The following is a 72089-nucleotide window of genomic DNA, read 5'->3' as shown; positions in this document are numbered from 1 at the left end:
GAAGACTTTTCCTGTCTTTGGATGTGGATCAGTGCATTTTTCTTTTCCTGAGGATAAAAGCTCTTTGCTCACTGCTCTTTTTGTAAATGTAATACTCCATTTTTTTTCGTGTACAAATTATTACAAAAGAGCTGATGAAACTCTAATTTTTGTGTAGTATATGTCACTTGAATTTTTTGTTCTCGACTACCAAAAAGCTTCTTTGGTTAACACCCCGCAGTCTCAGCAGCGCCTGCTCTGCCCTCGCTGTGTCCACGTTCTCTGCTCAGGGTACTCATTTAATCTGCAGTGTCGAAGCGCCGCTGGAGATTCTCCCCCAGAACTTAGTCTGTTCACTTAGAAAGACATGTTGGACCACTTCCCCATCGTGCTCTCCAGGGAATCCTGATACGTTCATGGATTTCTACTTGGAGATCCTTACTGAGAGATATTTAAGATCTTTCCCAACATTTCCCTTTCAGAAAACGGTGCAGGGAAACTAGGTTTTAGACCTCCTGGGCCAAGGTAACTAGAGGAAACACCCCTAGAAGTGAAGTCACGGGGCCCACAGGAGTGGGAAGATTCAGTGTTGACACGTGGGGCCAATGGCGCCTCAGAGAGGCTGCCACTGCCTTGCCCACTCAGCAGGGCGTTTGTCACCGCGGGGGCGGGGACCTGCCTGTGCACTCTGCAGTGAGGAAGGGCCTTGACCTCTGACCCCCCTGGCACAGGGGCTTGCCTTTCATCATTTTACCTCCACACCTGCCTGCCCAGTCTGACCCTCATCCCACTTTTTCTTCTCCAGCTGCCTTCACATTCATACTGCCTCTCTCTGCCTTCCTAGCTGCACTTCGAGACCATCAGGCTCCTCCCTCACCGGTGCGACCAGCTCCTGGTCCAAGTGGCAGCCAGCCTGTGGTCTCCTTTAAACCTTCAATGACCCCGTGTTAAAACTAGGCTCTGAATCAATTTAATAATTTGCGTTTTAGGAGATATCAAAAATTCCATCAGTATTTCCAAGTTCACTGGAAAAGTTACTTACATCACTCTCATACAATAAAAGCAAACTCATCCCTCATTATAGCCCTCTTTGTTCCCAGTTTTTTTTTTTTTTTTTTTTTTAAACCGGGCTCTCCTTACTGTCTTGTGTAAGATTTGTCTGTATCGTTAGTTTGTTCACTAGCCGTTAGTTTCATTGAGATCCTTCACTTTATTTTTCTGGGCAACTACTGATCTGATGAGGGTTTCCCCAGTGGTACAATGGTAAAAAATTCTCCTACCAATGCAGGAACATGGGTTCAATCCCTGGGTCAGGAAGATCACGTGGAGTAGGAAATGGCAACCCATTCTAGTATTCTTGACCAGAGAATCCCATGGAGAGAGGAATCTGTTGGGCTGTAGTCCAACTTGCAAAGAGTTGGAATTGACTGAGTGGCTTAGAACATACACAGACACACTCATCTGATTGTGGCTGCTTATTATCAGTTGTATTTATGTATAATTTATGTATCATATATTCACCCACTATAAATATACACTTCAATAATTTTATATATCATTGAGTTGATTAATCAGCAACACAATCCAGTTTTAAAATATCTCTATCACAATGTTTGTTGAAATGAAAAACTAATTTTAATGTCCAGTTTACCAACTTTTGTTTCATTACTCATTTTTGATATCATTTCTATGAACTCTATTCATAGTTCAAACTCATAAAGACTTTATCCTATATTTTATCCTCTTAAAAATAATGTAAGCTCTTACAGTTGTGTCTAGGGTATATTAAAAAAGAAAAAAAGACAAGCCTACCGACAGGAAGAAGGTATTTGCAAGTCATGTGTCCGATAGCAGACTGATATCCAGAGTATATAGTGAAATCTTAGAAATTACAAATAAGACACATGTAGAAATGGCAAAATATTTGAGTAAACATTTCTCCAAAGAAGATATGTAAGCATACAGAAATGTATTCAGTACAGTTCATTGTTAGGAAATACAAATTAAATCTACAGTGAGACACCACTGCACATTAGAATGTAGAAACAAAAGTCTGAGGAGAGGAAAAAAAAAGTATAAATGTATTTTATTCAGTCAGGTCAAGTTTCCTGCATTTCAGTGCCAGACATAAAGAGTCTCTGTAGTTTTTCTTCTCTTTCTTCCATAAGGGTGCTGTGATCTGTGTATCTGAGGTTATTAATACTTCTCCCTGGAAATCTTGATTCTAGCTTGTGCTTCATCCAGCCAAACATTTTGCATGATGTATTCTGCTTGTAAGTTAAATAAGTAGGGTGACAATATATAGCCTTGACATAGTCCTTTACCAATTTGGAACCAGTCTATTGTTCCATGTTCAATTCTAGCTGTTGCTTCTCGACCTCCAAACAGATTTCTCAGGAGGCAGGTAAGGTGGTCTGGTATTCCCATCTATTGAATAATTTTCCACAGTTTGTTGTGATCCACAGAATCAAATGCCTTAGCATAGTCAATAAAGCAGAAGTAGATATTTTTCTGGAACTCTCTTGCTTTTTTGATGAGCCAGTGGATGTTGTCAATTTGATCTCTGGATCCTGTGCCTTTTCTAAATCCAGCTTGAACATGTGGAATTTCATGGTTCACATACTGTTGAAGCCTGCCTTAAAGAATTTTGCGCATTACTTGGCTAGAGTGTGAGATAAGTGCAATTGTGAGTTAGTTTGAACATTCTTTGGCATTGCCTTTCCTTAGGATTGGCATGACAACTGACCTTTCCCAGTCCTGTGGCCACTGCTGAGTTTTCCAAATTTGCTGACGTATTGAGTGCACTTTCACAGCATCACTGATCAGGATTTGAAATAGCTCAACTGGAATTCCATTGTCTCCACTAGCTTTGTCCGTAGTGGTATTTCCTAAGCACCCCTTGACTTTGCATTCCAGGATGTCTGGCTCTAGGTGAGTGATCACACCACTGTGGTTTTCTGGGTCATCAAGGTCTTTTTTGTATAGTTCTCCTGTGTATTCTTGCCACCTCTTCTTAATATCTTCTGCTTCTCTAACATCCACACCATTTCTGTCCTTTAGTTTGCCCATGTTTGCATGAAATGTTCCCTTGGGATCATAAATTTTCTTGAAGAGATCTCTAGTCTTTTCTATTCTACTGCTTTCCTCTATTTATTTTCATTGTTCACTGAGGAAGGTTTTCTTATATCTCCATGTTATTTCTTGGAACTCTGCATTCAAATGTGTACATCTTCCCTTTTCTCATTTGCCTTTAGATTCTCTTTTTTTCTCAGCTATTTCTAAGGACTCCTCAGATAACCATCTTGCCATTTTGCATTTCTTTTTCTTGGGGATGGTCTTGATCACTGCATCTATACAGTGTCACCAACCTCAGTCCATAGTTCTTCAGGCACTCTGTCAATCAGATTTAACCCCTTCAATCTATTTGTCACTTCCACTGTATAATCGTAAGCCATTTGACTTTGGTCATACATGAATGGTCTAGTGGTTTTGCCTACTTTTTTCAATTTCCCTACTAAAAGTAGGGAAAATTCAGCAATAAGGAGTTCATGATCTGAGCTACAGTCAGATCTAGATTCCTAGATTCCTAGATACAGTCTAGATTCCTAGAATGTCGACCTTCTCTCTTGCCATCCCCTGTTTGACCACTTCCAATTTACCTTCATTCATGGACCTAACATTCCAGGTTCCTAAGCAATATTGTTCTTTAGAGCATCAGATTTTACTTCCATCACCAGTCACATCCACAACTGGGCATTGTTTTCGCTGTTGCTCCATCTCTTCATTCTTTCTGGTCTTATTTTTCCACTCTTCTCCAGTAGCATTTGGGGCACCTACCAACCTGGGGAGTTCTTTCAGTGTCATATCTTTTAGCCTTTTCATACTGTTCATGGGGTTCTCAAGGCAAGAATACTGAAGTGATTTGCCATTGCCTTCTCCAGTGGGACCACGTTTCCCCAGAACTCTCCACCATGATCCATCCATCTTGGGTGGCCCTACACAGCATGGCTCATAGTTTCATTGAGTTAGACAAGGCTGTGGTCAATGTGCAACATAGTGATTCATGAGTTTTAGAGGTTTTACCCCACTTAGAGTTATTCTTTAATACTGACTATATTCCCCATGTAGTACAATTATTTTTTGTAGCTTATTTATTTTACACATGGTATCTTTATCTCTTAATCGCCCATCATTATTCTTCACCCCTTTCCTCTCCCCACTGGCAACCACTAGTTTGTTCTCTATATCTGTGAATCTGCTGCTTTTTTGTTACATTCACTAGTTTGTTGTGTTACTGAGATTCCACATATAAGTGATATTATTCAGTATTTGTCTTTTTCTGATTTATTTCACTGAGCACAATACCCTCCAAATCCACTCTCCACACACACACATATATACATACACACACACATATATCACATCTTCTTCATCCATTTGTCTGCTGATGGACACTTAGGTTACTTCCATATCTTGTCAATTGTAAATAATGCTGCTATGAACAGTGGGGTCCATGTATTTTTTTTTAATAGAGATATTGTTATTTTTTGTTTTTCAGATATATACTCAGGAGTAGAACTGCTGGATCATATGGTAGCTATATTTTTAGTATTTGAGGAACATTTATACTGTTTCCTGTAGTGTCTGTTGCGAATTACATTTCCACCAACAATGGGGGAGGGTTCCCTTTTCTCCATATCCTCATCAAAATTCGTTATTTGCATACCTCACTGTGTTTTGTTTTTTTCTTTTTAAATCTGCATTTCTCGGATGATTAGTGATGCCAAGCACCTTTCTGTGTGCTGCTGTTGAGTATTTTTAAACTGATAAATACAAGTATAAATTGTAACATCTGTCTAATTTCTTTTACGTTTCTCCCACTTAGATGTGGGTCTAGGCCCTTTCCTTTAACAAGAGTTGATACAGAGTGACGAGGGCTTATTTATCACAGACAGATGTCCTGGAAATAGCACTGGATAATGTCCACAGTTAAGCCTGAAAAAGCCATAAACCACTCAGGTCAATCTCCTTTTGGAGCCCTCCACCACTTAGAATGAGCTCTGTAGTCCTGCCTGCTGGGATGAAGGCCAGGCCTCATGGGGAGGCTTCCTGAAGCTCCTCCATCAAACCCAGCTTCAGCTGCAGACGTGGCAGTGACGTCACCTCCACAGGAGTCCAGCTTCTAGTGTTAGTGTCAGCCCCAACTGGTGAGTCTCCTTTCCTGAGATCCCAGCATCCTAGAGCAGAAAGAGCTATCCCCACTGCACCCTGTCTGAATTCCTCACCTTGGGATCATGAGCAAAACAAAGAGGGTGCCTCATGCAATGTCATTGGGGGTTAGTTTATAAAAAACATTTTATGTTAAAAGCAACGAGAAAAACACACTTGTGGAAAATTCACAGGTTACAAAGGAAGATAAATGAAAATCTGTGTTTCCTTCCTTCCCTCTTCTGTAGCCTTCTAGATTCAATTTCTGGAAGTAACAACTATTAAGTTTTGGTCGTCTTTCCAGATTTATTAATGGAATGATCAGATAGCACTGACACTCTGAGAAGGATTTTTCTAAGAGCTTTACCTACATTCACTCATTTACTCTTTGTTCACCATAGATTCTCAGGTGGTAGCCTGAAGGGGAGTCCCCTGCGTCATTCTGATTTCCTTCCAAAACTGGGTTTCTGAACTGCTGTGCTTTACCCTCTTTTGAATGATCTTCCTCCAATATATTTGGAAATATATTCCCTAGGGACTTGCCGGCAGTCTAGTGGTTAGGACTTTGCCTTCCAAATGCCTGGAAGCCAAAAGTCTGAAAGCATAAAAAACAACTGAAGCAAGATTGTAACATATTGAATACATTAAAAAATTCTATTAAAGAAGAAATACATTCCTTAATTCTTTTTAAAATTTTATTCCTCAACTTCCTTATTTACACACACACACACACACACACACACACACACACACACACATTTTCCATCAAGCTGGGAAGCACTGCAATTTTTCATTTAGAGTAATGTAATATTCTTTGTTATCTTCCACCCTCAGTCATATCTCAGTTGGATAATCCTTGGAAAAAAATATGACACCATCTTAATTACTGTTTGACCTCATCAAGGCCCCACTCACGCTGTTAGCTCAGATACTCGGGGGTGAGCTGAGTCAGCAGTGAAGGGCCTCCCTGCTGCCTCACACAGTGAAGAACCTGCCTGCAGTGCAGGGGACACGGGTTCGACCCCTGGGTCGGGAAAATCCCCTGGAGAAGGGACTGGCCACCCACTCCAGGGTGCTTGCCCAGAGAATCCCATGGACAGAAGAGACTGGCTGTCTACAGTCACTGAGATGCAAAGATTTGGACATGACTGGGTGGCTAACACTTTCACACTTTCTTGTTTTTTCATCAGTGACAAGGATTTGTACTAAACCCGGGCTTTCCAGATGGCTCAGTGGTAAAGAATCCACCTGCCAATGCAGGAGACAAGTAGACAAGAGTTCCATCCTTGGGTTGGGAAGATCCCCTGGAAAGGAAATGGCAACCTACTCCAGTATTCTTGCCTTGAAAATTCCATGCACAGAGGAACCTGGCGGACTATAATCCATGGGGTCACAAAGAGTCAGACACGATTGAACACACAGGCGCACACACACACAGTGCAGCATTCCATATCTTGTAAGGGCACCTACTTTGTTTTAATAGGGCAACTTTTCATCTTTCTCCTAAAGTTTTCACTTCTATGTTTAGGGGGCTGGTCACTTACCATCTTATAACCAGTGTTCATGATCATCAAGAACACTGGGTGTGATTAGGTTTTTTTTCCTTCCCATTTATTTATATTAGTTGGAGGCTAATTACAACATTGCAGTGGTTTTTGTCATACATTGAAATGAATTAGCCATGGATTTACATGTATTCCCCATCCCGGTCCCCACTCCCACCTCCCTCTCCACCCCATCTCTCTGGGTCTTCCCAGTGCACCAGGCCCGAGCACTTGTCTCATGCATCCAACCTGGGCTGGTGATCTGTTTCACCCTAGATATACATGTTTCAATGCTGTTCTCTTGAAACATCCCGCCCTCACCTTCTCCCACAGAGTCCACAAGTCCGTTCTATACATCTGAGTCTTTTTCTTTTTTTGCATATAGGGTTATCATTACCATCTTTCTAAATTCCATATATATGTGTTAGTATACTGTAATGGTCTTTATCTTTCTGGCTTACTTCGCTCTGTATAATGGGCTCCAGTTTCATCCATCTCATTAGAACTGATTCAAATGAATTCTTTTTAATGGCTGAGTAATATTTCATGGTGTATATGTACCACAGCTTCCTCATCTATTCGTCTGCTGATGGGCATCTAGGTTGCTTCCATGTCCTGGCTGTTATAAACAGTGCTGCGATGAACATTGGGGTGTACGTGTCTCTTTCAGATCTGGTTTCCTTGGTGTGTATGCCCAGAAGTGGTATTGCTGGGTCATATGGCAGTTCTATTTCCAGGTTTTTAAGCAATCTCCACACTGTTCTCCATAGTGGCTGTACCAATTTGCTTTCCCACCAACAGTGTAAGAGGGTTCCCTTTTCTCCACACCCTCTCCAGCATTTATTGCTTCTAGACTTTTGGATAGCAGCCATCCTGACTGGCGTGTAATGGTACCTCATTGTGGTTTTGATTTGCATTTCTCTGATAATGAGTGATGTTGAGCATCTCTTCATGTGTTTTTTTGCCATCCGTATGTCTTCCTTGGAGAAATGTCTGTTTAGTTCTTTGGCCCATTTTTTGATTGGGTCATTTATTTTTCTGGAATTGAGCTTCAGGAGTTGCTTGTATATTTTTGAGATTAATCCTTTGTTGCTTCATTTGCTATTATTTTCTCCCAATCTGAGGGCTGTCTTTTCACCTTGCTTATAGTTTCCTTTGTTGTGCAAAAGCTTTTAAGTTTCATTAGGTCCCATTTGTTTATTTTTGCTTTTGTTTCTAAAATTCTGGGATGTGGGTCATAGAGGATCCGGCTGTGATTTATGTCAGAGAGTGTTTTGCCTATGTTTTCCTTTAGGAGTTTTATAGTTTCTGGTCTTACATTTAGATCTTTAATCCATTTTGAGTTTATTTTTGTGTATGGTGTTAGAAAGTGTTCTAGTTTCATTCTTTTACAAGTGGTTGACCAGTTTTCCCAGCACCACTTGTTAAAGAGGTTGCCTTGTTTCCATTGTATATCCTTGCCTCCTTTGTCGAAGATAAGGTGACCATAGGTTCGTGAATTTATCTCTGGGCTTTCTATTCTGTTCCATTGATCTATATTTCTGTCTTTGTGCCAGTACCATACTGTCTTGATGACTGTGGCTTTGTAGTGTAGTCTGAAGTCAGGCAGATTGATTCCTCCAGTTCCATTCTTCTTTCTCAAGGTTACTTTGGCTATTCGAGGTTTTTTGTATTTCCATACAAATTGTGAAATTATTTGTTCTAGTTCTGTGAAAAATACCTTTGGTAGTTTGATAGGGATTGCATTGAATCTATAGATTGCTTTGGGTAGTATAGCCATTTTGACAATATTGATTCTTCCAATCCAAAAACACGGTATATTTCTCCATCTGTTTGTGTCCTCTTTGATTTCTTTCATCAGTGTTTTAGTTTTCTATGTATAGGTCTTTTGTTTCTTTAGGTAGATATACTCCTAAGTACAGAACACACATTTAGTCCTGAAGTTTTGGGTTGTCTAAAGTTCTTCATTTAGAAAAACAGTAAAGAGTTAGTTGTTGGCCACATAATAGGGTGCACTCTATAACTGACCCAGATGAAGGTACTGTGGAATTTTTCTCATCAAGTTGACTCAAGAATAATTACTGTAGTGTGTTCAGTGCCTCATATTTAAGAAAAGCTGAAATAATAAACAATGTTCTTCTTTAATTTCATGTGTTCAAATTGAAATTTACTCTATCAGTGGGTACTGCTTTAACTGTGGAAGGAAATATGCATTTTAAATTCAACATCTGGGTCATGTGTAAGAGTGAAGATGGTCTCTAGCCATGGTTTGGATATTAGCTAATTTTTTAACATTAGTAGTTATATGTTCCTCACTAAAGTTATGGTTCAAAATTTCTTTAAATTTTTACATGCACATGTAAATCTGTGGCTGATTCATGTCAATGTATGGAAAAAATCACTATAATATTGTAAAGTAATTAGTCTCCAACTAAAAAATTTAATGGAAAAAATATCTTTAAATTTTTAGACTTTATTTAGAACAGGATTACATTGACAAAAAAGTTGTACAGATAATATAGACAATTCCTGTACCCCATCACTTCAGTTTCAGCTAGCAAATGTTACTCACAGATAATGTATGTGTGGTACATTTATTACAATTAGTGAGATAATATATTTTTAGTAATTAAAAATCCACAGTTCACCTGAGATTCACACTTTGTGTTGTTACATTTAATGATATTTTAAATATGCACAATATTATTTATCATCATCATGGTAACATACAGAAACCTGTACTCTAATGTTCACAGTATGCTATTAGCACTCAAATGATGGAAAAAAACCCGAAGACCATCATGTGATGAATGGATAAATAAAATATGATATGTACTCAGAATGGAATACTCCTCGGCCATAAAAATAAATCAAGGGTTGAAATATGCTACACAATGGATGGCCCAAATAATACAAAAAAATTTTATAGTTAGTGAAATAAGGCAGGCACAAAAAGACAAATATTGTATTATTCGACTCTCTTAAGATACATAGAATAAGCTAACTCACAGAAACTGGAAATAGAAATTACCAAAGCCAGGAGGCAAGAGGGAAGGTGAATAATGACTTAATGGATACAGAGGTTATATTGTGTCTGATGAAAAAGATTTATATGTAGATGGTGTTGATAGATACACAGCATTGTGAATATAGAAAATTATATGAAACTTTTTTAGTTCTTAAAAATTATGAAAAGAATAAATACAGTGTATCTTTGATCACAATGCTCAACTGCTAAGTTGTGTCTGACTGTTTGTGAGCCCATGGACAGCAGCACACCAGGCTTCCCTGTCCTTCACTATCTCCCGGAGTTTGCTCAAATTCATGTCCACTGAGTCGATGATGCTATCCAGGCAACTCATCCTCTGTGCCCCCCAACCCTCTCCTCCTGCCCTCAGTCTTTCCCAGCAGCAGGGGCTTTTCCAGTGAGTCTGCCCTTCACATCAGGTGGCCAAAGTATTGGAAGCTTCAGCATCAGTCCTTCCAATGAATATTCAGTGTTGATTTCCTTTAGGATTGACTGGCTTTATCTCCTTGCTGCTCAAGGAACTCTCAAGAGTCTCTTCAGCACCCCTCTTCTAGAGCATCACTTCTTTGGCACTCAGCCTTCTTTATGTTCCAAGTCTCTCAAATGTACATGACTACTGAAGCACAGTTTGATTTTTAGTGTTTCCCTTTGTTAGACTGACAATTTCAAGTTGAAAACTGTTGCTTCATGACTTTATTTTTTAGCTGAATTCCAATAAAGGTTCAAAATTATTCAAGACAGCTGATGTATACAGTTTTTAATTTGATGGATGAATGTTGAGTCTTTCCCAGCAGATAAATAATTCAAAAGGGCATTTTTGAAAAATGACAATGTAAATTACCAACTGTAGTCAGAAGCAGTTTCCTCAGCAGGTTCCCCTTAGCGAGAAAGTTAAAGACTCTCTGACTTCATTTCTGAAACGTTCATCTCCTTTGCCTTCCTCCACCCATGAGGAAGGTTGTCCAACACATCTCAGCCCACACTTATTAACCACACACGTCCACACACTTCCCCCGTGTATCCACATTAACAAGGTCTTCCCGATCAGCATCACAGATGTCCTAACAATTCCTCTATGTCCTCGTAGAGCTCCCTGAGGACCAGGTGGAGGAGGTATCCCATTCAAAGTTGGAGGAAGAGGCTCTGCCCACCTGTTTGGTAAGTACCCCTTATTATCTGAGATAAAAGTGTTGCTTCATGACTATTTTTTTAGCTGAATTCAAATAAAGGTTCAAAATATTCAAGACAGCTGATATATACAATTTTTAATTCAATGGATGAATATTTAGTCTTTCCCAGAAAATAAATAACTCAAAAGGGCATTTTTTAAGAATGACAACATAAATTAAAAACTGTAGTCAGGAGCAGTTTTCTCGGCAGAAAATATTCTTTATTGAAATAAAATTGTTTAATGGCTGGTCAAAATGGGCTTGAGAGATCTTTCAGGAAAGCTTCAACCTTTCCTACAGAAGTCCTCTGTGTTTTCTTTTGGGGCTGTGGACTCAAGAACACTTTCCCATTTGGTTTTCTGAGAGCAAAAAGAGAACAAAAGACCTGAATGCATGGTACTCAAGATGTTGCCAGCCTCACACTCTTTTCTTCTCTCTAATCACAGGCATGCGAAGCAGACAATGAACTTGGTAAGTATTCAGGGATCTTCCTTCTACTGAGGAATAATGTGGTTGATGAAGGTGGGGTTCTCTCTCTGGCTCTGGTTTGAGAGGCCCCCTGATGCTGCATTCCTACAGGGGTGAGGGCTGGGGGTGCGGAGAAGAGACTGATCTCCCAGGATGCCTGTGTTCTATGTGTTCTAAGTCAACTCTGAGCTTTCGAAAACACTTCTCATCACCACTGCACATTGATCATACATTACCTGATTCTTTCCTCAACTCAGCCATTCCTCAAGTTGGGTTAATATTCATTCTCCCCAAATGGAGGTGGTGCTGAGAAAAATGGCCCAAGCTCTTGACCTTGTAAGTGGAAAAGCCAAACTGAGAACCTAGGGGTGGTCCCAGTGTTATGGCTCTGGATCCCTGACCTGCACCTATCACTCAGTCTGGAAATCCTAGTCATGGAGCAAGGGGGTCCATGCATCTATGTTTATGCCTGGACATACTAGCACCTTTGGAGTTCCAGACCATGCCCACCCATCATTATAAGGTGGGCTCAGTGGTCATGGAACCCAGGGCAAGCAAAGGTGGATTAACACCAACTTTGGCACAGTCATTATTGTGAAAGGCACCCCAGACTTGCATCCGCCTGATCAACTCACAGATTCGGAGAGTTGTGTGGCCTTGTGCAGACAATGTAGGCCATATCTGTTGGTCCCTCTGTCATTGCTTAAAGAAGGACCAGAAGAGATGATCATCAGGGAGATATTTCACTGTACTGGGGGACATTACCATAAGACTTACACTGATGAAACCTGGCAGCACACACTCAAGGGAAGGTGTCAAATAGGTTCACAGAGGAACTTGGTAGTCAGTCTAGTGACCATGACACTGGCTGTAAATCTCTGCACACCTGGGTCTGAGAAGTCCCCCATGCTTCCTCTTCACAATAAACCGTCCCACTAAATGTATGACTTCTGTGAGTGTGAACAGCCACTAACTCTGTGGACATGCAAATATTTTTTGGAAAATGAAGATTTGGGAACATGAAGACTGGGAAAAAGACTGGGGATTGATAATAGCTATTTGGCAAGGTAGAATTGAATTCAGTCCTCTAACAGAGCTTGCTTTTAATCAAGAACAAAGTCTCATAGAAAACTTAGTAAGTACAATAGCTATAACCTGAATCCTGGGGAGACAGTGATCTAGGAAGAAATCCAGAACACAGGGATGAGTTAGCAGAAGCTCTGAATAGGCAGGAGGCTCATGAGACTCTGCCATTGAAAACTGGGATCCAGTTTAGTGTTTCTTTTTTTCTGAGCTGTTAGGTTATCACTAGTTAAAATACAGAAGTTCTATTTCATTATTTCCTTCCCCTTTGCTTTGCTCTCCTTCATCCAGCGACAAGGATGATTCAACAGCAGCTCAGTTCATAGTTATTAAGATCGTATGCATACACTCCATCACCTGTCCCCATCAAAAAGAAAAGAAAAGAAAAGAAAAACGGAGTGATGGGCGAGCAGTCTCACCCATGATCTAACAGATACTCTGTGTTCCACTAGCTCCCCAAAAGGACCTAGGGGTAGAGCTGCCCCAGGACTGCACTGAGGCAAGACCTCTGAATACCCTGAAGGTAAGCTCACCTTTCTTAAAATGGGATGAGACTGTTGCTTCACTTCTCTACTTTTTATTCATTTCATTACAGTTATACTAATCTGACAATGTACATTGGCACTGATGTATGTCATTCCTTGGTTGGTGAAACATTGAGGAAAAATCCATTATCAACACAGACCTGATTCAAAAGGACATTAAGAAAAGACAGCATCAGTTACTATTGTAGGTCTTTGCTCAGCAGAAATTTTTCCTTCTTGAAAAATAATTTTGTAATTGTTGCTCAAATTGAAACTGAGACATCTTACATGAAACAGACCAGTCTTTTCAACAGGGGCCTCTCTGTTTTATTTTGGGGCCACTGACATAGAGTTTTGGTTATCTGGGGACAAAAATTAGATAAAAGAAACCTTACTGCAGAGAACATAAGATGCTGACACTTTCACACTGTTTTCTTCTCTCAAATCACAGACATCCGCAGCTGCCTGTGAACACGGTAAATGTTCAGGGATCATCCCTCTGCTGAGGATCAATCTAACTGATGAAGGTGGGGTTCTCTTGCCAGCTCTGGTTGGAGAGGCACCCTGATGCTGGATTCCTACAGGAGTGAGGGCTGGAGGTGCATGGAGAGACTGATCTCCCAGGATAGAATAATGTGTTTATTCTCTGGTACCTGGAAGCAACTACATCATTTAGATGCTGTGGGTTTGTGTGAATCGGGCTTGGGGGCCCATGTGTGGGCCCAGTGGTGTGATTCTGATGCTCTGTGTCTGTGTGTGTTTCCATATTCATTTTCCTCAAATGGAGATGGTGATGAAACAAATGGCCCAAGTTCTTGACCTCCTAAGTGGAAAAGTCAAACTGAGAACCTAGGGGTGGTCCCAATGGCATCCTCAGTCATTTACCAAGGGGGTCCATGCATCTATGTTTACACCTGGAGGTACTAGAAGCTCCAGAGGTCCAGATCCTGCCTATCATTATAAGATGGGCTCAGTGGTCAAAAACCCAGGACAACCATAGGTGGCTTAAGAGCCAACTTTGGCACAGGCATTAGTGTGAAAGGCACCTCGGGACTCATCCTCCTGGCCAACTCAGATTCTGAGGGTTGTGTGGCCTTGTGCAGGCAATGTGGGTCATATCTGCTGGTGCTACTGTCATTGCTTAAACAAGGACACAAGCAGATTCTCATCATGGAGATATTTCACTGTATTGGGTGACGTTACCATAAGCCTTACAGTGATTAAACCCTATATCACACACTCAAGGGAAGGTGTCAAATAGGTCTCACAGTGGAATCTGATAGTTCACCTAGAGACCATGACTTTTGTTGTAAATCTCCTGCACAGCTGGATCAGAGACAGTCAGTACTCACCTCATGGGTTCTCTCCATAATGAACTGTCCTGAAACAGTAAGACTTCTGTGAGTGTGGGCAGCCACTGACTCAGTGGACATGCAAATATTGTTTGGAAAATGAAGACTGAAAAAAAATCATGTGATTGATAATAGCTTTTTGGAAAGATGAAATTGAGTACAGTCCTCTAATACAGTTTGCTTTTAATGAAGAAGTAAGTCTCATAGAAAACTTGGTAAGTACAATAGTGTAACTGTGGATCCTGGGGAGGCAGTGATCTAGGAAGAAATCCAGAAGACAGGGGGGATTTAGCAGAAGCCGACGGAGGAGCCTGGTAGGCTGCAGTCCATGGGGTCGCTAAGAGTCAGACATGACTGAGTGACTTCACTTTCACTTTTCACTTTCATGCATTGGGGAAGCAAATGGCAACCCACTCCAGTGTTCTTGCCTGGAGAATCCCAGGGATGGGGGAGCCTGGTGGGCTGCCGTCTCTGGGGTCGCACAGAGTCAGACCCGACTGAAGTGACTTAGCAGCAGCAGCAACAGCAACTAACCAGGCAGGAGAGTCAAGGGCCTCTGTCATTGTAAGCTAGCATGCATTTTAGTGTTTCTTTTTTCCTCATTGGTTAGGTTATCACTAAATAAAAGACATAAACTCTATTTCATTTCTTGCCTGTTCCTCTCCTTGGCTCTCTTTCCTTCAGCAAAGAGGATGATTCAACAGCAACTCAGCCCATAGTTCCTAACCATCCTCAGGCATACACTGCACTCGATGTCCCCATCAAACAAAAACAAACAAAAAACACTGAGATTGGTGCACAGCCTCACCTGAGTCCTGATGGCTATTCTTTGTCCCTCTAGCTTCCCAGGAGGACCTGGTGGTGGAAGTGCACCAGGCCTGGGCTGAGGAAGAGCCTCTGAGGACCCAGAAGGTAAACTCAACTGTCATTATCTCAGAGAAGCCTGATTCTTCACTTCTTTATTTTTTATTCAGTGGAATACAGTTACAGTAATTTGACAATGTACATTATCACTGATGTATACAGTTCCTTGGCTGGAGAAATATTGAGATAAATATTTTATGAAAACAGATGTGATTCAGAAGGGCATTAAAAAAAGACAGCATCAGTTACTACTGTAGGTATTTTTTTCAGCAGAAATTTTACTCCTTGAAAAATAGTTTTGTAATTCTTGGTCACATTGAAACTGAGAGCTCTTTCTTGAAACAGTCCAGGCTTTTCAACGTGAGTCCTCTCTGTTTTCTTTTGGAGCCATTGACTTACAGAGTTTTAGTTATTGGAGGACAAAAATCAGATAACAGGAGACTTACTGCAGAGACCACATGATGCTGACACCCTCACACTGTTTTCTTCTCTCTAATCACAGGCATGTGAAGCAGTCCATGAACATGGTAAGTATTCAGGGATTGTGCCTTTGCTGAGGAACAACCTAGTTATGAAGGCGGGACTTCATTGCTGGATCTGGGTACAGAGGTGCCCTAATGCTGGATTCCTACAAGGGGTGAGGGCTGGGGGTGCAGAGAAGAGACTGGTCTCAAGGAAAGAGCAATGCCTGTGTTCTATGGTTCCTGGAAACAGCTACAACATTTGGATGCTGTGGGTTTGTGTGAATCAGTGTTGGTGGCCCAGGTGTGGACACATGTGGTGTGATTGTGAAGCTCTGTGTGTGTGTGTTTTCTCAGGAGATATTTCCCTCTTACACACAAAGTCAACTGTGAACTTTCTAAGCACTTCTCATCAGCACTGCACACTGGTTCAGAGACAGTCAGGTTCACTCCATGCTTCCTCTCCATAATGAACTGTCCCACTAATTTTATGACTTGTGTGAGTGTGGACGGCCACTGTCTCAGTGGACATGTAAACATTATTTGGACAATGAAGACTGGAAAAAATATCACATGATTATTAATAGGTATTTGGCAAGGTAAGATTGAATTTAGTCCTCTAACAGAACTTGCTTTTAATTAAGAACAAAGTCTCATAGAAGACTTGTTCTTCTATGGATCCAACAGCTACAACTGTAGCTGTTCCAGAAAATGCCCATCATTATAAGGTGGACTCAGTGGTCATGGAACTCAGCTCAACCATGGGTGGATTAATAACTAACTTGGGAAAGACATTAGTGTGAAAGACATTTCAGGATCACATCCTCCTGGTCAACTCACAGATTCTGAGGGTTGTGTGGCCTTGTGTAGACAATGTAGGTCATATCTGTTGGTGTTATAGTCATTTCTCAAACAAGGACAAGAACAGATTATGATCAGGGAGATATTTCACTGTACTGGGGGACATTACCATAAGACTTACACTGATGAAACCTGGCAGCACACACTCAAGGGAAGGTGTCAAATAGACCTCACAGTGGAACTTGATAGTTACACCACTGACCATGACTCTTGTTGTAAATCTCCTGCACAGCTGGATCATAGACAGTCAGCATTCACCCCATACTTCCTTTCCATAATGAATTCTCCCACTAAATATTTGATTTCTGTGAGTGTGGACAGCCACTGACTCAGTGGACATGCAAATATTGTTTGGAAAATGAAGACTAGGAAAGAATGTCACATGATTGATAATAGCTATTTGGCAAGGTAGGATTGAATTCAGTCCTCTAACAGAGCTTACTTTTAATCAAGAACAAAGTCTCATAGAAGACTTGGTCAGGTCAATAGTTGCATCTGTGAATCTTAGGGAGGCAATAATCTAGGAAGAAATCCAGAAAACAGGCGATTTAGCAGATGCCTGAAACAGGCAGGAGGGTTATGGGTCTCTGTCATTGAAGCCGGTATGCATTTTAATGTTTCTTTTTTCCGTATTGGTTAGGTTATCAGAAGTTAAAGTGTGGAATCTCTGTTTAATTTCTTTCCGCTCCTCTCCTTTTCTGTCCTCCAGCAAAGAGGGTTATTCAACAGCAGTTTAGTCCATATTTACTAACTTCCTCATGCATACACTGGACCCCCCATGTCACACACACACACACACACACACAAAAATTTGTTGAGTGATTGGTGAGCAGCTTCACCAGTGTCCAGACAGCTATTCTGTGTCCCTCTAGCTCCCCAAGAAGACCTGGGGGAGGAACTGTGCTTTCTATAATCAACTATCCCACTAAACATACGGTGCCTGTGAGGATGGGCAACAGCAAACTCAGTGGACACGCACACACTGTACAGAAAACAAATATTGATAGAAAATTATATTATTCATAGTGGCTGTTTTTAAATGGTAGGAATTCAGTATTATCAAATCTTGTATATTTGATTTTCTTTAAGACAAGTGATTAGTGAGTTAATAAAATAGCATACTTTTCCCAAGATTGAATTCAGTCCTCTAAGAAAGTTTAGTTTTAATCAAGTACAAAGTCTCATAGAAAACAGGATGAGTAGAGTAGCAGCAACTGTGGATCCTGGAGGAAGGGTGATCTGGGGAAAATCAACAGACAGTGGCAATTTAGCAGGAGCTCAAATTAAGCAGGAGGAGTTATGGGTCTCTTTCATTGAACAGTACACACATTTTAGAATTTTCCATTTTTTAGATTGAATATTTCCTTTTGATTAAGTTCTTCTTTGCTAAAAAGCCAATGCTCTGTTTTCACTTCCTTCTTCCTCCCCTTTACTTTCCTTCCTCCACCAAAGAGGACGGATGAACACAAGTTCAGTCCATACTTACTAATGTCCCACATGCATACACACCACCCCACGTCCACACAAAGAGAAAATCCCCTGCATGATTCCTAGTGTTCTAACAGCTACTCTGTGCCCCTAGGTTTCACTGAGGACCTGCCAGTCAACCTATTTTGTGACAACACAGAAGAGAGTGGGCGTTTCTCCAAGGCAAGCTGTTTTCCTTTTTTTCTTTTTCTGGTCTGAGATAGAAATACTGCTTAATATCTCTTTCAGTAGAATTAAGTTATGAGTCTTTGAGGGTGTTTGTTCCAGTTAGAGACAGTTGCCTTGGTTGAGATAATGTGGAGTGAGAGTCTTATTACGGACTCATGATGCCTCAGCCCACAGGATATTAAAATTGTTAGCATCCATTATACCCTGTAGAGTACAGAGTTCTCTCTCCTGCAGCAACATTTCCTCTAGGAAAAGAATTCTGCAATTTCCAATCCAAATGGTCTTGGAAGTTCCATCCTCCAGGCAAAGGTGTTGCCTTTCATCCTGAGTATGTGTGCTCTGTCCTTGCTGGGTTCCCAGGACTCCACCACTGGCCCACCACAGGTTTTCTACTGTCCCCAAATGAACCGAAGACTGTGCATCTGTGTGATCTTATCCTCATCCTGTCTTCTCTTCTGTACTTGCAGGTGGCACTTTTGGAATGTGAGTGCGGTATGTATTCTAGAATCATTCACTTTGGGAGAAAAACTTTGCAGAGGAGAAAGTTGGGGCTTTCTTGCTGGTTTCAGTGTGAGGGCAAACTGATTCCAAATTCCAGCTGGGAATGAGTATAGGGCCCTGGTGGTAGAAAGTAGCTTGCAAGTAGAATAATGTGGCCAATACTGTAGTTCCAGGAAGAAGCTGTATTATGGTTAATAGTATAGCTTTGTGTCCATGGGCCTAGGTGTGTCTCTATGTGTAATGAACAGTGTGATTCTTTGTGTGTCTGTGGATTTTTGTGTTGTGTTTTCCTCAATTTTTGTCATCTGAAACATCACTGTTACTGGTGTCAACTTTCCCCCAAAATTTCCCATCACCATGTATCATTAATGTGCATGCATATAAAAATAAAACAAAATATACACATTCAATGTATCCATTGATTTTATACCAAGTGAAATCCTTTAACCTCGAAGACAAATGCCATCACTACCCAGGAAAATGTTCACAGGATTCTTTTTAATTATTATTATTATTATTATTATTATTATTATTTACTCTGCTGGGTCTTTGTTGCTGTGCAGGCTTTTCTACTTGTGGAGAGCCAGGGCAGCTCTCTAGCTGTGGAGTGTAGGCTTATCTCCTTGCTGACTTATTTGGTGCAGAGCGTGGCTTCTAGGGCTCTTGACCTTCAGTAATCTTGGCACATGGGCACAGTCATTGTGGTGCCCATTTTAGTTGTTTGATGGCATGTGGAATCTTTCCAGACCAGGGATTGAGCTCGTATCTCCTGCATTGGCAGGTAGATTATTAACTACTGAGCCACCAGGGAAGCCCTATAGGATTCTTAATGAACAAACCTGTGTTTCAGAATCCCCCTTACTGAGTCAATCACACTTTGATTTACCATAAATCTTCTCCCTTAGTAGGTCTTATAGCATTTTGATTGGTCATAATTCATCACTCTGCCACTTCCCTCATTCAAACGCTTTCCTATTCGAGTCTCAGAATGAGTCCTTCCCCCTCACCCAAGGTCCCCCAGGTGAGCCTCCTTCCTTCTGCAGGGAGCCCCTGGTGGTACCCACATGCCACACCCAGGTCTAGAGGAATCTGAGAAAGGAGGAGCCTCCAGGCATAGATGAGAAAGTTCAGTCCAGCTTTGCCTCTTAAGCTTTGAAGTGTCCAGTCAGTCCTGTTAACTCAGTGCCCCCTGTTGTGCAGCAAGTCCCCAGAATTTTTCCATCCTGCAATTAAAATTTTATAAACACTTGGCAGACACTCCCTGTGTCAACCTCCTCCCAGATCTTGGAACCATCCTTCTACTTTCTGCTTCTCTGAATTTTCCTTTCGATATCTCAGGTAATTGGAATTGTGCAGTATTTCTCCTCCTGTGACTAGCTTATGTAACTCTTACCAATACCCCCAGCTTCATTCATACCGCTGCAAATGACAAGATAACCTTCATTTTTAAATGCTGAATCATATTGCAGTGTATGTATACATCACATTTTCTTTATTGATTTATCTGACTGTGGACACTGGACAGTATTTCTACCTTGTTGTTGTGTACAATGCAGCAATGGTTATGAGACTGTAGATATCTCCTGGACATTCGCATTTTATCTCCTTTGGACATAAACTCAAAAGAGTACTTCCTAGATCTTATGATAGTTCTCTCAATAATTTTTTGAGGAACTTCCAAACTTTTCCATAATGGCTATGCCATTTTACATTCCTACAAACGGGCCACAAAAGTTCCACTTCTCTACATCGTTGCCAGCACCTATTATTTTCTTCTTATAATACACATCCTGAAATGTGATATTTCCTCTTTACTGGTTTCCATTTCACTGGTCCTTAGTGGTGCTGAGCACATTTCCTATGTATCTTCATCACTTCTCTGTATTCTATGAAGAAACGCCTATTGAAGCTTTTTACACATTTTTCAAAATCAGTTAGTTATTTGCCTGCTGTTGTTTTGGAGTTTGTGGTAGTTGCTTGTATATTCTGGATATTGCCCCCTTATTCAGATACAAAGTTTGCAGATACTTCCTCTTATTCTATAGGTTTCCTTTCTTTTGATTGTTGAGGAGACCATCCTTTCTTCATTTGGTAATTTTAGAACCTTGGCAAAGCTCATTTGGCCACATACGTGTGAATTTTTTCAAGATTCCCTCCTTATGATTCATTGGTCTCTCTGCCTATTTTGCTGCAGGTGGAACGCCATTTTGACTCTTCTGGCATTCTTATCTGTTTTGAATTCAGGAAGCTTGAAGGCCCTAATGTTGTTCTTTGCTCTCAAGATTGTTTTTTCTCTTTGGGCCTCTTTTGGGTTCCATAAGTTCTAGTGTTGATAGCTTGCAGTGAACGGTGTTGGATCTCTGAAGAAGAAGACTTAACTTTAGAACCATGGACCAGTCTTGATCACTCAAGAGCTTTTGTAGAGCAGAGTTTTATTAAAGTATAAAAAGGGACAGAGAAAGCCTCTGACACAGACATCAGAAGGGGGACGGAGAGTGCTAGTCTTCAGCCGGATGTTTTATGTCCCTCTGTTAGAAAGCTATTAATCACATAAGAGAGACACCTTGAGGCTGAGGGAGTTTCACCAGGCCCCTCTCCCACAACTTGCATCTTTGAGATAGTGTGGTTCAAGATGTGCCATCACCCAGCCATAAAACAATTGATATGAATACTAGTTTGTTGAGCTGTTATCAGCCAAAAGTTAGTCTTTGGTGGAACCATTTTGAAGAAAGGCAAATTCCAAAACAGATACATAGTTTCATTAACATAGCTTAAGAAAAACATTTCCATAACAAAAGTGTATTGGTTATCTCAAAGTTTGAGAGAAGTTAAGTTCAGCTGGAAACAGGTATCATTCTGGCAACACAGAATTTTAAGAGAAAAAAAATCTGACACTTGTAGTTTCCTCCTGCCACTTAAGGGAGAGAGAAAAAATGGCTCACACTTGCAGCCTATTCCTCTGTTTGGAGATCCCTGGCCTTCCTGCCTGTTATCTTCTCAGTATTTTGGGATTTTTTTTCCCCATTTCTATAAAAATGACATGGAATTTTGTGAGTGGTTTCAATATTTATGTACATCAATTTTAGGAGTATCAGAAGGTCAACAGAACTAAATATTCCAGTCTATGAATATGGTTCAGTTCAGTTCAGTTCACTCACTCAGTCATGTCTGACTCTTTGTGAACCTGTGGACTGCAGCACGCCAGGCCTCCCTGTCCATTTCCAACTCTCAGAGTTTACTCAAACGCATGTCCATTGAGTCAGTGATGCCATCCAACCATCTCATCCTCGGTCATCCCCTTCTCCTCCCACTTCAATCCTTCCCAGCATCAGGGTCTATTCCAATGAGACAACTCTTCACATGAGGTGACCAAAGTATTGGAGTTTCAGCTTCAGCATCAGTCCTTCCAATGAACACCCAGGACTTATCTCTTTCAGGATGGACTGGTTGGATCTCCTTGCAGTCCAAGGGACTCTCAAGGGTCTTCCCCAACACCACAGTTCAAAAGCATTAATTCTTAGGCACTCAGCTTTCTTCACAGTCCAACTCTCACATCCGTACATGACTACTGGAAAAACCATAGCCTTGACCAGATGGACTTTTGTTGGCAAAATAATGTCTCTGCTTTTTAATATGCTGTCTAGGTTGGTCATAACTTTTCTTTCAAGGAGTAAGTGTCTTTTAATTTCATGGCTGCAGTCACCATCTGCAGTGATTTTGTCATTCCAAGTACTTGTCTCTTCTTTTTTTTTTTTCAAAAGTGTTCTATAGTTTTCAGTGCATAAATCTTTCAATTCCTAAGGAGACTTTTGCGTTGCCTTGCTTGGGTCCTCTAGAGTCAGGGATGGGAAAGATAGGCTCATGAAGAGAGTGAATGTCCCTTCCCTCCCCTCTGAACCTACTCTCTGGTTACTTGTACTGTAGGTGTGCTGGGCCATGCCCACAAGTGAGCCCCCTAGTGAATTTGATTTGAATCACAGTGTTCACCTTACTATTGGAATGTCCACAAGCACTGCCCCAGTGTCTGGCCTCGGTTCAAGAGCCCCAGGTCTACCTACATGTGAATGATCTTATCAGGCCATCACATCATCTGCAATAAAGAAAAACCAGAACAGGCAATTAGTTGCCCTTCCTTGTCTTTGGAGCTCTTAGTATTGAACTTTCCAATATAGTAGCCAGTAGTTAGATCTGCCTATCTGTAACATACTTCAAATAATAATCAACTTGTTATATTAAAAAAAAATCAGTTCAGTTCAGTCACTCAGTCGTGTCTGACTCTTTGCAACCCCATGGACTGTACACGCCAGCCTCCCTGTCCATCACCAACTCCCGGAGTTTACTCAAACTCATGCTATTGAGTCAGTGATGCCATCCAACCATCACATCTTCTGGCATCCCCTTCTGCCCCTACCTTCAGTCTTTCCCAGCATCAAGGTCTTTTCAAATGAGTCAGTTCTTCGCATCAGATGGCCAAAGTATATCTATAATTAACATATTTCAAATAATAATTAACTTGCTCTATTAAAAGAATCACAAAAATGATGCAATTGCTTGATCGCACTAGCCATTTTTCAAGTGTGTCCGTAAGGGTTGGAATTTCAGCTTCACAAGCTTGAAGGTAAGAGCTATATTGGGTCTGTGGAGTGTAAGATTAAAAGGTGATTCTCTCTGCATCTCTCTCATGTGAAATTTTGCAACTGTGATCAACATCTTGTTGAAGGGCTCTGACTCCACAAACAAAGGGGAGGTCTGTGAACCTGGAGGAAAGACCGGGGAGATGCTGTGTGAGCCAAGTGGAGGAGGAGAAATGCGTGGGTCAACTTGTATAATAACTGTATTATTGCTCACGGTTGTCCTTCTGCAGACTGCTTCTTGGAGAGTATTGGCAGCAGTGACGTGGAAGATGACTCAGGTAGGGAACAACTCTCAGGTGGGATTTAGAGGGAGATGGTTCCTGGACCACTCAGATTACACCTGCTTCTCTGGTGATGAGAGAGGTTGAATATAAGCTGAGGAATAAGAGGGAAATATGTGCAGAATTATGATTTGTTCCACTCACATTTTGTTGATATAATAGAGCCATGTGTCCATGTGCTTTATTGCACTGTGATTATAGTTATCTCTTCTTGCTTTTCCATTTAGAAATGTCTTTTCTCACAAGACTACTCTTTCCTTGTCCTTTCACTGCTAACTGTGAAAGCTTGGCTTCTGGTTAGTACCTGCAGGATTTTATGTACAAGGAACTTTGGCTTCATGTTTAAATTCTCCTATGATGGCCACATCCTTGTGGGCACAAAAGTCTCACAGCCACTTGACACTGGAGACCAAGTTCTGGCAGTGAGTGTCAGGTAGTGGGTGAGACGTGAACCCTCTCCCTGTGTGTTTTCAGGACCTGTGACTTCCACTCATGTTTGTCCTCACTGCTTATTCCTCGTGTAAAGAATGCTCTCAGGGCTGGATGAGTCAAAGCTCACGTGCTCTGGCCTCCCTGCCTGGGCTGAGTCTCCTGGGGCTCATCTCAGCGCCACACCTGCCCAAGGATGCTGTGCTGAAGGTGCTTCCATGTGAGAGCAGTCCATGTGCAGCTGCCCCTAGAGACTATCATGGGTGCAGATTCTAGAGACTGTGAAGGGTTGCTAGCTTTCTTTACACGTTTTATCTCACAGCCCTGCTGACCTGGTCTCCTGGGACTGACCAGACCCAGGTCAGAGACTCAGAGCAGCAGGACCTGGGGTGACTGCTCCCCTTCGAACCCACTACTCCCTCCAGACCAAAGCTCCAGATGGTTTTGATCACCATCTTTGAACACTCCTCAACTCATTTATTTATCTTTGACATTTTTATTTGTTTTACAGCTTTTGAGTTGTGGTATTTGCATATATACTTTGACTATGAATGAGCTCCTTGTCTGATATTTGTAATTTTTCTGCAGGTTATCTTTTCATCCTACTGATTGTTGAAGAGACTACGCTTTCCCTGTTTTGCTGTCTTAGAACCTTGATGAATTTCATTTGACCATGTATCCGTGACTTTTCTTGGGGCTCTGTATTCTGGTCTTTAGGGCTATGTATCTATTTCTATGTCAGTATCATACAGGTTTGATTCCTATATCTTTGTAATGTGTTTTGAAATCAGGAGGTGAGAACTGATCTTTGTTCTCAAGATTATTTGAAGTTGTTAATTGTTCCATATATATTTTTGGATTTGTTTTTTTCTGTTTCTATGAAAATGGCATTAATATTTTGATTGTTGTTGCAGTGAATCTTTACTTAGCTTTGGGTAGTGTAGAAATGTCAACAGTACTAAGTCTCCAGTCTATGAGCATGATATGTCATTTCAATTCCTCGTGCCTTGTTCACCTCTCTCAGTGTGGTGTGTAGTGTTCAGTGAGCTGGTCATGTCTCTCTGAAGGCCCTGTGTCCCTCCCTCCCTGATCTCAGAGTCAGTGGTGGAGGGATGGGCTTGTGAGGAGATGCAGTGTCTCTCCCTCCCTCCTCACCTCTTCTCTGATGATGTTCAGCACAGGTTCCCTGGGCCCTGTGTCCATACCTGTCCCCTCAAGAGGAACACCTGCTGGGAATTCCTCTAAGATCTGGGTGTTGACATTGATGTTTCAGTGTCCCAAAGGCTCATGAATACCTGGGATGTGTGCATGAGCCCAGGAAATACCTACAAACGAACCATAATATCAGGCCAGCCAAACACTCTTGAAGATGTTGGGTTACAAATCACAGGACTGCAGGCCCTGGACTTGAGACCAAAGAAAGATCCCAGAGTTGACAGAGATATCAAAGGTTTAATAGATGGGATGATTTCCATGTCTGAAGTAAAAGGATCCTGGAGAGACACCCACTGTGGATAGCAGGGGACAGGCAGAAGACAGCAGCTGCAGAATTCTTCTCTTGGTGGGGGGTGGGGGGGAGTAGGGAGTCTACCAGTTCCAGCAGGAATGAACAGCAGTTTGGCTCCTTGGTTAAATTGGTTACCATGGAAACCAGTAGAGCATCACATCCCTCTCTTAGCCCCTCAGGCTAAATACTTTCATGGGGCAGAAGTCTTGTCTTTGTTAATCTTTCAGCAAACAGCCATCTTGAAATGACCAGAAAATGTAGAGGAAATAATCAGGAGAGGGGAGATAACAGGGGGGTGGTAACATCCTATATATAGCCTTGCATGCTCAGTCACTCAGTTTTATCTGACCCTTTGAGATCCCATGGACCCATATGCCACCAGGCTCCTCTGTCCATGTATTCTCCAGGGGGGAATATTAAAGTGGTTTGCCATATCCTCCTCCAGAGCCTCTTCCCAACCCAGGGGTCCAACCCATGTCTCCTGCACTGGCAGGCAGATTCTTTACCACTGAGCCACCTGGGAAGCCCTACAGCCGACCTTGTACAGAGGTGCCCTGGTATTCCAAAAACTGTTCCCCATAATCTATCAGAAGTGATAGAACAAGTGGCATTGATCTTAAGCTTCATTCAGTCTTTCTGGGTGACTCAGACAGTAAAGAATTCACCTGCAATGCAGGAGAACTGGGTTTGAAACTTGGGTCAGGAAGATCCCCTGAAGAAGGAAATGACTACCCACTCCAGTGTTCTTGCCTGGAGAATTCCATGACAGAGGGGCCTGGCTGGGTACAGTCCAAGGGGTCACAGATTATGCAAACATGAATGAGTGAATAAGCACACAAACATAAATAAACATATATAGTGGTTGTTGTGTATTATAGTGTGGCAGCCACCTCCATATGCGACTGTTATAATTGCTTAAAGGAATGTTTTACATGTGTCAAAACACTTGGAATTTTAGATTGTCTAGTGAAGGTGAGAGCTCTAATGGGCCTGTAGAAGTGAGAGGTTGAGAACTGACTCAGCATCTCTAGGTTTGCAACTGAGATCAGAGTCTTATTGGAGGGCTCTGACTGCACAGAGCACAGATGACTGCCATCTGCTATCCACAGTGGGGTGTCTCTTCAGGACCTTGGGAAAAAGGTCAAGGTGATGCTGTGAGAGCCAGCAGGGCCTCAGCTGGAGCAGAAGTGGGTGGGTTGCTCATTCTAATCACCTTGTTGTTCCTGGCTGTGTTTCTATGGAAGGCATTGTAGAGAGCATTTGGTGCAGTGGTGAGGAAGGGACACAAGTAGGAAACAACATTCAGTTAGGATCTTATGGGAGAAGGCTCCTGGGACTTTAGTGTTAAACCCTCTGCTTGGAGGCTAAGGAGGGTGAACAGGAAGTTAAGAAGAAGGAAGTGTGTGTAGAGTTCTGACTATTTTCATATTTTAATGATATGATAGAGAAATTGTGTCCTGGACTTGCATTGTGCTCTATTTCTAATCAGCTTTTGTTGCTTTACTCTTCAAAAATTATTTTTCCTATAAGAGCTGCTCGTTTCTGCTTTTTTACTAATATGGAAACCTGGTCTCTGGTCAGCACATCTCGGGTATTGTGCACTGCAGGCTGTTTTCTATTGCATGTTGAACTATGAGGACCATATCCTAGTGGGCACAAAACTCTCATTGTCACTTGACACTGGAGACCACGTCCTTGCAGTGCCTGTGAGGTGGTGGGTGAGATGTGAACTCTCTCCTCCTGCACTTTCAGGACTTGTGACTTCCCCTCATGTTTGTCCTCACTGTTAATTCCTCGTGTAAAGGGCGCTGCCAGGGGTGGATGAGTCACAGCACACAGGCTCTGGGGTCCCTGCCTGGGGCTCCTGGGGCTCTTCACAGCCTCTGCATCAGCCAAGGCTGATGTGCTGATGGTGCTTCTGGGTTAGAGGTCCATGTCCTGCTGCTCCTAGAGACCCTCCATATCTTCAGATTCTAGAGTCTGTGAAGGGCCCACTGGGCTTCTTCACACACTTGCTTTTATAGCCCTGCTGACCTGGTCTCCTAGGATTGAGCATTCCCAGGGCAGCAGGTCCTGGGGTCAGAACCCACTGCTGCATCCAGATAGTCCTGCCCCTTCTCCCCAACCCAGGCCTGCCCCATCCTCTCTCCTTTCCTTACACCTTCCCAAGTCTCATCCCTCCCAATTTTCCATGTCTCAGTGCAAGCCCGGCAGCTACCACATGTTTATGGAGGACCCTTGTCACATTATTCTGGCTAAATGAAATTGGAAGTGTTTGCCTCTATCCTTTCTAAGGGTCTGTGAAACTTGAGGTGTTGCTGTGAGCATTAAGCATCTCCCAGGTAACTCAGGTCACCCCAGGCAACGGGAGAGTCTCTGTTATGTGGAATTTTTGTCCTTCCCTCCCCCAGGGCTCAACACACTCTCAGATCCATGCCAAGTCCTCCCTGGGAGGGATGGATTGGTTAATTAAATAATGGGCTGATTGGAGGTGTTAGTCATACACCCATGGTCCTTCTTCCAATGTGTCCACGTTGGAGAACTCTAGGGTTGTTGGAGGTTCAAGGAGGAAGGAAAGGAACAGTGACTAGAGGAGAGATGCATGGAGGCAGTGACCGCCTGGAGGAGGAACGGGTTGGCAGAGCCTCATTCCTGGTCACACGTAGACAAGTTGAGGCTGGCAACAGGATGCTGGATGTCAGAGGCCCACTTTTTCATTGAAGAGGTGAAACACTGAGGCCCTTGGGGGCCCTTGAGGCAAGTACACAGGGGTCCCAAGGCCAGGCTGTGAGGAGCACCAGAGCCCCACGGTCACATCCTGACTCTAATTAAGTCTCCCCTTTGCTTTCCCACAGCCTCTTCCCATGACTGCTGCCCTCAGACACCAGACTACATGGCAGACGATGAGAACTTGGAGCAGGAGAGCAAAAATACTGAGGTCATTTATTTCTTCTTTCATATCTTTCAAAATGTTTCTCTTTCTCTGATCCATAGACTCTTCCTTGTAACCCTTCCCCATCTCCTCTTTCCAAATTTTTGTGATTAACCTTCTGGAGGACTTAGTCTCTTGGAGGCACTTAGGATTCTGGAAGCTTATATCAAATCTATGAAATCTGTCTGCAGCCCTCTTCCCCCATTTTCTTAGCATTGCCCTGGCTCCTGACCTCATGTCTGCACCCTTGAACCTGGCTTTGTCACCATGAGTGGCCTGAACAGGAGTTGAGGCTGGAGTCAGCAGGTCTGGACCCACATGGCCGAAGGGGCTCCATGAAGTCTACACTGCCCTGAGCTACTCCATATGATTGCTTTCCTGCTCTGGGACCTGCCTGACTGATCTCTTCCTTCCAGATTTCAGACAACTCTGTGATCATCTTTTTGGAGAATGGGAAAAATTACATCAGTGATAATGAAACAGACTAGGAGGATCACGTGTGAACATGGGGCCTGAGTTGAAAAGGTGAGGCAGACAAGGGCCCATGTCTCCATCATGACCCCAACTCACTTGCTGGTGCTTCAGAAACATGAGCAAAAACACTGGGGTGTGCTGCTGAGTGTGACCACAAAAGTGGAGACACCACAAGAGGGTGGTCACAGTCCATGCAGACGAGTGGAGGATGCCCTGAGCACGTCTCCCCAGGGCACAGGTCCCGTCCACAGACGCCCCCGAGGTTGCTGGGCTGGCTGCTCCAGAGGCTGGGTGCACTGTGGGGCCACCGTGTGCAGGAGTCCAGGAGCTGCTGTTCCAGTGTGTTCTCTTTGAAGATCCCCACCGGGGGCTTCCTCATCTCCCTCTGCAGGACCCAGCTCTGCCCTCCAACCCCCCAAAGGCAGCAGGGGGCACCCCTAGTTCATCACCAGCTGCAGAGAGAGGTTGGGGCGGCCCCGCCCTCCCCAGTCCTGGGCTCCTGGGAACAGAGTGAAGGAGACACAGGCGCCCAGAGCTCCTGCAGGCAGGGGGTGACCTGGCAGCTCTGCATCCCTGTGGGTGCTCCCTGGTCCTGAGGGTCCCAGCCAGCCTGGGGGTGCCCGAGTCTGGGGTCCCTCAGGATCTAGAACCCTGGGGTCCTGGGTTACCTCAGGCACCTTTTCTCAACCTGAAGGTAGAGGTTCTGTAGATTCTTCTGTGTATGTGTCCAACTCCAACTTAAGAATCACCAGAAAGCAAGTCAGTGCTGTGTGCACTTGGGATGGTGGTGCTGGTGCTAAAGAACCTGCCTGCCATTACAAGAGACACAAGACACTTGGGTTCAACTTCTGGGTAAGGAAGATCCCCTGGAGAAGGTAATGGCACCCCACTCCAGTGTTGCCTGGAGAATCCCAGCGACCGAGGAGCCTGGTGGACGGTCATCCATAGGGTTGCACAGACTCGGACATGAGTGAGGTGTCTGAGCAGCATACTTGGGGTGAGTGGCAGGATTTCACTCACTCATGTTCCTTTTTTTTTTTTCCAATTCTGTCCTTAATAACATATCTTGTTGTATTACTGTTTAAAAAGCAGTGTCTTCTCTCTTTGATGTGGTAATATGCTAAACAAATAAAATGTACCTTTTTATTATAACAACATGATAACAGTTTAAAATCATAAACCTCAGAAGAGTTTGGCTGGGAGTTGGAAATGATTATTAGGGAAGAGAGAGACCTCAGGTGTGTGTCCATTTCCAGCACTCAGGTCTCAGGAGCAGTTGTACTGAGTGAGGGGTGGTTGGGAAGGTTCTCCTACCCCCTGTGGTTATCTCCCCCCCTGCTCCTCCCAGGGCCTAGAGGGAAGGGGGGACCCACGCTTTTAGTCCCAAATCCCAGAGTCCCCTGTTTCTCTGCTTGAGTCTCACTGTCCAGGGGACCCATCAGTTGAGGGTTGCCGGCCAGATGCCCAGGTGTCCTTGCTCCTGTGGGACATTTCTAAACACTTCCCGCTCACAGACAACACCCTCAGCAAAGAGCAGCAACCAGACACAGTGCCCTGCAGATCTGAGCCCCAAAGCCAAGTCTAGATCCTGGGAGGTCTTCTGGGTCCTGGACACCCTCCTCAGGGAGACCTCCTCCATCTGACTCTGCATATCCTCAGGGACTCCATCACCTGTGTTGTCATTGCAGGCTTTGCTCTGAATCCTTGAAGACCTGGACCTGGACCCATGCTGGACCCCAGAGGGGATGGAGCCCCCACAGCACCAGGAGCCTCCTCTGGACCAGACCAGGGGCGGCCTCACTGCTGCTCTCCTGAGGGCCCTCATTCAGTACAGCTTCAGTTGTTTTGTTGTATAGATTTAGTATTAGTTCTATCTACAGTTTTATCTACAAGTTCTGTATGTATCTGTATGTTCAATATTTATAGGTAAGTTTTTTCATTAAATTTTTAAATCTATTTGCTATTTTTAAAATATTTGTTTGTAAAAGCACACATGTATAGAATAGCACCCTCAGCAGAGGTAGAACTTAATGAATTGTCGTGAGCCAGTCACCCTAGCCTGTGCCACCAGGGTCACTCCCCCTTTCACTCGACTCAGTCTTCATTGAGAAAGGAACTGCAGATTTAGTGCTTACATTTGGCCTTATGTCACTGTCTTCAAGGATTCTGTCTCCTCACATCTGCTCACTCCACTAGTCAGAGGAGAGCAGTATTATCCTAGCTCTTTCATGACTTGCACGTCAGGAGTTTTTGAAACTCAGTCTGCTTTTGGCATAAAAATTTGATGATTCATCATTGATCTTCTTGTATAACTTAAATGTGTTTCTCTCTTTTCTTCTAACACAGAGAATTTCTCTCTGAAAAGCCTCTTAAAATTTTAGTTTTTATTCCCTTATACTTATAACCAAACTAGATAGCATATTAAAAAGCAAAGACATTACTTTTCCAACAAAGGTCCGTCTAGTCAAGGCTATGGTTTTTCCAGTGGTCTTGTATGGCTGTGAGAGTAGGACTGTGAAGAAAGCCGAGCGTTGAGAAATTGATGATTTTTGAACTGTGGTGTTGGAGAAGACTCTTGAGAGTCCCTTGGACTGCAAGGAGATCCAACCAGTTCATCCTAAAGGAGATCAGTCCTGGGTGTTCATTGGAAGGACTGATGAAGCTGAAACTCCAATACTTTGGCCACCTGATGCGAAGAGCTGACTCATTGGAAAAGACCCTAATGCTGGAGGGATTGAAGGCAGGAGGAGAAGGGGACGACAGAAGATTAGATGGCTGGATGGCATCACCGACTCGATGCACATGAGTTTGAGTAAACTCCGGGAGTTGGTGATGGACAGGGAGGCCTGGCATGCTGCAGTTCATGGGGTTGCAAACAGTCGGACACAACTTAGCGACTGAACTGAACTGAACTGAAACATCTGTGTGGAGGTTTTCATGTTTTCAATCCATTTGGATAATTTACTAGGAGTGTGATTGCTGTATTATATGGGAGGTAACCTCTATTTAGCTTCATAAGAAACCCACAAAGTGCTTCTACCATTTTACATTCCAACAACAGTTAATGGATTGAGTTCCTGTTGCTCTGTTTCTTCATCAATATTTGAAGTTTTCTGCTTTTTTGGAGTTTAGCCATTCTGATAATTGCATAGTGATATCCCCTTTTAACAGAAATGGATTTTTCCTTCTTTCTTACTTTACTTTAGACCTTATTTTTGTATTTATTTATTTAGTAGTGTAGCTAGAGTGTAGTACCTGAGAACTTTAATCCTAGAACCAGGTTTCTTAGATTTGAATACCAACTCTACCTTTTACTCCCTGGTGACATAGGTTAGCTCCTTAACATGTGCTTCAGTAACCTGATGGCCTTCTACAGTAAAAAGTCAGATGCTAAAGAATCCACCTGCAATGCAGGAGACCTGGGTTTGATCCCTTGGTCTGGAAGATCCCCTGGTGAAGGGAATGGCAACACATTCCAGTATTCTTCTTTCATGAATCCAATGTACAGAAGTTTTAGTCCATGGGGTCACAAAGTGTTGGACAGGAATGAGTGACTTCCACTTTTTTCAGTAGCCTTATGGATAAGATATACCTCACAGAGTTGTTATAGCAATTAAGCTTAGATTATTATGGAACATATAAATAACAATGATTATCTGGCCTGTACTAAACTCTTTTGTTGTTTAATTGTATAAAACAACTTCATTTTTTTACCAGAGGGAAGCCATTTATAAAGTAGTCAATTCCAAACTAATAGAGTAATGGTAATTATTTTAATTTTAAATGGCTTTTTAAGAAAACTTATTCACATAATAATAGCATTCTTCTATTGCTGCATCATTCCCATATTCAGCTATTAGTACACTATTTAAATTGCAATTCAGTAACTTCACAGTTGTAGGTCTTTTCACAAACCTTCAATATTTTGAAAGGCAGCCTAAAGAATTTTTAATTTTTTTTTGATTTACATGTAAATCCACGGCTAATTCATTTCAATGTATGACAAAAACCACTGCAATGACGTAAAGTAATTAGCCTCCAACAAATAAAAATAAATGCAAAAAAAGATAAATAAGATAAAAAGAAAAAAAAAATAAAAGGGAGAAGGATATGGTTTAACCACCACTAATTACAACCAAATTACAACCAAAATTTTGTAATTTTGTTTGGTCATGGTTTTGACTTGATGAAACTGAGTTCAGTATAATAAATGAAGTTGCATCTTCAAGATTTTGATCCTATGTTTATTGTTAGCTATTCAATAAACTGAACTCTGAAAATTTCAGTTCTCTCTAGAAGATGCCACAGCTAACCATCTTCATTTCAATATATAAGCAGATTTTTATTGGTACTCTGATTCATCTACCACAACTGAATAGCCTGTGGCCTGACCCTAGGAGGGCACAAAGGTCAGAGACAATTATTACAAAAGTGTATCTTCTGTTTTAATTTTCTAATGGAGAGTAACTCTAAGTCACTTATGCAAAGAACTGACTTAAGTTTCATGGCCTAAAAATGTTACCTCAGTTTAAGTTAAGGGCCTAACAACTTTGACCATTTGGAAAGGCCCGTCAGGATTTCTGTGTCCTGAATTGGCCAGTTCCATGTGAGCATTGTTAGGATGTGACAGTACTTCCCTGGTGGTCCAATGGTTAGGACTCTGAACTTTCACTACCCAGGCCCAGGGTTCAGGACTTGGTCAGGAAACTAACATTCATGCAAGCCTCAAGGCGTGGGGAAAAAAGAAAATAAAACAACCCCATCTTCCTTCCAAAATATTATCAAACCCCAGTACTAAGTTGTGCTTGTCATGGGCATCATGCTTAAGAGTTTTTCTATCTCATCAAAATTTTTGAGACCTGATGTGAGCAGACTGGGGGATTCACTGAAGTTCTCTGCTGATTTCTTAGAAGAGCTGAAAATTCTGCAACTTAGCTGGGAACCATTCTTCTCCTGAGAGCCTCTTGCTTACACGAAGCACTGTTTCCCTCTTCTGCCAGCTCTGCCCTGGAAGAGAGAGGTGAAGCTTGGTGAAAAGGTCAGAGCTTCTGTGACTAACAGAGCAGGAACTGCTTCTTCCTCAACCTGGACCTCAGCAAATGAACTGGCATCAAGGAAAAAAGATAAGTATGGCTTTTCTTATTGCTTTACTCCTCGCTGCCTTCAATCCCAAAGTGATGCAGCATCATGCTTAAGACACAAAGGTATGAGATCAAACTCTGAGTCTTTGAAGTATAAGCACTGACCCCAAGACCCTACACGACCAGAGAACTTACCCTAGGGAGTATCAAATTGTGACAACTCACACAAAGGAAACCACTTATTACAAGACCCGGTATCACACAACCACCAGTGGCAACCTGTGCAAGATGTGAAAGGTTGTTGCTGAACGATTAGACACGGGATTCTTGGCCTCCGGAGGAGACGAATTCAATCCGGGGCCAGAGACGAGGCTGGATCGCTCAGAGCTTTTGTGTAATAAAGTTTTATTAAAGTATAAAGGAGATAGAGAAAGCTTCTGACATAGGCATCATAAGGGGGCAAAAGAGTACCCCCCTCCTAGTCTTTAGCTGTATGTTATATAGTCACTCGCAGTCTGTTAATGAAAAGAATGTCATAAAATTTAGAATGGCACCAGATAATTCATCCCTAGCCATAAAGCCATTGACTTGAATCTTGTAAAAGGGCAGAATACCAACAAATAGTTTCGTTTACATAGATTAGGGGAACAATACCTGAGTAAGTAAGTTAGGCCATTTGGTGGAACCAACTTGAAGATAGAGTCTGGGGTTCATTAACATGGCTTAAGACAACATTTCCATACAAAAAAGAAATGTATTGGTTAACTCAAGGTTTGAGAGTAGTTAGCTTCAGGTGGGACCAGGTGTCATGGCAACACAGCACTTTAAGAGAAACCTCCTTTTAAATTTGTATAGAGAAGAAAAGACATATCGCTGGTTTGTTTCTTCCTGCCGCTTGAGAGAGATAAAATGGTCTGGCACCTGCAGCCTCTTTTTTTCCATTTGGAGACCCCTGGCCTTCCTGCCTGTTACCCTCTCAGATGCCTCATTCAAACAACAAAAAAAACAAAAATCCAAACCCAATAATCAACAGACAGGATTACCACCTCACTCATCCCTGACCATCAGAGAGGAAAAACAAACAAACAAACAAAACAAAACGAAGGCAAAAACAACAACAACAAAACCTCAGCACAAATCTCACCCTATATGAAGCTTAGAAAAACTGCTGGAGCAACCTTAGGAGGGCAGAAACAAAAAGGAAGAAAGGATTCAACGTAGAAGCCTGGGAAAAGGAGACCTCAATCACAATAAGTTTAAAAAAAATGAAAATGTAGAGGAATACTGCACAAATGAAGGAACAAACAAGAAACACAGAAATCCAAATAATTGAAGAGGAAATAGGCAAACTACCTGAAAAAATAATTCAGAAACTGATAATTAAGATGATCAAAAACCTTGACAACAGAATAGAGAAAATGCAACAGTCAGTTAACAAAGAGCTAGAAGAATTAAAGCATAAACATACAGAGACAAAGAACACAATTACTGACATAAAAAATACTGTAGAAGGAATCAATAGCAGAATACCTGAAGCAGAAGAATGGATCAGTGAACTGGAAAACAAAATGGTGGAAATAACTGCTGAAAAGGAGAATAAAGTAAAAAGAAGGAAAAGAAATGAGGTTAGTCTCAGAGAACTCTGGGACAATATTAAATGCACCAACATTATATTATAGGGGTCCGAGAAGAGAAGAGAAAAAGAAAGGATATGAGGAAATTTCTGAATAGACTATAGTTGAAAATTTTCCCAACGTGGAAAAGGAAATAGTCAATCAAGTCCACAAAGCGCAAGCAGTCCCATCCGGATAAGCCCAAGGAGAAACACACCAAGACACATACTAATCAAACTAACAAAGATTAAACACAAAGAAAGAATATTAAAAGCAGCAAGGGAAAAGCAACAGATAACATACAAGGGAAACGTTTAACAGCTGATCTTTCAGCAGAAGCTCTGCAGGCCAAAGAAAGCAGTAGGTTTTATTTAAAGCACTGAAAGGGAAAAAAAATCTACAACCAAGATTATTCTATCCAGCAAGGATCTTGCTCAAAATTGATGGAAATTAAAAAGCTTTTCAGGCAAACCAAAGTTAAGACAATTCAGTACCACCAAACCAGCTTTCAACAAATGTTAAAGGAACTTATATAGTCGGGAAATAAAAGTGAAGAAAAAGATCTACAAACGCAAACCCCAAACAATTAAGAAAATGGCAGGAGAAATACATACATCAATAATTACCTTAAATATAAATGGATTAAATGCTTCAAGCAAAACACACAGACTGGTTCAGTTCAGTTGAGTTCAGTTGCTCAGTCATGGCCGACTCTTTGCAACCCCGTGAACCACAGAACGCCAGGCCTCCCTGTCCATCAGCAACTCCCAGCGTTCACCCAAACTCATGTCCGTTGAGTTGGTGATGCCATCCAACAATCTCATACTCTGTCGTCTCCTTCTCCTCCTGCCCCCAATTTTTCCCAGCATCAGCGTCTTTTCCAATGAGTCAGGTGGTCAGGTGGTCAAAGTACTGGAGTTTCAGCTTCAACATCAGTCCTTCCAATGAACACCCAGGACTGATCTCCTTTAGGATGGACTGGTTGGATCTCCTTGCAGTCCAAGGGACTCTCAAGAGTCTTCTCTAACATCACATTTCAAAAGCATCAATTCTTCTGCACTCAGCTTTCTTTATAGTCCAACTCTCGCATCCATACATGATGCCTGGGAAAACCATAGCCTTGACTAGATGGACCTTTGTTGGCAAAGTAATGTCTCTGATTTTTAATATGCTGTCTAGGTTGGTCATAACTTTCCTTCCAAAGAGTAAGGATCTTTTTATTTCAGGACTGCAATCACCATTTGCAGTGATTTTGGAGCTCAGAAAAATAAAGTCAGCCACTATTTCCACTGTCTCCCCATCTATTTGCCATGAAGTGATGGGACCAGATGCCATGATTTTTGTTTTCTGAATGTTGAGCTTTAAGCCAACTTTTTCACTCTCCTCTTTCTGAGTGGCTGAATATATACAAAACAAGACACATATATATACTGTCTAAAAAACAAAAATACTCACTTCAGACCTAAAGACACATATAGACTGAAAATGAGAGCATGGAAAAATATATTCCATGCAAATGGAAAGCAAAAGAAAGCTGAATTAGCAATCCTCATATCAGACAAAGTAGACCTTAAAGAATATTACAAGAGATAAGGAAAGACACTACATAATGATCAAGGGCTCACTCCAAGAGGAAGACATAACAATTGTACATATCTATGCACCCAACAAAGGAGCAGCTCAATACATAAAACAAACACTAACAGACAGAAAAAGAGAAATTGACAGTAACACAATAATAGTAGGAGACTTCAACACCCCAATTACACCAATAGACAGATTATCAAAACAGAAAATTAATAAGGAAACACATGTATTCAATGATACATTAGATGAGATGGATCCCATTGATATCTTCAGGACATTGATATCTGCATTCCAAATGCAGAAGAATATACCTTCTTCTCAAGTGCACGTGGAACATTCTCCAGGATAGACAACCTGTTGGGTCACAATTCAAACCTCAGTAAATTTAAGAAAATTAAAATTGTACCAAACACCTTTTCTGACCACAACTCTATGAGGCTAGATAGCAATTATGAGAAATAAAAAGAAACTGTAAAAAACACAAACACGTGGAGATTAAACAATACATTTGTAAATAATGAGCAGCTTACTGAAGAAACCAAAAGGGAAATCCAAAAATTCCTAGAAACAAATGACAATGAAAACACAACAATTCAAAACCTATGGGATGCAGCAAAAGAGTCCAAAGAAGAAAGTTTAAGGAAATACAATCCTACCTCAAGAAGCAAGAAAAACATGGAATAGACAAGCTAAATTTATACCTAAAAGAACCTGAAAAAGAAGAACAGCAACAAATTAGCAGAAGGAAAGAAATCATAAAGATCAGAGCAGAAATAAGTGAAAAAGAAATAAAAGAAACAGTAGTAAAGATTAATAAAACTACAATCTGGTTCTTTGAAGAGATAAACAAACTGACAAACCTTTAGCCAGACTCATCAAGCAAAACAGAGATAATAGTCAAGTCAACAAAACTAGAAATGAAAAAGGAGAGCTTACAACAGACAATGCAGAAATACAAAGGATGATGAGACTATTATTAACAACTTATATGGCAACAAAATGGATAACCTGGAAAGAAGGGACATATGCTTAGAAAAGTTCAATCTTCCAAGACTGAACCAGGAAGAAATAGAAATTATGAACAACCCAATTATGAGCACTGCAATCAAACCTGTGATCAAAAATCTACCCAAAAACCAAAAGCCCAGGACCAGATGACTTCACAGGTGAATTCTATCAAATGTTTAGAGACGAGATAATGCCTATTCTTCTACAACTCTTTCAGAAAATTGCAGAGGAAGGAACACTCCCAAAGCCATCCTACAAGGCCTCTATCACTCATACCAAAACCAGACAGACAAAACAAAACAAAAAACTATATGCCAATATCAGTGATGAACACAGATGCAAAAATCCTCAAAAAAATCTAGTAAACAGAATTCAACAGCACATTAAAAAGCTTATACACCTTGATCAAGTTGGGTTTATTCCATGGATGCAAGGATTCTCAGTATATGCAAATCAATAAATGTGATACATCATGTTAACCAATTGAAGATAAAAACCATATGATAATCTCAGTAGATGCACAAAAAGCCTTTGAGAAAATTCAGCACCCATATATGATTAAAACTCTTCAAAAATGGGCATAGAAGGAAGCTACCTCAACATACTAAAGGCCATATATGATAACAGCAAACATTATTCTCAATGGTGAAAAGCTGAAAGCATTGCCCCTAAGATCAGGAACAAGACAAGAGTGTCCACTCCCACCACTACTATTCAACATAGTTTTGGAAGTTCAAGATACATCAATCAGAGAAGAAAAAGAAATAAACACAATCTAGACAAAAAAGAAGAAATAAAGCTCTCACTGTTTGCAGATGACATGATACTAAACATAGAAAACCCTATAGATACGATCAGAAAACTACTAGAGATAATCAGTGTTAGCCAAGTTGCAGGATACAAAATAAATACACAAATCACTTGCATTTCTATATACTAACAATGAAATATCAGAAAAAAGAAATTAAGAAATCAATCCCATTCACCATTACAACAAAAAATAATTAAGGATCTAGGGATAAACTTACCTAAGGAGACAAAATAACTGTATACAGAAAAGTATAAGACACTGATGAAACAAATCAACGATGACATAAACAGATCTAGAGATATTCTATGTTCCTGGGTAGGAAGAATCAATATTGTGAAAATGACTATCCTACAGAACCAATGTGATCCCTAACAAATTACCAATGGCATTTGTCACAGAACTAGAACAACAACAACAAAAAAAAAACAATTCATATGGAAACACAAAAGATAACAAATAGCCAAAGCAGTCTTGAGAAAGAAGACTGGAGCTGGAGGAATTAACTTTCCTGACTTCAGATTATACTACAAAGCTACAGTCATCAAGACAGTATGATGCTGGCACAAAAACAGAAATATAAACAAATAGAACATCATAAAAAGCCCAGAAACAAACTCACGCACTCATGGGTACCTTATTTTTTAAAAAGGAGGTAAGAATATACAACAGGGCAAAGACAGCATCTTCAATAAGTGGTGTTGGGAAAACTGGAATGCTACATGTAAAAGAATGAAATTAAAATTTCTTCTTAACACCATTCACAAAGATAAACTCAAAATGGATTAAATACCTAAATGTAAGACCATAAACTATAAAACTCTTAGAGGAAAACATAGACAGAATACTTGATGACATTAATCAATGCAAGATCCTCTATGACCCATCTCCTAGAGTAATGGAAACAAAAGTAAAAGTAAACAAGTGGGACCTGCTTAAACTTAAAAGCTTTTGCACAGCAAAGGACACTATAAGCAATGTGAAAAGACAACCCTTAGAATGGAAGAACATAGCAGCAAATGAAACAACTGACAAAGGACTGATTTCCAAAATATACAAGCAGCTCATACAACTCAATACCAGAAAAACAACCAACCAATGAAAAATTGGGGAAAAGACCTAAAGAGACATTACTCCAAAGGATCCTGGAGTTCACTCAAACTCATGCTGATTGAGTCGGTGATGCCATCCAGCCATCTCATCCTCTGTCATCCCCTTCTCCTCCTGCCCCCAATCCCTCACAGCATCAGGATCTTTTCCAATGAGTCAACTCTTCTCCTGAGGTGGCCAAAGTATTGGAGTTTCAGCTTCAACATCAGTCCTTCTAATGAACACCCATGACTGATCTCGTTTAGGATGGACTGGTTGAATCTCCTTGAGTCCAAGGGACTCTTAAGAGTCTTCTCCAACACCACAGCTCAAAAGCATCAATTTTTCAGCACACAGCTTTCTTCACAGTCCAACTCTCACATCCATGCATGACCACTGGAAAAACCATAGCTTTGACCAGATGGACCTTTGTTGGCAAAGTAATGTCTCTGCTTTTTAATATCCTATCTAGGTTGGTCATAACTTTCCTTCCAAGGAGTAAGTGTCTTTTAGTTGCATGGCTGAAATCACCATCTGCAGTGATTTTGAAGCCCCCCCCCAAAATAAAGTCTAACACTGTTTCCACTGTCTCCCCATCTATTTCCCATGAGGTGATGGGACCAGATGCCATGATCTTAGTTTTCTGAATGTTGAGCTTTAAGCCAACTTTTTCACTCTCCTCTTTCACTTTCATCAAGAGACTTTTTAGTTCCTCTTCCCTCTCTGCCATAAAGGTGGTGTTATCTCCGTATCTGAGGTTACTGATATTTCTTCCAGCAATCTTGATTCCAGCTTGTGCTTCTTCCAGCCCAGCATTTCTCATGATGGACTCTGCATATAAGTTAAATAAGCAGGTGACAATATACAGCCCTGACATATTCGTTTTCCTATTTGGAACCAGTCTGTTGTTCCATGTCCAGTTCTAACTGTTGCTTCCTGATCTGCATATAGATTTCTCAAGAGGCAGGTCAGGTGGTCTGGTATTCCCATCTTTTTCAGAGTTTTCCACAGTTTATTGTGATCCACACAGTCGAAGGCTTTGGCATAGTCAATAATGCAGAAATATATGTTTTTTCTGGAACTCTCTTGCTTTTTCAATGATCCAGCATATATTGGCAATTTGATCTCGGGTTCCTCTGCCTTTCTAAAACCAGCTTGAACATTTGGAAGTTCAGAGTTCACGTATTACTGAAGCCTCCTTGGAGAATTTTGAGCATTACTTTCTAGCGTGTGAGATGAGTGCAATTGTGTGGTAGTTTGAGCATTCTTTGGGGTTGCCTTTCTTAGGGATTGGAATGAAAACTGACCTTTTCCAGTCCTGTGGCCACTGCTGAGTTTTCCAAATTTGCTGGCCTATTGAGTGCAGCACTTTCACAGCATCATCTTTCAGGATTTGAAATAGCTCAACTGGACTTCCATCACATCCACTAGCTTTGCTCGTAGTGATGCTTTCTAAGGCCCACTTGACTTCACATTCCAGGATGTCTGGCTTTAGGTGAGTAATCACACCATTTTGATTATCTGGCTCGTGAAGATCTTTTTAGTAGAGTTCTTCTGTGTCTTCTTGCCACCTCTTCTTAATATCTTCTGCTTCTGTTATGTCCATACCATTTCTGTCCTTTATCGAACCCATCTTTGCCTGAAATCTTCCCTTGATATCTGTAATTTTCTTGAAGAGATATCTAGTCTTTCCCATTCTGTTGTTTTCCTCTATTTCTTTGCATTGATCACTGAGGAAGGCTTTCTTTTCTCTCCTGGCTATTCTTTGGAACTGTGCATTCAAATGGGAAGATCTTTCCTTTTCTCCTTTGCTTTTTGCTTCTCTTCTTTTCACAGCTATTTGTAAGGCCTCCTCAGACAACCATTTTGCCTTTTTGCATTTCTTTTCCATGGAGATGGTCTTGATCCCTGTGTCTTGTAATGTCTTGAACCTCCGTCCATAGTTCATCAGGCTCTCTGTCTATCAGATATAGTCCCTTAAATCTATTTCTCACTTCCACTGTATAGTCATAAGGGATTTGATTTAGGTCATACCTGAATGGTCTAGTGGTTTTCCCTACTTTCTTCAGTTTAAGTCTGAATTTGGCAATAAGGAGTTCATGATCTGAGCCACAATCAGCTGCAAATCAAAACCACAATGAGATATCACCTCACACTGGTCAGAACTGCCATCATCAAAAAGTCTACAAACAGTAAATGCTGGAGAGGATGTGGAGAAAAGGGAATATTCTTGCACTGTTGGTAGGAATGCAAATTGATAGAGCCATTACGGAAGATGATATGGAGATTCTTTGAAAAACTCGGAAGAAAACTAACATATGACCCAGCAATCCCAGTCCTAGTCATATACCCTGTGGAATAAAAAATTGAAACAGACACATGTACCCCAATGTTTATTGCAGCCCTCTTTACAATAGCTAGGACATGGAAGGAACTTAGATGTCCATCACCAGATGAATGGATAAAGAAGTCATGGTACATATAAACAATGGAATACTACTCAGCCATAAAAAGGAATGCACTTGAGTCAGTTCTAATGAGATGGATGATAGGCAGTTGGTGATGGACAGGGTGATCTGGTGTGCTGTGGTTTATGGGGTTGCAAAGAGTCAGACACGACTGAGCGACTGAACTGAACTGAACGGAAGAGCTTATTATACAGAATGAAGTAAGTCAGATAGAAAAAGATAAATATTGTATACTAACGCATATATACGGAACCTAGAAAGATGATACCAAAGGATTTATTTACCGGGCAACAATGAGGAAACAGATTTAGAGAATAGACCTATAGATGGGGAGAGTGAGGGGGAGGATGAGATATATGAAGAGAGTAACATGGAAATTTACATTACCCTAAGTAAAATAGACAGCCAACGGGAATTTGCTGTATGACTTAGGAAACTGAAACAGGGGCTCTGTATCCATCTAGAGAAGGGTTGGATGGGCAGAGATATGGCAGAGAGGTTCAAGAGGGAGGGGATATATGTATACCTATGGTTGATTCATGTGAGGTTTGACAGAAAACAACAAAATTCTGTAAATCAATTATCCTTCAATTAAAAAATAAATAAATTAAAAAACATTGGCATATCTAAAAAAAATCTAATAAAAATTGGATCAAATAAAAAAATAAGAATTTTCATTGATACCAACAAATGATAGCACTAAATGGATTTTGCTATATATACATATATATATATATATGTCTATGTAAAATATATAGAGACACACACACATATGTGTGTGTATATATATATATATATATATATATATATATATATATATATGTATGTCATAAATGGCTTAACTTTTTCACACAACTTGTCCTGTGAATTGTCAGCCTTATCATTACACTGAGTAATGCCATTTCTCTTCAATAATGTTATTTTGGGTTATGGAGTGTGTGGCCTGATTTTTCTCCAGCATTCAAGAGATAGTCCCTTATAAAGTTTCCATTCCTAAAAAGTTTTAATGAAGGGATAATATTTTTAAATTCCTATGTAATTTGCTTTTATACTATAATTATTTATTATATTTTTAATACTGATGTTTTATAAATCTGGGGAATTTCCTAATACCTCACTGGAAAAATACCACTGGAAAGAAAAATAAAATAAAAATTCCCTATACTATTCTGTGCTCTTATCTTAGCAGTGGAAAGCACCTTTCTTTAAGGTAAGTATTGCCCTAAAAATTGCCTTATTTTACAACCATACAGAAAGTAGATAGATTTTTAAAAAAACAGCCAAAAGTTTGGTCTAATTTATCAGAGCCAAAGGCCCATGATTCTTTTTTTTAAATATTGAACTAATATAAAAAATAGAAACATCCTTTTGTGGTTTGTAAGTCAAAGCCATTCCTTAAATGTATTCAATTTATCATATTAAATTATAGAACCCTATTTTTCAAACAATACTGAAAAAGAGAGATTAAGAAAAATTACCAAGAACTATTTGGATATTTTATTTTTTAAATAATAACAACTGGTATTTTATTAATTTTTAACAAATTGTGTACAGTTTAGAAATACTTGCCAAGTACACCCTTCTTGAACCTATTCTTATAATTGTAAATGTTTAGATCACTTTACTATATTCCATAATGGCATTTTTAAAGCTTATTTTAAATAAAGGAACAACTGTGGAAAAGCTTAAACAGTATGAATTTTCTGTTTTATTGCCTACCAAAGCAATCTGCGGAATTATACAACTACCATTTTGACTTCTATTGCAAATGATCAGTCACCTGAGACATATTAAAAGCTTTTTTTTTTTTTTAAAGCTCTTAATATGACAGACAAAAGAAGACACAATTGGTCAATGAAATGGCCAGAGATGTACTGATCTTCTTTTTTAACATCTTTATTTACACAGCAACAGATATAAATATTTGCCTCTTTCATTAAATGTATTTCCCAGTGGTCATGGATTGTTGTGAAAGCTGGACTGTAACAAAGGCAGAGGAACCAGAGGTCAAATTGCCAACATCTGCTGGATCATTGAAAAAGCAAGAGAGTTCCAGGAAAACATCTACTTCTGCTTTATTGACTACACCAAAGCCTTCGATTGGGTGGATCACAATAAACTGTGGAAAATTCTGAACGAGATGGAAATACCAGACCACCTGACTTGCCTCCTGAGAAATCGGTATGCAGGTCAAGAAGCAACAGATAGAGCCAGACATGGAAGAACAGACTGGTTCCAAATGGAAAGGAGTACGTCAAGGCTGTATATAGTCACTCTACTTACTTAACTTCTATGCAGAGTACATCATGTGAAATGCTGGGTTGGATGAAACACAAGCTGGATGAATCAAGATTGCTAGAAGAAATATCAACAACCTCAGATAAGCAGATAATACCACCCTTATGGCAGAAGCAAAGACGAACTAAAGAGTCTCTTGATGAAAGTGAAAGGGAGGAGTGAAAAAGCTGGATTAAAACTCACCATTAAAAAACGAAGATCATGGCATCTGGTCCCATCCCATCAGGTCACAAAATGGGGAAACAATGGAAACAGTGGTTGACTTTATTTTTGGAGGCTCCAAAATCACTGCAGATGATGACTGAAGCCATGAAATTAAAAGACACTTGCTTCTTTGAAGAAAAGCTATGACAAAACTAGACAGCATTTTAAAAAGCAGAGACATTACTTTGCCAACAAAGGTCAGTCTAGCAAAAGCTATGGTTTACCAGTAGTCACGTATGAATGTGCGAGCAGGACCATAAAGAAAACCGAGCACCGAAAGACTGATGCTTTTGAACAGTGGTGTTGGAGAAGACTCTAGAGAGTCCTTGGACTGCAAGGAGATCCAACCAGCCCATCCTAAAGGAGATCAGTCCTGGATGTTCATTGGAATGTCTGATGCTGAAGCTGAAACTCCAATACTTTGGCCACCTGATGGGAAGAACTGACTCATTTGAGAATACCCTGATGCTGGGAAACAGTGAAAGCAAGAGAAGAAGGGGACCACAGAGGATGAGATGGTTGGATGGCATCACTGATTCAATGGGCATGAGTTTGAGCAAGCTTCGGGATTTGGTGATGGACTTGGAAGCCTGATGTGCTGCAGTCCATGGGGCTGCAAACAGACATGACTGAGGGACTGAACTGAACTGAACTGAATGAGAACGTTGTGTATCTCTGTGTGTTCTTAGTCTTTCATAGTAACAGTGCTAATTTCTTTATCTGCCTTCTTTGATTTAATTGAAGAACTCTCCATGTTAGAAATGTTTATTTCCATTTTACATATGAAGATATGGTCTTCAAATTCTGATTTTTTTCTGCTTCCTAAACACATCCTCTTACTACCTGCCAAATAGTCATTCTGGAATCCCAGGGAGGCCAATGAGAAGTGCTAATGAATGCCTTCAAGGCAGCATGGTGTAGATAGGGTGTGGAAATTGGCCCCAGATTTATCTGGGTTTGAATCCCAGTGCTGCTACTAGTTAGCTAGATTAACACTTGTTCAGAACTACACAAGCACTCCAGACGCTCATTGGTTTCATTGTCTATGAAATGAATGTAATAACTTCATGTATGTAAAGATGGGCTTCCCAGATGGTACAGAGGTAAAGAATCTGCCTTTCAGTGTAGAAGAGGCAAGAGACTCAAGTTCAGTCCCTGGGCTGGGAAGATCCCCTGGAGAAGGAAATAACTGCCCATTCCAGTATTCTTGCCTGGAGAAATCATGGACAGAGGACCCTTGTGGGCTACACTCCATGGGACCGCAAAGAGGTGGACCGTACTGGCACACACACAATTCAAAAGGGAGCTAGCCTAGAATTGCCAGATGTAGATAATATCAGTTCCTTTTTTCTCCCTACCTTTAATTAGAGATAATGGGGATCAAGCGATTTGATCAGCCTGCTTTGGGGAAGTTGGTGGAGAAAATGTGCATGTGTGGGACTGCCCTGTGAGGCAAAGCTCCCTTGCTGGAGGAGAGTTGGGGTGTGTGGTCTGATCCTTTGCAGAGTTTGTGGTTCAAGGACTGAAAAGAACTCATGTAAGGGGAGATTTGATTTAGAATTGGTGGAGGTGGTGGTGGGGTGGGTGGTCACATTCTGACGGTTGAACTAGCAGATGTGAAATAGGAAGTGAAAGAAAGTGAGGGATTAAGCATGATTATCAGCTTTTTGTCAAGAAAAAACTGTAAGAAGTCTATGGGACTATGAAGTGAAGCAAACTGGGGCAGAGAAAGATCTCTTCTCTTGAGTTGTCGGCACACTTGAATGTGACTCACAAGTTCCAGGCAGAAGATTTGAGAGACCCAACACATTGACATTTAAATATGAGACCAAAAATGTATTAATTGCTTATACAACAAGATGAAGTCATTTTCATTTTATATTTACTTACATTGTAATACTGTAAGAATTTCTAAGGGTGTTATTCATTTTGAAATGTTTCATTTAAAGATAAAAGTAATATTCTAAGAGACATATTCATGAAGAATAGTATCACCAGAACTAGAGGAACGTAAAAATAAAGCAAGATATTATTTGAATAATATTTTGTAAATGTTATGCAAGTAAACTTTCTCTAGATGCCTTTGGCTATTAACTTTTTCTCTTCTCATTTTCTGCCCTTATATTTATAACATGAACCACTGATGGGATTGAGTGTGTTTGTTGTTGTTTCGTTGCTAAGTTGTGCCTGACTCTTTGCAACCCCATGGACTATAGCCCGCCAGGCTCCTCTGTCTGTGGGATTTCCCAGGCAAGAATAGTGGGGAGGGTTTCCTTTTTCTTCTTCAGGGGGTCTTCCTGACCCAGAGATAAAACCCACATCTCCTGAATTGACAGGTGGTTTCTTTACCTCTGAATCACCAGGGAAGCCCTGGGAATGAGTTCAATGGAATTGAAAGTCTCAGGAAGAACATACCAAGAGAAAATAAGATTCATGGGTGTGTACATCATTGTCTCTAGATTATTTCACATGTTAGTCAATACAATCTGTTGTCATTATAAGCTGTATAAATAGCTAAAGTAATTTAGATTCAAAGATGTTTTAGGGTCTTGTCTTAGTTTACTAGGGCTGCCATCACAAAATACCACAGACTGGGTTGTTTGAAAGACAGAACACTATTCTCTAATGTTCTGGAAGCTGGGAGTTAAGATCAAGTTGGTTTCTCTTGAGAAGTCCATCCTTGGCCTTGAGATGCCTGCCTTCTCATTGGGTTCTCTCGTGGCTTTCTCTCTGTGCACATACAGAAGTAAGACTCCAACAGAGAAGTGTAGGATGATGTTAAGTTGAGAACACTCACATGGGTGTTAAACAGTAAAACTGGGATTTTCCTTCTCCCAAACTCCACAGTGCAAGATGTGCACATGTAGTGTTTGACATCAGACTGAGGCCTGAGACTGGAGATGGACGCAGGAGCAGACAGTGGGCAGGGGGCAGGGGTTACCTGGGGAGTCTTATGTAATGGAGACATATAAATGCGGATACTTAAATCATTGCTTACTTTGCTTGGAGTCAAATTACCTGTAGGCCACTTAAAATTTGTTTTATGAGTTAATATTTCATTTTGTTGAGGTATAGTTGATTTACAATGTTGTGTTCATTTCTGGTGTACGGCAAAGTGATTCAGTTTTATATACACACACACACGCATGCATCTCTGGACTTCTCTGATGGCTCTGCAGTAAAGAATCTGCCTGCCAGTGCAGGGGGTGCGGGTTCAAGCCCTGGGTGGGAAGGTGCCCTGGAGATGGAAATGGAAACCTGATCCAGTATTCTTGCCTGGAAAATCCCACGGACAGAGGACCCTGGTGGGGCTGCAGTCCATGGGGTTGCAACGAATCAGACACGAATTAACAACACACACACACACACACACACACACACACACACACATCTCCATTTATTTCAGATTCTTTTCCCTGAGAGGATATTGCAAAATATTGACTATAATTCCTGCTGCTATACTGTAGGCCTTTGTCAGTTGTATATTTTATATATAGCAGTGTGTACATTTTAATCCCAAACTCCTAATTTATTCCCCCTGCTTTTCCCTTTGGTAAAAATAAGGTTGTTTTCCATGTCTTTCAGTTTCTTTTGTTTTGTATGTAAGTTCCTTTGTATCTCTCTTTTTGTTTTTCTCTGAGAATCAACATATAAGCAATACCATATGATGCTTGTCTTTGTCTGGCTTACTTCACTTAGTATGATAATGTCTAGATCCATCTATGTTGCTGTAAAGGTCATTATTTCATTCCTTTTTTATGACTGAATAATATGCCCTTGTATACGTGTACCACCTCTTCTTTATCCATTCCTCTGTTGATGGACATTTAGTTTGCTTCCATATCTCAGCTGTTGTGAAATTGTTGCACTGAATATTGGGATGCCTGTATCTTTGTAAGTTATGGTTTTCTCTGGATTTATGCCCAGGAGAGATATTTCTGAGTCATATGGTAGCTCTCTTTTTAGTCTTGTAAAGAACCTCCTTACTGTTCTCCATGCTGGTTGTAGCAATTTACATTCCCACCAACAGTTGAAGAGGGTTCTCTTTGCTCCACACACTTTCCAGCCTTTATTACTTGTACATTTTTTGATAAGGGTCATTTGGACTGGTGTGAGGTGGTATCTCATTATAGTTTTGATTTGCATTTCTCTAATAATTAGAGGGACTTACCTGGTGGCTCAAATGGTAAAGCACCTGCCTACAATGCAGGAGACCCAGGTTCAATCCCTGGTTTGGGAAGATCCCCTGGAGAAGGAAATGGCAACCCACTACAGTGTTCTTGCCTGGAGAATCCCAGGGATGGAGGAGCCTGGTGGGCCACAGTCCATGGGGTCACAAAGAGTCGGGCATCTTTTCATGTGTCTGTTGACCAGCTGTATGTCTTCTTCAGAGAAATGCTTATTTAGATCTTCTACCCATGTTTGGGTTGAGTTGTTGTTTTGATTTTTAATTTTTATATCAAGATGCATAAGCTGTTTTATAGTTTAGAGATTAACCCCTGGAGATTAATCACATCATTTGCAAATATTTTCCCCATTCTGTAGGTTGTCTTTTCAGTTTGTGTTCAGTTTCCTTTGCTGAGCAGGAATTTTTAAGTTTAACTAGATCCCATTTGTTTATTTTTTATTTCCGTTACTCTGGGAGTCACATTCATAAAGATATCGCTGTGATTTATATCAAAGAGGTTCTGTGTATCTTTTCCTCTAGGAGATTTACAGTATCCAGTCTTCAATTTAGGCCTTTAATTCATTTTGAGTTTATATATGTGTGTGTGTGTTGTTAGAAAATGTTTTAATTTCATTGTTTTCCATATAGTTATCTAGCTTCCCAGCATCATTTATTGAGGAGATTTTTTTGTTCATTGTATATTCTTAACTCCTTTGTTGTAGATTACTTGAATGTAGGTGCATGCGTTTATTTCTGGGCTTTCTATCTTGTTCCGTTGATCTGTATTTCCATTTGTGTAACTGTGTGTCATTTTAAAATTAAAATATAAATGCTTCTTGCAAAATCCCTTGTTAATCTTCTGGGAAAAGGCAAAATATAGCAGTAGTGTAAAAGATTGCAAAATTGACCATCATCATCAAGCTACAGCAATGTTGGACTTCTCTTCATTGATAAATCTAAACCTTAAAATATTTAGAGCAAACTTAAAAATTTGTAAGAGAATAAATGTTTACAAAAAATGCAAACGGTGCCTCGGGACCTCTGATATTCCAAACTTTTTTTCTTTTTGCACATTCATGATGCTATTTCTTATATTTATGAACACTGGATTCATTTTTCTGCTTTAAGTTTTAAATAAAATGTGAAACTATTTACAGTAAAAGAGTATGAGATACAGACTGGCCTAAAAACAAAACAAAACAAACAAAACAAAAAACAGCTGTGTGTGCATGTATGTGTATGTGTATATTTTTGTGCTGAGTTAAACAATGCTTTCATTACATGAGTTTAGACCCAAAGGAAAATTTTTTGGCTTTGTCCAGTCAATAAGATTAGGTACTTTGAGAGACAGGAGGCCTTTACTAACTTGCTGATAGTAAGTCAAGTGAACAATAACTGTTAATGCCTACATTCAGTGGCCTTTTCCTCTTCAGGAGATACAAGGAAGTAAACAGATTTAGATGTAGATATAGAAATGGTGAGATATACATGAATATTCTGATCTATCTTAAGATGTACAGATGTATCTATACATATATTTGTATATTTTAGAGGTACTTATTTGATTTAATTTTAAAATACAGCTTGCTATCTTTGCTCCTAGAATCTACCATGCATAGAAATAAATAGCCTCCAACTAATAAAAATAAATGAAAAAAAAAAATAAACAAAACTATCCTTAAAGTAAAAAAAAAAAAGAAAGAAATAGTTTGGCCTTAGTGAGAGAATTTTTGCTCAGCTTCCTCACACAGAAAAGTAAGTGACACCAGGGACTCATTCAGTAGTATAGCACTTGGTAACAGACAAGTAACAAGGCAAATACCCTTAGCATATATATATATATATATATGTATATATATATATATATATATATAGATATAGATATATATATATATATAACTGGACAAGAGAAAAAAAGGTCAGAAGACTTTCTCTAAAAGGAACAAAAATCCCCTTATTATATTATATGTGGTAATAGCATCTCTCCCATTTTCCTGGGGATTTTAATGTTCTCAATAGTAAAGTAAGAGGGGTATTCTTTCAGCAAGAGACCTAGAAAGCTAGACTTTACAAAAAAGGTTCAGGTCATTATTTTTAAATATTTTAGTAGGGCAGCATTAAAATCAGTGTTCTGGTTGATTTTTAAAGCTCTTTTCATATCATTTTTGAGTTTTAATATTAAGGAATTTGTGGAATTTGTAACAGATGTAATTCATAAACACTGAATTTGTTTCATTTAGATATAATGCTTACACATATACATGAGAGATAAAAAAGTTCAAACACTATATGGCAAGTCTTTGGATTTCTTTTATAGAACAAAACTGAAGTAGCAATCATAACTACATATTTAAATAAGCATGGTGTACTTTCAATGTTTCTGATGTTTACACCAAATTTTCTAATTAAATTTTTGTAATTACTATTACTTTTAGGGCACTCCATTTTGCTTACCATTTGCTTTATATACATTTTTTTTTCTTTTTGACCACACCTCACAGCATGTGGGATTTTAGTTACCTCACCAGGGATCAAACCTGAGTCCCTAGCATTGGAAGCACAGAGTCATAACCACTGGACAACCAGGGAAGTCATTGCTTTATGTATTTAAAACTGAAAACTCCGTATGTGTTAACTCAAAAAATATTTAAGACAAAAAAACTGAAATTCCATTTCATCCCATTAGGTTTCACTTCCTTCCTAAGGATATGCCCTTGTTTCTATATGCTCTTTTAGCCATTTTCCTGTGTGTTTCCATAAGTAATTATGCATATGCTTTTTTATTTTCATAAATGTCATCATGTTATTCATGTTCCCTTTTTAATGGCAATACTGTTATTTATTTAAAGTTTTCACTTTACAAGGAAAGGTAAAACTATATGATACTGAAGTTAGGATTTTCTGGTATTTAAAAATGCAGTAAGCAAGGCTAGTGGGAAAGGGTTGCAGACTTTAACAATATTCACAACCTAAAAATTGAGAGTTCTGTTTTATTTGGTGCAAAATTTTAGGGCCTCAAAACCAAGAGCTAGCACCTCAAGTAACCCTGAGAGAAATGCTTCCAGGACAGGAGAGAAAGAGCCAGGTGATATAGAAGTTTTGTAACAAAGGGTAGGTGGTCTTAACATCAAAAGATTATTGCTAAAGAAAACCAGGTATCTCAAGTTAAGGAATTTAGCCCTGTTTCTGTGTGAGAAGATGTAGGAGACTGGGCTCACTGAAAGCATTCCTGTGATATGCATTGCAGCTATTCTGGGGCCAGAATCCTATGTTTTTCACATCCTGAGCTGGCTTGGCACTCACTGTAGGCAGTGGCTGCAGTCTGATAGCGGGCATTCATCTCCTTCCCAAGTGCCCTTAGGGCTCACCAGCTCACCATCTATGGTGGCTACAATTGCTGGTGACTGTGACGTCCTTGCCTAAAGATATGGCAGGAAATATTACATCTCTCAGGTGTGTTGGAGGTTCAGAGGTCAGGGCTGGCTTGGAGGCTGGGTGTGCTGGCCCACCACATTCCATCACTGGAAAAACAAATTCTTGTGATTGAAATCAGTGGCAAAGGAAACAAGTTGAACCTCACATCTTTTCAAATGTATGCAGTGAATGCTGTCTTTATATATATGGTGCATTGATTTGTAAGTCTTTTACAAGGTTCTAGGTACTGAGTTCTTATTTTTGTTTTTGCTAATTATGTTTACTTTTCTGTTTTGGCAAACTATATCAAGGAAATAGTACGCACAAATAAGCACAGGATGTGAAAGTTTATTCTTCTTCCCAGATCTATTTCCTCCCATTCAAGAACATCAATCATTACATAATTTCTATAAGATTCTGGAGTTGAAAGCCCATCCTGGGTATTATACAAGTGTTCTTTTATAATCCTTTATGCCATTTCTGATTAAGGTAATTCACATTGCTTTCATTATTGTTTTTCTTTTATTAAATCATCACACTAACTTGTTGACAATGATTTAAAGGAAAGAAATAGGAGAAAGGCCTGGATATGCTGCTGGACACACTAGCTACTTTTATTGGTCTGAGGTTTAAGCAGGAACCCAAAATTAAACATTGTTCCTAGGAATGCAATGATGAAATTCAAACATACTTTTCCCATCCCATACTGTGGGAAATTGTCCAATCCTGGTCCAATGTGAATATTCTACTAGGACATTTTATATCAGATGAGTTCTGAAACATTGATATATAAACATTCTGAGCATAATTAGTGAAATAAAATCTCAAATTATTGCCACACCTAAAATTCGTCCTGCATTTAAAGTAGTCTTCTCAAGAGAATATGATTTATCTTTCTACAGTAAAAATTCTCTTTTTTGTTATTTAACTCACACTGCAATATCTTGCAGTCTATAGTACATTATAAATCCTCTTTTTGAATGTACAAGCTGAGAGTTACACCAGAAACAAACTATTCTTACTGAGCTCTTTAAAGACATAGAAAGCTTTGGAAAGAAATACATGTCTCTGGAGAAATCTCCTGACAAAGCAGTATGGAAAAAGTCACACTACATTTCATGCAGCATTTGTCTTGTTTAATAAGAGCTATATCCCAAAATTTGTTTTAATTACTGATAATTAGGAACATTAGATTTAAAGAGGAAATCAAGACTACCTTAATACTAGGTTAAGCACACTGGTATAAATTGCTTTTATCAAAATGGCATCCCTCTGATACTGGCATGCAGATTTATTCTCAAAGCTTTTTAACTTTTCCTAAAGATCAAGGGCAGAGTGTTTTGAAGTTCCTATTTTGTTATAACTCGAGACCAGTTTTTAACAATTATTACTTTAAGAATCATGGCTTATGTCTGAAGGCTGAAATAAGAACAGATCATAAGCACAGCAGAACAGGAATTTAAATGGATATATGGAGAATATAAGAAGTATTAAGTTCACCATAAAACAGTGGTATATTTATTAAAATACTTTATCACATTTCTTTCTAGAAAAAATATTGAAATTTTAAGTGGTATGAAAGAGAAAAAGAGAAAGGAAAAGCCTTCATGTGCTTTTCATTGAACTTTCTTGCAAGAGTTTTAAATGATACCATTGCATGCAGATGAAAGACAGCTGATCTGCCAGTGACATTCTTATTCCTGCTGAGAACTTATTTTGAGTAATATTCAGTCAGTTTAAAGCAACTTCAAACTATCAATCTGATACAATGACAAACTTAAAAGAAAAGTGCTGGTCACTCAGTCCTGTCTGACTCTTTGCGACCCCATGGAGCAGGGGTCCACCAGGCTCCTCTGTCCATGGGATTCTCCAGGCAAGACTATTGGAGTGGATTACTATTCCCTTTTCCAGGGTATCTTCCTGACCCAGGGATTGAACCTGGGTCTCCTGCATTAAAGGCAGATTCTTTACCTTCTGGCCAACTCAAATATACAGCTGGATAAAAATTTCAGCAATGTTATTTGTTGATTGCTTACTAAAGGCAGATCCCTTAATGTCTTTTAATTCATAGATCTTCATCTCTAAAACTGGGACAATCCTGTCTACTTTGGAGGGCTGTTGTGATGTGTCAGTGAGGTGCTAGGCTGCATCAGGACAGCTTCTCGATAAATACTGCCTTATCCTGCCACTAGAGATTCTGGAAATGTCTATCCTTTGGGTGAAGGGGCTCAGTGTATTTGATGACTCAGTGACTTGGTTATACTCTGAATGAGCTTAATGCAAACTATCGAATAATAGGACATCTTCAACATGTTAGACATCTATGGAAAAAAACTCATCTGCCAATGCAGGAGACCTAAGAATCCAGATTCGATCCCTGGCTTGGGAAGATCTCCTGGAGAAGGATATGGCAACCCACTCCACTATTTTTGCCTGGAGAATCCCATGGATAGAGAGAGGAGCCTGGAGGGCTACAGTCCATAATGTCGCAAAGATTTGGACACAACTGAAGCAACTTAGCACAAACATGTTACCAGTTTGTTTACTATCATGATCGACTCTGAGACTGGAACGAAAGATGGTTTCAGTGTGGAACCATCTTTAGAAGTGAAGGGAAGTTTGTGTCAAAAGTATTGAACACCCTTTGGCTAAAATGATGGATCTAGAAGGTGACTTACATATAAAATTGTCTTCTCTGCATGTTGAGAGATGAGGTGGTGGATGCTGTTAGAGTAGAAATTGATCTCCCTGAGTTTAGCATGTTATCTGTTGATGGAATTAATTAATTGTTCCTAGTCTATGTGTGTATATATACATATACACCATACAAATTTATAAATACATATTTTAAAATATATAATAATTATATATAATAAAATATAACATTTTTGTATTGAAAAGGGGAGAATCAGTAAAGAACAATTATTGTTTCATTAGCCGTATATAAAAGTATACCCTAGAAATGGTAAAGAACTCACCTGCCAATACTAGACTCATGAGAGACGCTGGTTCGATCCCTGGGTTGAGAAGATCCCCTGGAGAAGGAAACAGTAACTCAGTCCAGTATTCTTGCCTAGCAAATGCCATGGACAGAGGAGCCTGGCAGGCTGCAGTCCATGGGGTCGTAAAGAGTCAGACACAACTGAGCACATGATGGAAGGATAACTAGAAAACAGATAAATTTATATGTGTCTGGACATATGTATAAGAAAATTATTACATGTCTTATATAGAAAGAAAACTTACTCCTTTTGAAGCAGTATTTAATAGGTTTGAAACCAGAACGATCTGAAATGACTTGACTATTTGATGAAAATTGCCCTTTGAACATAATATACACTGTGTAATTTTTACTTCTGTAAGAAACTTATCACTGGTAATATAAGCACATAAGCATTCTTACTGTAAATTAATGTTTTAAACCCAATTTTGCATAAAACAATGCATTACTGCACATTGAGAGAGAATTCCAGATGATGAGAGAAGACCCCTTAAGCATTTGGCTGATTACTGACCAGTGTATGTGCCTGAGGTCAGGGAAAACCACCTGAAGGATTGGGTGTAACAGGACACAGCCTTCACACAAGGACAGTCACAGTGCATGTTCTTATCCCCCAGACTGGAAAATCTAAGTTTACAAGGTATTGTACATGGAGGGTTTTGCAACAGTAGTAGGAAATAATTAACCTAAAGCAAAACACTGCAAAAGTCCCAAATAACAAGTCTTGTAAACTAGATCCAGAGGATCAAAAGGAATTTCTTTTAAACTAGATCCAGAGGATCAAAAGTTTCTAAGGAATTTTAATAAATCTCAAAATAAAGTATAAGAATATTTGTAGAAATCAACATATATACTACCCACTATGTAAAATTCAGTGTCAGAGAACCAGTGAAAAGTTACCAAGCAACGATTAGAAAGAGTAAGCACTGACATTAAAAGAATTATTATATTGTTATCATTTCTGTCCAAAAAGTAGCAACGAAGAAGATCAAAACTAATGCAAATCAGACTTTCAAATCTCTAGAGAAGAAAATTACAAGGTCCAAGTTGAAAATAAATTGGATGTAATTACAGACTTGAAAAGGTCAGTTTTCATTCCAATCCCAAAGAAAGGCAATGCCAAAGAATGCTCAAACTACCGCCCAATTGCACATATCTCACACACTAGTCAAGTAATGCTCAAAATTCTCTAAGCCAGGCTTCAGCAATACGTGAACCGTGAACTTCCAGATGTTCAAGCTGGTTTTAGAAAAGGCAGAGGAACCAGAGATCAAATTGCCAACATCTGCTGGATCACCGAAAAAGCAAGAGAGTTAAAGACATTTATTTCTGCTTTATTGACTATGCCATAGCCTTTGACTGTGTAGATCACAATAAACTGTGGAAAATTCTGAAAGAGATGGGAATACCAGAGCACTTGACCTGCCTCTTGAGAAACCTATATGCAGGTCAGGAAGCAACAGTTAGAACTGGACATGGAACAAAAGAGACTGCTTCCAAATAGGAAAAGGAGTACGTCAAGGCTGTATATTGTCACCTGCTTATTTAACTTATATGCAAAGTATATCATGAGAGACACTGGACTGGATGAAGCACAAGCTGGAATCAAGGCTGTCGGGAGAAATATCAACAACCTCAGACATGCAGATGACACCACCTTATGGCAGAAAGTGAAGAAGAACTAAAGAGCCTCTTGATGAAAGTGAAAGAGGACAGGGAAAATGTTGGCTTAAAGCTCAACATTCAGAAAACTAAGATGATGGCATCTGGTCCCATCACTTCATGGCAAATAGATGGGGAAACAGTGGAAACAGTGGCTGACTTTATTTTTTTGGGCTCCAAAATCACTGCAGATGGTGATTGCAGCCATGAAGTTAAAAGACACTTACTCCTTGGAAGGAAAGTTATGACCAACCTAGACAGCATATTAAAAAGCAGAGACATTACTTTGCCAACAAAGGTCCATCTAGTCAAGGCTATGGTTTCTCCAGTGGTCATGTATGGATGTGAGAGTTGGACCGTGAAGAAAGCTCAGTGCCGAAAAATTGATGCTTTTGAGCTGTGGTGTTGGAGAAGACTCTTAAGAGTCCCTTGGACTGCAAGGAGATCCAACCAGTCCATCCTAAAGGAGATCAGTCCTCTGTGTTCATTAGAAGGACTGATGCTGAAGCTGAAACGCCAATACTTTGGCCACCTCATGCGATGAGCTGACTCATTGGAAAAGATGGTGATGCTGGGAGGGATTGGGGGCAGGAGGAGAAGGGGACGACAGAGGATGAAATGGCTGGATTGCATCACCGACTCGATGGACATGAGTTTGGGTAAATTCGGGGAGTTTGTGATGGACAGGGAGGCCTGGCGTGCTGCGATTCATGGGGTCACAAAGAGTCAGACACGACTGAGGGACTGAACTCAACTGAACTGAATGGCAAAATGACCAGGAAAAGAGACAGGGAGGTACATTACGAGAAGTTCTTTTTACTATACGTGAAGAGTAATATTACTTGAAGGCCAACAGTTATAAGTTGAATTTACATATTATTAAAGCGACCACTAAGGTACAAAACCCAAACTGACAGCTAATAAGAAAAAAAAAAAAAAAAAAAAGAAACAAGGAAGAAGATAAAGTGGGATTGTAAAAAAGAAAAAACAAAGCAAAAAACTTCAATTCTAAAGGAGGCAGGAAAGTAGAAGTAGTAAATCACAGAGCAAAATATATATATATATATATCAATAGAAAAACACAAGAAAGAATGCATCTTGTATGATTTCATTCATACAAACTTCTGGAAAATGGAAACTAACTGCCAGTGATGAAGGCAGATCCCTGATGTCCTGGGCAGCAAGGGAAAGGCGAGAATGAGGATTTCCAAGGAGCACAGGAAACTTTGGAGGGTGACGGTGTGTTCCTATCTTGATTGTGATGCTGGTGTTTTATTTATATAGATGAACAACCTGGGCAGTGGTTATGACACTTTAAGACCACATTGCTGCTGTTTAGTTGCTAAGTGGCGTCTGACTCTCTCGCAGCTCCAGGCACTGCAGCCCTTCAGGCCCCCCTGCCTGTGGGATTCCCAGCGAGAACACTGGAGCGGGCGGCCGTTTCCTTCTCCAGGGGATCGTCCTGACCCAGGGATCAAACCCACATCGCTTATGTCTCCTGCACTGGCAGGTGGACTCTTTACCACTAAGCCACTTAGGGATGCCCTTAGGCTGGTACAAAACACTGGAAAAGACAGTATCATGCATTAATCCTGAAAGGTTATAGATCAGAATTTCCCTTTATAAAATAGTTAATTCTGCAGTATATTTAAATCACACTTTTTATTTTTATAATATATCTTAGCTACTGAACAAATGCCATCTTATAATTAGCTTGTTGTATGTTCAATACATATTTCTTGACCTAATAGCACACCTGCAAATAATGTACTATTTTTCTAATATTAAAAAGTGTAATTTGTAGCTTATGGAATGAGTTTATACTATCTTCATTACTTATGTCATATTTTTTTTTAATTTAGAGCTAGACACAGAATTTTTAGTAATTAAATAATCCTTTGATAAAAGAGGAATAAACAGGTTTATTTATCATTGGATACTAGGTGTACATGATTTTAGATTATTTTTCCTAACTCATTAAAAGAAGTATAGTAAGAAAGACCTCAAGAAACTTGATTTGTTTTCAGTGTTAGGTAATGCAGTGTTCCATACACATCAGAGATTCATGACTGCCTACATTTTATCTCACTCTCTTAAGTGTGTATCTTAGATTTCTAGTGATACCAGAATGCCTGCTGGAGTTCCAGGCATCAATTTCAAATTCCAGGCAGCAGAAATAAGGGATAGGAAAGATATTTGCTTTTAAGGAGCATAAGCTATCTGTATTTTATTTTATTGGTCAGAATAAACCCACAGGGTGAAATGAGAGACTGGAAAATGTAGTGCTTTATTGGGCATTTTATTGCCTCCCATAAGATTGGGATCTATTACTAAGAATAGGAAAATCAATGTGTACAACTACTGGTCTCTATCTCATTATACAGTTAAAATTATTTTTTTCCAGATAACATCAAAAGCAGCTTGTAATTTTTAGACCTGAGGTTAAGGTTATTAATTTGAGTTTTTTAATGTTATTTTATTGTGGTGGTAACTCTTAATATTAGATCTGCCCCCTTAACAAATTTTTAAGTCTATCATACACTACTGTTGAAAATAGGTACAGTGATGTACAGAAGATCTCTAGAGCTTAAAGATTATAATAGCAGTGATAGAATAGACTTGCAGATAAGAAGTTACCAGATTTTAAATTAGAAGACAAAAGTCAGAGGCTCAAACTTAAGGAAAATGGAAGATAATTTTACCTTTATAATTTTATTGTTATTACTATTAGCATCAAGCATATCCTTAGGTTGCATGATGTGAACTAGTTTACTAGTCTATAAATATTTTTCTTTTTAAAGTAATTTTAAAACCATTTGATGAAAATTCAATTTTTATACTGACTCAAAAATTTTCAAAGCCTTGGTGTAGGATCAGTAGCTAGTGGTACGTGCAGGGTGGAAATCATTTCTCATTCTTCTTGACATATCCAGAACCTATGAGTGCCTGAGTGCTTGGTCCATAAATTAGGTGCCCATTAAATTCAAGTTGAAGAGACAATGTTTGAAAAAAAGTGATTTTACCAAAAATGCACATGCACAAAAACATTTTTGCTTTTTTCTGAGAAATGAATACTATAAAAGTGACAATGTAAGGAACATAGAAAAGGAAGTCATTAGAGCTGCTAGTGTCTTTTTCATATAAGTATAAATCTGTGTATGTTTAAGATGTAGAAGTTGATGATTTGATAGATGTAAACATTGTAAAAAGATCATAATCAAGCCACATGTTTATCATCTGTACATAGTTACTTTTAAAAAATGTGTGCATGTATATGGAAAAAATTTAAGATCCATTTAGAAAATTTCATGTTTACAATTTAGTATGAACATTGGTCAGTGTGCCCTTAAGTTAGATCCCCAGAACTCATGGATCCTATGTAACTGAAGCTTTGTACCTGCGAGCAGCATCTCCCCATTTCCCGCCAGCAAACACATTATGCTCCTGACTTCACTGAGTCTCTTTTAGACCCCATGTGTAAGAGAGCTGGCATCGTCTTTTTCCGCTGGGGCTTATTTCACTTAGCATAGTGAGCTCTGGGTTGCTCCATCTTGCTCCAAATGACAGCATTTCCCTCTTTCTAAGCTGGAATAATGAAGTGCAGATACACCTTTGAGATTCAACTTTAATTTCATTCAGACATACACTTGATCATTGAATAATGCATGTCTTAGGGGCACCCACCCTCCCTCTAGTCAAAAATCCACATGAAATTCAGAATCTGGATCTCCTAATAGGCAGGTGATTCCCCCCGATTCAGGTTCCCCATCTGTGGATGCAACTGACCACAGACCTGATAGCCCTGGAGTATTTACTATTGAAAAAATAATCCATGTGTAAGTTCAGTTCAGTTCAGTCGCTCAGTCGTCTCTGATTCTTTGCAACCCCATAGACTGCAGCATGCCAGGCCTCCTGGTCCATCACCAATTGCTGGAGTTTACTCAAACTCATGTCCATTCAATCGGTGATGCCATCCAACCATCTCATCCTCTGTCATCCCCTTCTCCTCCTGCCTTCCATCTTTCCCAGCATCAGGGTCTTTTCAAAAGAGCCAGTTCTTTGCATCAGCTGGTCCAAGTATTGAAGTCTCAGCTTCATCATCAATCCTTCCAATGAATATTCAGGACTGATTTCCTTTAGGATGGACTGGCTGGATCCCCTTGCAGGTCAAGGGTTACTCTCAAGAGTCTTCTCCAACACCACAGTTCAAGAGCATCAATTCTTCAGCACTCAGCTTTCTTCATAGTCCAACTCTCACATCCATATATGACTACTGGAAAAACCATAGCTTGGACTAGACGGACCTTTGTTGGCAAAGTAGTATCTCTGCTTTTTCATATACTGGCTAGGTTGGTCATAACTTGACTTCCAAGGAAGTCAAGTCTTTTAATTTCATGGCTGTAGTCACCATCTGCAATGATTTTGAAGCCCCCTCCCTCAAAGAAAATCTGCCACTCTTTCCACTGTTTCCCCATCTATTTGCCAAGAAGTGATGGGACCGAATGTCATGATCTTAGTTTTCTGAATGTCTTTAAACTGACAGATAACTGAACAAGCACATTTTTATACATTATTGAGTTACAGTTGTCAAAATATATGCACACATTGGACAAACACTGTATATATCAATATTTGAAGTTTAATATGGCAAATGGGCTTGTTTAATCTCTGCACATAGGTAGTTAAGATGAGGAATCGGTTTTCTTCATTTAATACTGCAGGAGGCAAACAATCAATTGTAAAAGAGCTATCCAAATTAATCCCCTTGCATAGTTTCCATAACAATGTATAAAATGTTTGTACTTTGTTCATATCATATTTATCTTGAGTATATTTACTGTAAGGTGATTTTCTTTCTTCTTTCTAATAAAAATAGATTTTGCATTTTATATGTCTTCATTGCTTATATTTTTCTAGTGCTTTATACCTGTTGCATTTTACAAAATTATTTGTCCACTTAAATTGTGCAGGAGGAATCCATGGTGACAGATTCTAGATAGTTTGGGAAGTAATGAAAATTTCATGAAAATTTCAGAAGCCAAATAGAATTTCTTTTAAAATATAGTAAGGTATTTGGAGTGGTATTAGTATGTAGAAACTTAAACAGTGATTAAACAATATTTGACTAACAAAAAAAATGAAGTTCAAGTTTCGAATTGCTGTAGTTGAGTGAATAGTGAGACACTCCATTTTCTGGGAAATTCAGGAGAAGGCACAAGTTTGGAAAAGGCACGAGGAGCTAGCAAGAGAGTTTATAAGTATTTTAAATGTTTGATAGGTCTTTTCTGTATTTACATCATAGTTAAAATTTTCAGAAATAACTGAAGAATCATGGCATCCTTTCCGCCCCTTGAGTCTGCATGACACTGGATCATAAAATGTCACTTGGCTTCAGGTGTTTCACAAGGTGTCAGCAGAGAATCTCTTTCTTACACTCCATTGCCTCCCAGAAGTCCTGTGTACACTTTTAAAGATTTAGCCTGAAGATAATTTGAATGACATTGCATTTAGAATCATTATTAATCTTGAAAAATACAAAATGCTTTTTTGGAGATCAAAATGTATTTTATGAACACAGGTTTCTACCAAGATGACAGTTTGCAATGAGTACTCACATGTCTGAACTCCGTCAGTGAAGTGTATTTCTAGCGTGATATTTCAAATTATCTTTATTTCTCCGATGTACTTGGAGTGATGAATAACCTACAAATTAACAGGCAAATAAACATAGATCGGTATTAGCATATTTAAGAAATGAAACATACTATGCTACCCGATTTTACAGGGATAGTTCTGACACCTTTGACTAAGTATATCAATACAGCTTATTGTTTATTTGTTCAATTTTCATGACGGCTTATGACTGTCTCTGTCACACTGTTCAGATATTTTGCATTTATTTGTATAATTATTTATATATATATCTGTCTTCTCACTATACTCTATATCCCTGTATTTATTCCTTTTTAGTAACTAGCATTCAGCCTGACAAAAATTAGGGGCTAAATAAATACGAGTAAATGAAAGATGGACTTTATTAAACATACAGTCTGACCAGAACAAAATGCTTATTAGTTACCAAGTTCCATTTGCTTGTCAGTAGCCTTCTGCCTAGGGACACTAAAAAGATTTGAAATGCTGGTTGTTATTAACTTTAGGCACGGCTGTTCAGTGATTCTGTTATTAAAAGAAAATTAATTTTCTTCTCATGCAAAAGTGAAGGAAGTAACTAGCCCACTCTTAGAATGCATTTTGAATTTCCTGGAAGAAAATGCATGTTGAAATGCTCGTTTCTTCTTTCTAAAGTTATTTTAAATATGGCAGAGAAGGTTTCTCTTGCAGAGAAGTCTCTTAACCATTCTACTCCAATAATCCTAAAATAATCCTAAGGTTTCTAAAATAATCTTCTCTGAGGCTCATTCCGAGCCACTAACCTGGGAACATATGCTTTCCAGCAAATATCTGTATTTTAGACAACCATGAGGCTTATCACTGTGATTTGTTTTCCTCCCTATGAAACTAAGCAAAAGCATTTCTCACTCAAAATGTTGTAAATAATTTTGTCTAACAGGGCTTCCCCTGGTGGCTCAGACAGTAAAGAATCCACCCGCAATGAGGGAGACCTGGGTTCGATCCCTGGGTTGGGAAGATGCCCTGGAGAAGGGAAAGGCTCCAGTGTTCTGACCTGGAGAATTCCATCCACTCTACAGTCCATGGAGTAGCAAAGAGTCGGACATGAGTGCGCGACTTTCACTTTTCTATTGTTTTAACACTTTCATGCAAAATTATATCTAAGAGCATTTAACACTTTTTGAAACCAGGAGCTCTGTCGCCCTGGCCAGCCGACCTCCTTTCCCACGCGGCGGGGGTGCGACGGCCTCAACCCAGGAGAGCGTGCCGGGGACGACCGGTCCTGGCGGCGGCCCGGGCCTGGAGACGCCTCAGCACACGACCAGGGCCGCGAGCGCGGGTTGTGGGCCGGGGGCGCCTGGGGCGGCGGAGGCAGCCCGCGGCCTGAGGGCGGAGCGCAGCGGGCAGCTGGGTCGCGTGGCGTGGCTCCTTGGGGGCCCCGGGGTGAGGCTTTCGGGAACGGGGCGCCGCGAGGGCGCGTCCGGGAGCTCAGGGGGCTACGGGGCCAGAGGGCTGCGGTGTCCGTCCAGGGCTCGGGCCGCGGCTGAGTTTGGGGGAGAGCGAGCCTGCGCCCTGGGGATCAGCAGACAGGACGGACGAGGCACTGACGGACCGCGGACACGTAGGTCCATGTTGCAAAGACGCGGCAGTAGCACAGAACCGGCGGTGGAGGTGGTGTGGCCGCGAGCGACAGCGAGGGACCCGGAAGCCATTCCAGATGACCTGGAAGCGAGAAAGCGAGTACTTCCGGGTCACACAACGGCAGCTCACCAACGGAAGTCTCCAGCATAAGAGCGCTCCCCTGCCCCCCAGGACGGATACTGCCCTTCCTGAGCCCACGGGGCCCCCATGTCGGGGCTTGCACCCACCACCGCCAACACCCAGTGCCCCAACAACTGGTCAGGGAGAACGCTCTCCTGCCATATACCGGCACCTCCACGGCCCTCACGTGCAACCTGCCGTGCCCAGCTTCACCCCTTGGGGACTGAGGGCACTTCTCTGCCCAGGGACGCCACCAGCCATGGAGGCCAGGGAACGACACCCACATGAGGTGAGGCTGGCTAGGTCCTAAACAGGGGAGGGGGGCGCTGGGCGGTCACCTGTGTGGGGCAGGCCGGGAGGGGGGAAAGCTGGCAGTGACAGAGAAAGGCAACAAGCCCGCACAGGGAGGGCGGGGGGACAAGGGCACGTGTGCCGTCTGGTGATCAGAAAGACCGAGTCATGGCCGGCCTCCAGGAAAACGAGGGTCCACCACCACACACACGAGGGTGGTCTCGCGATGCCTGGGATGCCGGCCAGCCCCCTCGATCCCGAGTCTCCCACAAACCAGCTCTGCCGCCAGGCCAGCGTGCCACAGCCCCACCACGTGTAGCTGAGGGGCCCCGTCCACCCATCTCATCCATCCATCTGCAGCAAAACCCCCATCCTAGGAAGAGATAGTCTATCTAAAGTGTAGACTTCAATTCATATGGAAAAAAAAAAGTTATGCTTACCTTTGGCAGAAGTAGAAGTTAACCCCAAAGTCTGGGCAACCGGAGGAAAGATAGGAGGAGTCATCTCAGCTCAAACAGTACAGTTCAGTTCAGTCGCTCCATCGTGTCTGATTCTTTGCGACCCCATGAATCTCAGCGCCAGGACTCCCTGTCCATCACCAACTGCCAGAGTTTACTCAAACTCATGTGCATCGAGTCAGTCATGCCATCCAGCCATCTCATCCTCTGTCATCCCCTTCTCCTCCTGCCCCCAATCCCTCCCAGCATCAGGGTCTTTTCCAGTGAGTCAACTCTTCGCATGAGGTGGCCAAAGTATTGGAGTTTCAGCTTCAGCATCAGCCCTTCTAATGAACATCCAGGACTGATCTCTTTTAGGATGGGCTGGTTGGAACTCCTTGCATTCCAAGGGACTCCCAAGAGTCTTCTCCAACACCACAGTTCAAAAGCATCAATTTTTTAGCACTCAGCTTTCTTCGCAGTCCAACTCTCACATCCATACATGACTACTGGAAAAACCATAGCCTTGACTAGATGGACCTTTGTGGGCAAAGTAATTCTGCTTTTTAATATGCTGTCTAGGTTGGTCAAAACTTTCCTTCCAAGGAGTAAGCGTCTTAATTTCATGGCTGCAGTCACCATCTGCAGTGATTTTGGAGCCCAAAAAATGAAGTCTGACACTATTTCCACTGTTTCCCCATCTATTTCCCATGAAGTGATGGGCCAGATGCCATAATCTTAGTTTTCTGAATGTTGAGCTTTAAGCCAACTTTTTCCCTCTCCTCCTTCACTTTCATCAAGAGACTTTTTAGTTCCTCTTCACTTTCTGCCATAAGGGTGGTATCATCTACATATCTGAGGTTATTGATATTTCCCTTGACAACCTTGATTCCAGCTTGAGTTTCACCAAGCTGAGTGTTTCTCATGATGTACTCTGCATATGAGTTAAATAAGCAGGGTGACAATATACATCCTTGACATATACCTATTCCTATTTAGAACCAGTCTGTTGTTTCATGTCCAGTTCTAACTGTTGCTTCCTGACCTGCACACAGGTTTCTCTAGAGGCAGGTCAGATGGTCTGGTATTCACATCTCTTTCAGAATTTTCCACACTTTATTGTGATCCACTCAGTCAAAGGATTTGGCATCATCAATAAGGCAGAAATAGATGTTTTTCTGGAACTCTCTTGCTTTTTTGATCAGTGGATGTTGGCAACTTGATCTCTGGCTCCTCTGCCTATTCTCAAACCAGTTAGAACATCTGGAAGTTCATGCTTTACATATTGCTGAAGCCCGGCTTGGAGAATTTTGAGCATTACTCTGCTTGCGTGTGAGATGAGTGCATTTGTGCGGTAGTTTGACCATTCTTTGGCATTGCCTTTCTTTCAGATTGGAGTGAAAACTGACCTTTTCCAGTCCTATGGCCACTGCTGAGTTTTCCAAATTTGCTGGCATGTTGAGTGCAGCGTGTACACTACATCATCTTTTAGGATTTGAAATAGCTCTCCTGGAATTCCATCACCTCCATTAGCTTTGTTTGTAGTGATGCTTCCTAAGGCTCACTGCACTTGTCATTCCAGGATGTCTGGCTCTAGGTGAGTGATCACACCATTGTGATTGTCTGGGTCGTGAAGATCTTTTTTGTACATTTCTGTGTATTCTTGCCACCTCTTTTAAATATCTTCTGCTTCTCTTAGAGCCATAACATTTCTGTCCTTTATTCTCCCATCTTTGCATGAAATGTTCCCTTGGTATCTCTAATTTTCTTGAAGAGATCTCTAGTGTTTCCCATTGTGTTGTTTCCTTCTATTTCTTTGCACTGATCACTGAGGAAGGCTTTCTTATCTCTCCTTGCTATCTGTTGGAAGTCTGCATTCAAATGGGTATATCTTTCCTTTTCTCCTTTGCCTTTCACTTTTCTTCTTTTCACAGCTACCTGTAAGGCCTACCCAGACAGCCATTTTGGATTTTTTGCATTTCTTTTTCTTGGGGATGGTCTTGATCCCTGTCTCCTCTACAATGTCATGAACCTCTGTCCATAGTTCATCAGGGACTCAATCAGATCTAGTCCCTTAAATCTATTTCTCACTTCCACTGTATAATGGTAAGAGATTTGATTTAGGTCATACGTTAATGGTTTAGTGGTTTTCCCTACTTTCTTTAATTTCAATCTGAATTTGGCCATAAGGAGTTCATGATCTGAGTCACAGTTAGCTCCTGGTCTCATTTTTACTGACAGTATAGAGCTTCTCCATCTTTGACTGCAAACAATATAAATCAATCTGATTTCATTGTTGGCCATCTGATGATGTCCATATGTAGTCTTCTCTTGTGTTGTTTGAAGAGGCTCTTTGCTCTTACTAGTTCCTTCTATTGGCAGAACTCTTATTAGCCTTTTCCCTGCTTCATTCTGTACTCTAAGGCTAAATTTGCTTATTACTCTAGGTATTTGACTTACTACTTTTGTATCTCAGTCACCTATAATGAAAAACTCTTTTTTGGGGTATCAGTTCTAAAAGGTCTTGTAGGTCTTTATAGAACTGTTCAACTTAGTGTTGCTGGTCAGGGCATGGACTTGGATTACTGTGATATTGAATGGTTTGCCTTGGAAACAAACAGAGATCATTCTGTCGTTTTTGAGATTGCATCCAAGTACTGCATTTCAGACTCTCTTGTTGACTGTGATGGGTACTCCATTTCATCAAAGGGATTCTTGGCCACAGTAGTAGACACAGTGGTCATCTGAGTTAAATTCACCCATTCCAGTCCATTTTAATTCACTAATTCCTAAACATCGATGTTCACTCGTGCAATCTCTTCTTTGACCACTTCCAGTTTGCCTTGATTCATGGACCTAACATTCCAGGTTCCTATGCAATATTGCTCTTTACAGCATTGGACCTTACTTCTATCCCCAGTCACATCCACAACTGTGTGTTGTTTTTGCTTTGGCTCCATCTCTTTATTCTTTCTGGATTTATTTCCCTACTGATCTCCAGTAGCACTTTGGGTGCCTACTGACCTGAGGAGTTCATCTTTTAGTGTCCTAACTTTTTGCCTTTTCATCCTGTTCATGGGTTTCTCAAGGCAAGAATACTGAAGTGGTTTGCCATTCCCTTCTCCAGTGGACCACATTTTGTCAGAACTCTCCACCATGACCCGTCCATCTTGGGTGGCCCAACACAGCATGGCTTAGTTTCATTGAGTTAGACAAGGCTGTGGTCCTGTGATGAGACTGGTTAGTTTTCTGTGACTGTGGTTCCAGGGTTTCTGCCCTCTGATGCCCTCTCTCAGCACCTGTCATCTTACTGGGGTTTCTCTTACCTTGTGGGGCTGTGCAGTGCTGGAGCAGTGAGCAGCTGAGAGGAGATACCCACGTCCAGTGCCCAGGAGGAGATACCCCAAGTTCAATGTCAGGAGCAGTGACTGTGATGTGCTGGAGCAGCTGTGAAGAGATACCCCACGTCCAAGGTAAGAGAAAGTGGCCAAGGTCATGGTGACTTAATCTCAGGACCAAGTTTAGTTCAGTCCTCAGTCTTGTCTGACTCTGTGACCCCATGGACTGCAGCATGCCAGGCCTCCCTGTCCATCACCAACTCCTGGAGCCTGCTCAAACTCATGGCCATCTAGTTGGTGATGCCATCCAACCATCTCATTCTCTGTCACACCCTTCTCCTCCTGCCTTCAGTCTTTCCCAGAATCAGGGTCTTTTCCAATGAGTCTGTTCTTCCCATCAGGTTTCCAAAGTATTGGAGTTTCAGCCTCAGCATCAATCCTTCCAATGAATATCCAGGACTGATTTACTTTTGGATAGACTGGCTTGATCTCCTTACAGTCCAAGGGACTCTCAAGAGTCTTCTCCAACACCACAGTTCAAAAGCATCAATTCTTGGTCACTCATATCCAGCTCTCACATCTTACATGACTACTGGAAAAGCCATAACTTTGACTAAGACTTTTGTTGGCAAAGTAATGTCTGCTTTTTAATATGCTGTTAAGGTTGGTCATAGCTTTTCTTCAAAGGAGCAAGTGTCTTTTAATTTCATGGATGCAGTCACCATCTTCAGTGATTTTGGAGCCCAGGAAAATAATCTCTTTCACCATTTCCAATTTTTCCCCATCTATTTGCAATGAAATGTTGAGACTGGATACCATGATCTTCATTTTTTGAATGTGGAGTTTTAAGCCAGATTTTTCACTCTACACTTTCACTTTCATCAAGAGGCTCTTCAGTTCTTCTTTGCTTTCTGCCATTAGGGTGGTATTCATCTGCATTTTTGAGGTTATTGATAGTTCTCCCAGCAATCTTGATTCCAGCTTGTGCTTCATCCAGTCTGGCATTTCACATTATATACTCTGCATATAAGTTAAATAAGCAGGGTGACAGTATATAGCTTTTACATACTCCTTTCCCAATTTGCAACCAGTCCAAAGGATTAAGGCAAGCCATAAAGATGTTAAGTGTCTTGACTTTTAAACTGATTGGTTAGAAATAATGTGATTTAAGGAAGTATGTAAAAACTGCTCTAAGTCCCAGTATGGGGACTCTTTACACCCTCTCAGTTTCTATGCTGATAGCTTTGTACTTTCCTCCTCTTTAATAAATCTTATTTACTTGCTACTGTGAGTGTTTACCTGTTCGTGGATTCCATTCCTTGTCTCCACAGAACCGAACTCAAATTTCCCATTTCAGTGTCATCTGCATATCTGAGGTTATTGACATTTCTCTCAGCAGTCTTGATTCCAGGTTGTGCTTCATCCAGCCTGGCATTTCGCATGATGTACTCTGCATAGAAATTACATAAGCAGGGTGACAATATACAGCCTTGACATACTCCTTTCCCAATTTGGAACCAGCGTGTTGTTCTGTGCACACTTCTAATCTGTATGCTTCTTGACCTCATGCAGATTTCTCAGGAGCCAGATAAGGTGGTCTAGTACTCACATCTTTCACAATTTTCAACAGTTTGTTGTGATGCACACAGTCAAAGGCTTTAGCATAGTCAATGAAGCAGAAGTAGATGTTTTATTTCCTGAATTCTCTTGCTTTTTCTATGATACAGCAGATGTTGCCATTTTGATCTCTGGTTACTCCGACTTTTCTAAATTCAGCTTGTACAGCTGGAAGGTGTCCGATCACATGTTGTTGAAGCCTAGCTTAAAGGATTTTGAGCATTACCTTGCTAACATGTGGAATGAGTGTAATTGTGTGGTACTTTTAATGTTCTTTGGCATTGCTATTCTTTTCTGTTGTTGTTATTGTTTTTGAAAGATAATTGCTTTACAGAATTTTGCTGTCTTCTGTCAGACCTCAACATGAATGAGACATAGGTATACATGTATTCCCTCTCTTTTGAAACTCCCTCCCATCTCCCTCCCCATCCCACCCCTCTAGAGCCCCTGTTTGAGTTTCCTGAGCCATACAGCAAATTTCCTTTGGCTATCTATTTTATATATGGTAATGTAAGTTTCGATGTTACCCCTTTCATACATCTAACCTTCTTCTACCCTCTCTCCATGTCCACAATTTTATTCTCTATGTCTGTTTCTTCATAGTTTCTCTGTACATAAATTCTTCAGTACCAGTTTTCTAGACTCCATATATATGCATTAGAGTACGGTATTTCTCTTTCTCTTTCTGACTCACTAGGTTCTTTGTTCATCCACCTCATTAGAACTGACTCAAATGTGTTCCTTTTTATGGCTGAGTAATATTCCATTGTGTGTGTGTACCACAACTTCTTTATCCATTCTTCTATTAATGGACATCTAGGTTGCTTCCATTTTCTGGCTATTGTAAATAGTGTTGCAGTGAACAGTGGGATACATGTGTCTCTTTCACTTTTGGTTTCCTCAGGGTATATGCCTGGGCATGGGATTGCTGGGTCAATATGGTGGTTTTATTCCTAGATTTTTAAGGCATATCAATACTGTCTTCCATACTGGCTGTATCAATTTACATACCCACCGTCAGTGCAAGAGTGTTCCCTCTTTTCCACACCTTATCCAGCATTTATTGTTTGTAGGCTTTTTAGTGAGAGCCATTCTGATGGGTGTGAGATGATATGTCATTGTAGTTTTGATTTGCAATTCTTTAATAATGAGTAATGTTAAACATCTTTTCATGTGCTTGTTAGCCGTCTGTATATATTCTTGAGGAAATGTCTCTTTAGGTCATTTTTCCACTTTTTGATTGGGTTGTTTGTTTTTCTGGTATTGAGTTGTATGAGCTGCTTGTATGTTTTGGAAATTAATGCCGTAACGCGAGATTATACCCCAGGTCCACGCCGCAAATCGAGAAAAACCATGAGACTCCCCTCAAAGCAAGATGAGGCCCGGATTCCCCTGCACTGCATGCAGAGCAATTCCGTGATCCCCATGAAACTTGTAAGGAGCCTCGACTTGCTTGATGGATCTCGAGACAATCCGCAAGAACACTGTCACAAGTATAGAGGGACCCTGAGGTCACACCAGCATCGCGAAGGAGCTCCATGTACCCCAAATCAACTCGAGATGAGGCCCGATTCCCCTGCCTTGACTCCAGAGCCATCCCCCGTTCCCCATCAAAACACGACCAGTGGCTTGACTTCCTTTAGGCAACTCCAGAGGTT

General features: G+C 40.6%; 4 long non-coding RNA genes across 7 annotated transcripts; 2 read left to right on the top strand and 2 right to left on the bottom strand.

Moving 5' to 3' along the window:
* The first annotated feature begins 13773 nt into the window (after window positions 1–13773).
* Window positions 13774–43350, top strand: LOC110143093 (uncharacterized). Of its 4 annotated transcripts, none has more exons than XR_011485324.1 (7): window positions 13774–15267; window positions 15722–15746; window positions 18124–18689; window positions 23563–23610; window positions 28405–28487; window positions 28898–29006; window positions 30644–43350. It is a non-coding gene; the product is annotated as an uncharacterized lncRNA (long non-coding RNA). The 4 variants fall into 4 exon arrangements; XR_011485325.1 differs by having other exon boundaries at window positions 13774–15746; window positions 30644–30881; window positions 33956–43350; XR_011485322.1 differs by having other exon boundaries at window positions 13774–15746.
* On the bottom strand, window positions 33875–58701 carry LOC139032735 (uncharacterized). Its single transcript, XR_011485327.1, has 3 exons — window positions 58500–58701; window positions 55672–55728; window positions 33875–33962 (listed from the first exon to the last, which is right to left on the bottom strand). It is a non-coding gene; the product is annotated as an uncharacterized lncRNA (long non-coding RNA).
* Window positions 58702–61873: 3172 nt separating this feature from the next.
* On the bottom strand, window positions 61874–64252 carry LOC139032737 (uncharacterized). Its single transcript, XR_011485328.1, has 2 exons — window positions 62972–64252; window positions 61874–62836 (listed from the first exon to the last, which is right to left on the bottom strand). It is a non-coding gene; the product is annotated as an uncharacterized lncRNA (long non-coding RNA).
* A 259-nt stretch (window positions 64253–64511) lies between these two features.
* Window positions 64512–68974, top strand: LOC139032734 (uncharacterized). The gene is made up of 2 exons (XR_011485321.1): window positions 64512–65037; window positions 68820–68974. It is a non-coding gene; the product is annotated as an uncharacterized lncRNA (long non-coding RNA).
* The last annotated feature ends 3115 nt before the right edge of the window (window positions 68975–72089 follow it).

Source organism: Odocoileus virginianus, chromosome 3, assembly GCF_023699985.2.
Source record: "Odocoileus virginianus isolate 20LAN1187 ecotype Illinois chromosome 3, Ovbor_1.2, whole genome shotgun sequence".
In the NCBI taxonomy this organism is placed as follows: domain Eukaryota; kingdom Metazoa; phylum Chordata; class Mammalia; order Artiodactyla; family Cervidae; genus Odocoileus; species Odocoileus virginianus.
Note: the sequence above shows the minus strand (reverse complement) of the source record. Positions and strands in the feature narration are given on the sequence as shown.